Genomic DNA, 62917 nt, shown 5'->3' with positions numbered 1-62917 from the left:
AGTCTGATACTTGTTGGGAGTAGAAAATAGCTAATTCAGTTGCAATTAAAAATTACTATGTCAATTTAAAAGCTAACCCAACAAAAAATGCCTGACACTGACAGGAATACAGCTGAAGAGGCCCAGTCCCCCTTTGTAGAAGATAATTGAGTAAAAAGCTTGTGAGTATTTCCAGTAGGTTTCGTAATGTAATTTTTTTAGAAATTCAGCATACTATTAGAATGTGTCACTGTAGTACTGCGATAGGAAATCTATACCAGCAGCCTAGGATATAATTTCTAATTTAATTTTGAGTTCTTCAGTGTATTTTGGCTTTTGTTTTGGTGGTCAGTTGATTTTTTGTGGTCAGTTTGGAGTGAATTTCTTGCTGTGAGTGGGAACCTCGAGGTTTTGACTGGATTGCAGAACCCGTGAGAATACCTGCCAGGGGGGTAATGGCTGTAGGCAGTACCTCAGTGTGTCAGCAGAGGTGGCAGCTCTGCTTAGAAGCCGTTTACTTCCTTAGGACAAGCCTGAAAAACTCTGTGCAGGGTAAGAAAGTGGATACTTTTAAAAGTAAGTCCACCAGTGCCTGGTGGGGTTTGGTTTGCTGGAAAGCCCCATGGCTGGGCTGTGGGATGAGGGAGGACTTGGTTGTGGTGTGATGGCACAGCAGGACAGTGCCACCATGTCATCTCCTTGTGCTTTTCTTCTGAGAGAACTTGGGAGCCCAACAGCTCACAGTGCCAGGAGGGAGGTGGTGATTGCTCTGCTTGAGTGGGTGCAGCAGTGCCGCTCCTTTTGTTTTCACATCTGAGGGTGGTCCCGGCACTGAATGGTGTCATACTCTGTTGCTCCAGCTCCTTTGAAATGCACTTGCTTAAAATTGCAGGGGAATGACTTGAAAAAGGATCCCTAACTTACTAAAATCAATGAGTTTTAACAGGATGCGGGCTCACAGGTTACATGTGTGTGCACTGACCATGCCCCTTGTCTTTGCCTGTGACCCGAGGTATATGTTTCCTAGAAATTGCTGCATTTTCAGCTCAGTTTTTGGGAGTGACCCCCCCTGTAGGCAGGAACAGAGCAGTGGAGCACGTGTTGTTCTGTACGAGGAACGGGGCAGTCACTGTTACAATCGGCACTGTTTCTTTAGCCACTTTAAATATATTTAGTCAAAATCTTTTAGTATCTTCAAAACCACTGGTCTGATCTCATTTCACACTGGTTCTGTTGAATGCTCCTGTTCACTGGGCATGAGTAATAACTGTGTAGATACTCCTTTATCAGCCCTAGAACCACAGAATCATGGACTGATTTGTGTTGGAACGAGATTTATTAATATTTTCTTTTTTTCCCTGCTGAAAAGCAGTTTTTATAGAGTAGGTTGTTGCAAAAGAAATTACTTCAGAACATGTAAATAATAAAATAATTTCTTGTTCTCTGAGCACTAAAGTAGTTTTCTTCAAACAGATCAATGAAGAACCTGCACTGCTGAGGACCCAACTAGATCCCACACGGCTTTCCACTTTTCTTTTTGGAGTAATGCATCATATGAGAATAAGCAGAGATTTTTAGATCTAGTAAAATAATTCTGTTTGAAAAAGCAGGAACTAAATCAAAGCTGAATAAATGGAAAAGAATTAAATTCATGCTAGACATGAAAAAAAATGCACCTCAAACAATGAGGGGTATTTTTAAAAGTCACTGTTTTATTAATAATACTTTCCACCCCTTTCTCTTGATCTTTTGATGACAAGCCTGACAGAGGCACTTTTTATCAGACACTGAAGCAATTTTGTTGCTGTCATGTGCCTTTCTTGATACACACGTATTAGTCACGCAGCCGTTTTATGTTCTTTAGCATATTTTAGTATATAATTAAAAATGTGGCTGTCTGCTACCAAGCAACCAAGCACGTCAGGGACTGATTGTGTTCTGTCACCCACAGCAGAAGGGAGGGCAAAAAATAATAATAATCATGTGTTCACTTTTCAGTCTTAATTGTGCTCCAGCTCCTCAGATGGTGTTACAGACACACACTGGCTTCTGGAGATGGAAGCAAAGCCTGTCAGGTGAACCACAGCCAGGTCACTGTCACTGACAGCACATTAGACCTAGATGTTGGGCTTTTAATGTGTATGTGTGGTTTTGTGACTCTTCTGGGTTCGGTTCACCTGGACCCCTTGGCTTTCCATGGAACTGGAGGGCTAAATGCCTTCAGGCTCCTGAGAGTCTCTCCCTGGACATTTAAAATAGGAAACTGAGGTTGGATGTTTGTCTTGTGCCTCCTCTGCAGAGGCAGGAGGGAGTGAGATGGGTGCGCTGAAGGACATTGACTGTTGGGCAAACAATAATCCTGTGCTTCATTCATTTCTACGTTATCTGATGTGAAAAAATGGCCCACCCAGATGCTTAAGTTGAGGTAAACTACTTGCAAGTGTGTCCAGGTGATTCCTGTAAGCACAACATCACATCCCCTCTTTGAGACTCTCAGCACCTTGCCCCTCAGACTGTTTCCCTTAGGGCTCTCTCATGCTCCTAAAAAGTTTGGGTAACAGAATGACAGTGTTTCAGGTTGGAAGAGACCAAAGTAAGTCATCTTGTCCAACCTCCCTGATCAAACAGGGTCATCCCACAGCATATGGCACAGGATTGTGTCCAGACAGTTCTGGAATATCACCAGTGAGGGAGACTCTACACCCTCTCTGGTGTCTGTTCAGTATTTGGTCACTGCACAGGAAAGTAGTTCTTCTGCATATTGAAGTGGAAGTTTCTGTGCATCAGTTTCTGCCCATTTCCTCTTGTCCTGTTGCTTGGCATCAGCAAGCAGAGCTTGGTCCATCCTCTCAGCACCCTGCCTTGAGATACTTCTGTACATGTGTGCTGACCTGTCTCCTGTTGCACTGTCCCTGTCTCTTCCAGCTGAGGCTGGCAGTGCCGTTGGATCCCTGAGAGTGGCAGCAATGCTCTCCCAACTCGGTGGCTGCAGGAACCGACTGAATTAACCTTTTTTTTTGAGGGTTTGCAAAAAGGACACAAGTTCACTGATGTCCTCAGCCCCATGCTTTAACTCGGGGCATTAGGGGAGTTGTGGCTTCAAAGCTGTGTGCTTCTTGGTTTAGGTGGTACCATCTGTGTGAAACCCCGTCCTGAAACTGGAGAGATGTACAGCTCTGGACAAGGGCCAAGGAGGGTTTTTTGTGTATTTTTAGGTGCATCTTCTCAAGGCTCAAGAGGAAAAGAGAATTTATTATGTCAGCTCTATGTCTCGTTTCCCCAATCTCTTTCTGTCTCTGCAGCATGTGCAAATGCACCCAGGTACACACTGCAATCATTATTCCAAAAGTTTTTCAATTTTAGTAGCTTTTATTACTTAAGCAAAACAGAAGTCAGCACATCAGCACAAACTGGTGGGGGGAAAAAAACACCAGGGGGGAAAAAACAAATAATGCTGTAAATAATTCAAAGGCTGTTTGTTGATTGTGATTCCTTTGATTAGACCTCCAGGGAGAAGGATGGCATTGCCTTTATATTTTCTACCATCAGCATTCAATATATAATCTGCTCTGAGTCTGCCATGATCCTGAGGCGTGACACTGAGGCTCCTTGAAATGACAAACTTGCTTGGAGCTCTCTAATCTCTCTTGGTTTCCCCCAGCTGGCCTTATCTAACAGAAAGGGTGGTGATGGGGAAGTAGCCTCAGACAGAAGGTACAGGAGGAGACCTGTGGGAGATGTGGGGACACCTGGAAGTTCTGCAATATGGCCAGGAGCCCAACTTTGTTGACAGGCAGAACTGCTGCAAATCATGCCCTGTTTTTTACACTGGGGGCTTGCAGAGGTTACACAGTGAGATCACTGCATGTATTTGGGCAGCAAGAGGAGACTTGCCAGCATGTCCTCAGTTTCTGAGACTCCCAAGACGTAAGACCTGCCATGCTGTCAATATACAGCCTCCCGTCTTGCTTCACATCAGCAATATTTGCTGATCTGTGACTAGTGATGGTGCTTGTAATCAGCGTGTCATTCCCTTACAGTGAGTGCAAAGGCTGGCAGGTGAGTTTCTTTTTTGCTGATTTGAATGAGCTGAAAAAACAGAACACCAAGAAGAAAAGAATAATGCTGAAACCAGCGAAGGAGGTAATATAATCTGTATTATCTATGCAGGAGGTAACGTTGTAGAGCATGGGGATTTTGCATGGTGTCATGCCATCGTCTGTGAGCCAGCTATATCCATGACATGGCTATGAGTCAGCTACACCTACTTACATCAGGGGTTCAAGTTCAAGCAATAGTGGGATTGGATTAACCAAATTAATGAATAATCCTGCTCATATTCCCCAAGAGGAGACAGTTACAGGCACTTGGTGTTTTCAGTTGTGACTGATCACTTCTTGAGCATTAATAGATTTCCTTTCAAACAAAGCAAGTGAAAAAGGTAAATCAGGTCAGATGCCAAGATTCTTCTTGTTCCATGCTCTGGGGTGTGTTCAGTTTCACAGGTGCTTCTGTATTTATCTCATTTAAACGTCAGTTCTGCCCCTAATTTACAGTAGCAAACAATTCAGGTGTGAGGCAGAACCATCAGCTTGGTCTCACAGCTCTCAGAGAGCTGCTGGCTCTTCCTCCAGCACTGTCCTGCAGTCCCTGACCCACAGCTTGTATGCTCTTTCCAGGGTCTCTTCACTGGTGTCATTGAATATCTCTGGAAAATAAGAGTTGTAGTTAACAGGACATCCAGAGGAGCTTTTCCTGCCTGCACAAACTGACTGAGGGGGACAGTCACTCCTCCAAACCATTTGTGTCTGTTTTCTTGTGGGTGTGTAGAGATTGAGCTTAATGGAAATAGTGTGAACTGGTACTGATGCAAGAGGTCACAGCCTGGTCCCATGCATTGCTTTTATGTTAGGAGTCGGTTGGTTTTTAAATCTTGTAAGTATGAATATTTCATGCCAGACACTGAAGAGATGCGATTTAGTTTTCAACTATTAGTTCTGGGCAGAGTAATACATTGAGTTCTTTTTGCCAAGGATTATTTAACTAATCTTTTCAAGTTCAGCAAAGGAATTTTTTCCCCTTTTAACCTTGGTTTGTCTGCCAGAGCTGTTTGTCTGTGTTTACCTGTTGGTTTGCAAACACCTTTCTAAGGTGAATAGGTTAATTATAGTGCAATTAATGAGACTAAAATCCTTAGCGAAATTCTGGGGGTTGTACATGAAAGGGATCCTATCTCTTGATGTGTTTATTGAGATGTGAAGAAAAGCACAAGAAAACCCAGATGCACAGCTGCAAACCACAGGGCACATTTTTCAGCATGTCCTTGTGCTGGGATGCCCCCCATGTGCCCACTCTGGTGGCTCCCTGGAGTCCCTCAACAAAGTACCTGCTACACCGAGGCCGGTGGGCAGAGGCATCCGGGGCTGTCCCCCACTGTGCTTCAGACGCTCCCTCAGGGCTCTCTTGATGAGGGCCCAGCTGCAGCCACTGTGCCAGACTGGCAACTCCAGGCCCCTCATGCACTGGAGGATCTGCTCCTTCTCCTCTGTGGTGATGAGCCCCCGTGCGTGGGCAACGTACGTCATGAATGCCATGTCGACATTCACAGCTTCTCCATGCATCAGTGATGGCAAAACCCTCTGGAATACAGCAAAGGTGGGTGGCAGAAAAGGCTTGGATTGACAAATAGAAAATAAGTAGGGTTTTTTCTAAAAGTGCCCATGAAAATTGGTATTCAACTTGCTGCTGTTGCTGGATGTTGCTATCTTGTGATTTATGGGTTATGAGGATTATCTGTTTTACATGTGATTAATTGCATCTAAAATCTCCCAGAGGGATCCAGGATCTGACTGTCCTCCCATCTAAATCACTGATAGAGCACCATAGGAGGGCGGGAAAAGCTCTGAATCTTGGATAAGGTCTAGTTGTCCCCCTCATTCCTCAGTGGCAATTTCTCCCCAGTAATATGGGCTATGGTCTCTTTGCCTTTGTGCTGTTAGAGCTCATGTTGGTGATTTCTAGTGGCTTCACTGAGTTCTGGTCATCTTTGTGCTCCAGTCAATTCCCAGTAAGAATAACAACCAGCCTGAGAACTGAATAGGAAACATGGATGAAGATATGGGGAAACGAAGAAGGGGAAGAGGTCCCTTTGTCCAGTAGGACCAGGCTGGTGCACTGGGTGATCTGGGGTAATGTGCAATACTGGAGTTAACTCAGCTCCTTTTTGCAGAGTTTTTGTGCTGCCAATTGAAATTTTTTTCTTTTCTATTTAAAATTGCTGTTATAATATAAAGTCTTTCACTCACCATTTCCAGCTCTGGGCTTATAAGGTGACCAAAATCAACGAGTCTGTCCAGGTCATCCTCCCAGAGGTTGGGAGCCAGCTCCTCCAGCATGGTTTCAATGGCAATCCTGGTAATCTGCAGTGCAGCATCCCTGTGGTCAGTATAGCCACTGCAGGACTGGAACTTGGTATCCAGCAGGTATTTTCCATGGCTTTTGAGCAGATCAAATAGCCCTTTGTGTTTCATAAGGGCCATCTAGGACAAAGAACAGAAGAGGTAATTAAGGACAATTGCCTGATGTGGTGTTGGAAATTTAAGTGTTTCAGTAGATGGGACTGTAATACCATGCTATAAACTAGCAAAGGAACACCTGCACATATGGTACATGGACAAGTTCTACCTTTGCAACCTGAAAAGATGTTTCTGCAGATACAGTTCCTGGCTAGCACAGATATGTTTGGTGTGTGTTCAGCATGCCTCTGGGGAATTTGCCCTGGTGGTGTTGCACATGTCAGCTGTGGTTAGTGAAGCTGGGTGCAAAAGGTAGCATGGAAATGGCCAGTGGGACGCTGGCAAAATGATAAAGATGATGGGAGCATTGGTGTACAAGTTCCCTTGTTATGGGGTAACTCTGTGCATGCTGGGAGTTTGCTACGTGTTCCCATATCCCAGTAGATTGTTTGTAGCAAGATTTGGCTATTTGTGAAACTGAAAGAAACTTGAGACTGGATTGTGGCCACCCCCAGGACAACTCTCATCTAATCCTTGGGGTTGTTTTTCAGGCAAGAGAAAGTGGGAAAGCACTGCAATTAGAGACTATGAGGGTTTAGAAGTGCTTTACTTGTTAGAAGTACATATTTTTTCCCCTCTGACTTGGGCATTAGCCTCCTCCTGCAGTGGAGACCGGTGACCTGCAGGTTTCCCAGTGCCTGCCAGAAATCTCCAGATATCCTCGGGACTTGCCACTGCGCAAGCACTGAAAAATGCTGCTGATGAATTCATCCCTAATATGCTTTAATGGCTTGAACTCTGCTTTATCAAAAGTTTCCAGAGCTCTCCAGGCATAAAGCCATTTACTGTGCGCTTTCCAGGTAATTTTTTAAGTAGAATTTGCCTCGCAGGAGATTGATTGACCACACTCAACATACCCAGCGAGGTAGGTGCAAATGATCTTGCAGATTATTAATCCCCAGTATAATGAGCCTCAGATTCTCTGCCAGGAGTTCATTATAGAGTGTTGTGGATCAGGCTCAACAGAAAGATTCCCATGTCTACATTGGCTGCAAGTTTTGGAGTTTACTCTGCAGGGTTAACACTAGACATTGTGTGTAAGGGATGTTCTAACAAGTTTAGCAGCTGTAAAAATATATTTATTAGCTCAGTGAGAGTTAAAAGTTCCCATGCAGCCTTGATGGCCCACCTTGGTATCTCTAAGGTTGTTTACACAGTGCCATGGATGGTGTTGGACATTTTACCAGCATTTCAATACTTAAAAGGGGTTTATAAAAAAGATGAGGACAGACTTTTTAGTAGGGCTTGTTGTGATAGGACAAGGGGTGATGGTTTAAACTAAAAGAGGGTAGGTTCAGAGTAGATATAAGGAAGAATTTTTTTATAATGAAGGTGGTGAAACACTGGAACAGGTTTCCCAGAGAAGTAGTAGGCATCCCATCCCTCCAAATACTCAAGAACTTTTTGGATGGGGATTTGAGCAACCTGATCTATTGAAAAGTATCCCTGCTCATTGCAGGGGGATTGGACTTGATGACTTTTAAAGATCCCTTCCACCACAAACCTTTCTAAGATTTCAGTTTAGAAAACTGCAGTTGCAAAAGCTCATACCTTTAAAATTTCACCAAGGCCATTGGAGATGTGTCGCCGAGGAATGCTCTGGATGAAAGATCTATCCAGGAAACTGGCCACAGGGGGGGTGTAACCCCCAAGCTTGTTCTTGCACTGTAGAAAATTCACGCCATTCTTTGCCCCCACACTGGCATCAACATAAGAGAGGAGGGTTGTTGGGACCCGAATGTAGGGGGTACGTCTTCTGTAGAGTGACGCAGCAAGTCCCACGATGTCCAGGCAGACGCCCCCTCCGATGGCAATGATGGGCTCAGTTCTCCTGTCGATGCTGAAGTCCTGCACTTCTTGTAAGATGTTCAAGACCACGTCCATGGATTTTGTTTCTTCGGTGGTAGGCAGGGCAAGGATTTTGTGCTGTACATTGTTCTCTTTGAAGTATTCTCTGATTTTGGAGCCATAAAGTTTGTCAACAACTTCATCTAGGACGATAAAGCGCCTCAGTTTCCTTTTGCTGGTAGTGGCCAGCTCTAATTGCTGGGGGTCAGTGATGTGACCCCAGAGCAAAGTAGTGTTAGAGGGATCCAGAATATTGTATGTTTCTACCACTTTGTAGCAAAAATAGATGGGAGCTTCAATTGTCCAGGAAATCCCACCTTCGGAGATGCATTCACCTCTGGTGAGGATTAGAAAACAAGGTTTGAAATTACTGTCTTCTGATTTTGTCCTTTGCATGTCTGAACTAGTTTTAGGATGTAACAGAGAGGTGAGGAATGTGAAGTCTCCTGTCCATGCACTGCAAATTGTGGGGCTCTGAGGATGGGACACCTTTCTGGGTGTCAGAGCTCAGCAGCTTTAGTGCTGGAGAAGCTCTCCCACGTCTTAGTGAACAGTCAAATGGCTGAATTCCTACATGCCATTGAAAAGAAGGCTGGAGCATGTTTTTCATGGTAGAAGTTGAAAACTCCATAAAAAAGCCCAGCTCAATCATTTTAGCTTCCAAAAAGGGAGTGGGGAACAGAAGAGGTTACCAAAATTTCCTGAAGTATTTATGAAGGAAGCATCTTCTGGTGGTGTATCTGACTTAACAGGAGTTGATTTATTCCTATCTGCACGCAGCCACACACCTCCTTACAAAACAATGTTTCTACAATGCTCCAGTTGAATCAATGGCTCTCTGACTCGCTACAGGTATGGCAGAAATAGGAAGTGCTCCCAGAGAGGGAAAGAAAATTATTTGAGAGTTGTGAAGCTTTTGCATTCTGGAGTTTTAAAGGATGAATAAAAACCAGCATGCAGTATCTCTCCAAACCAGTGAAGAACACAGCCCTACAACCCTGTTATTCCTTCTTTGGAACAGGGGAGGCAGGGTAAAAACTAGTTTGGAATCAAGACAGGAAAAAAAGGGTATATTGTACTTTATACAAGACTGTTTCTTAAGCTGCAGTTAGGAAAAAATGTAAGTTTCTATGAGCCCTTTTTTTTTTTTTTTGAGTGAGCACCTGGCTCAGATAATCAGATTTCCCTACATGCCCGATTTTTTTCACATACTTGAACATTCACTTACATTTTTAAATAGATGCTTCTCTGCTTTCTTTACTAATTGCCTCTAAGTTTATCCTTAACTTTATAGCTCTTGGAAAAAAAACCAGTGAGTATTTATACCTTCCAGAAAATTCTTCTGGGCTTTTAAAATGCACTATTACAAAAAGCACCATCATTACATTTTAATGCACTAAATATCTACCTTCTAGCTGTACCTTAATTGCATGTGCATCCATTTCTGGTGTATGACCCTTCTAAGAGACCGGATAGTTTGGAATGTTAGTTGGTGGAATCAGCTTTGGATGCTGGATGGCACAACCAGCACCCATTGCAACCCTTCCACTGTACAAAAATCATAGTGAATTTGAGACTGAACATCCTCTTGTTGGAGTATATGCCTTCTGAGGATTTTTCTGGGTGTTCTTGGGCCCTGAGTTCATTCTGCTATTGACTGAGCTCCAGCAGACTGCTTTTAGGTCCACTAAATTCCTGTCCTATCTGCTGCAGCTCTGCCTGAGTGATGCTCGTGTGCGGTCGCTGACCATTGCCAGCACTGGTGAAGGTCCCTCTGATCTGACTGAGAGAGAGGTTAGACTTATGCCATTAAAATCTGAGCATGACAAATGCTACAAACCTTCTGACATGCAAAGCAGAGCTGTATTAAGAAAGATCTGCATCACAAATGGGGGTCCATGTGCTCATGAAAAAGAGTATTCTGTAATTGAAGGATAATTAACTGGAGAGATGTAATATCAGCAAAGAGCTGGATGTATCCCTGGGGGAAATTTGTCTCTCTGCTCTGTCTGAAGCTGCATTAGGTGACTTCTGCAGTTTGAGAGATGTGTTAGGGGTTTTGCTCCTGTCAGGGTCTGTTTATTTTCCCATCTCCCCATTTCATTTGTCTACAACCACCTCTGCAATTGTGTCTGACTCCCGTGCGTGGCTTGAGCTTTTGCACACAGAGATTGCAGGTACACACAAGTGGTAAAGCCTGAGTGCAGTATACAGAGGTCCCTGTGTATCTTTCTTGAAGTTTAAATAAACTTCCCATCTACAAAAATGGAGATTGTTGATAAAATTCCCTCTGTGACATAGCCAAGTTGTGCCAAGGAGGACAGCAGCACCCAGTGCTGCCATATTGCACATGTTCTGAAGGTGACATTCACGTAGGTGGTTGGGGCTCTGAGAATCTTGGTCTGGGGAAGGTGTCCCTACCCATGGCAGGAGGGTTGGACTCAATGACCTTTAAAGGTCCTGTCCAACTTGAACTATTCTGTAATTCTGTAATGGTAGGATTAAGCTGCAAAAGTGCACAAGGTGGTTTTTCCATCTGAGATGCATCCCACTGGGAAGACCACCCAGTCTGGCCAGCCAGAGCCATCCAGCACAGGCACCAGGGAACAACATGGGCTCCTATACTTACATTTTTGCCTCAGAGAGAGTGATCTCATCCTCGCCATTGGAAAGGGTTTCTCCTTTCTTGATGCGGCACCATGTGCTCCTGACCCGCACCAGCTGGAAGTCTGTCTGCTGGGGCTTCTGGGCCATGGTGGCTGGGACTGCTGCAGCACAGGCCTCTTCTGACACTGGCATGCCTCCAGAGGGTCAAATCTCCCTGCTCAGAAATCTCCCATCACTGGGTGCCTTTGAGGTGCTTTTTAAAGGCTCCAGGTGACCAGGCATTGGAAGGGGAGGTCTTGTCTCCACAGGAGAGACTAATTACAAAACTAGGATTATCTAATCTGGGATGCATGTTAGGGGTGGCAGGAACGTTTGAAGACACGTGCGAGTACCAGGATGGGGTTGTATAATCAGATGGTTTTATAATGCTTAAGAAGTACAATAGGAGTGCATACATTAACTTCCAACATGATGCCCTACAGCAAATTTAAAGTTATGAAAGGCAGTTTGTGTGATTCTTCACATCATTCAGGAGCGTCCTTTGCTGAGCAGAGCCTCTGATCTGGCTGTGGCTCTGAGCTGCTCTTATGGGGTGGGACAGGAGCAGATACCAGCTGGGGTATCTGGGGATTGATACCAGCTGGTTAAACTTCTTTTGAGCTCACATTCCTGGCATTCTCTTGAATTGAGTAATAAAATGATATACATACATTTTAGCCTTTATAGTGGGTTTAAAAAAATTATCAGAGAGAATTTATCTCCTGAAGGGCTGCTTAAATCATCAGTTGAGTTTTGATCCCCACGTGATCGAGGGTTGCATAATTCACTTTTCCATATGATCGTCCAGCGGCGGCTTTTGGAGGGCCCTGGGCTCAGCTTGCCACACCAACAATTCTGTGTGCTGAACTCAGGAACATCTTCCTTTGATTTCACCAGCAGTGCCTGAAGACAAAAACCCGTCTTTGCCACCTTCTTGGCCGTGTTTCTGAAAGCTGTCCTTTTTCAGAAACAAAGATCAAGAAAACCAAAAACAGATGTAAAAGCAGAGGCTGGAAAAAATGGGTGTTTGGGAACCCATTGGACAAGACTACTTCATTGCTTTGAAGGCTTAATTGCAGCCAAACTCACTTAGGAACCTTCATCTGTCTCAAAATTACTATTGGGAAAGAGCTAGAAGAACAATCTCCAAAGCCACACAGTCCTGTTCCAGGAAGGGTCTAACTCCTGACTTGAGGTGTCACTGCTGTGTTCATCTCCAGATAGCAAAGAGCTTTGCCAAGAGGATTCTTATCCCTGTTTGACAGAAGAGGAAAATAGACTTGCAGAAGTGAAACAACTTGCCCAAAGTCACCTTCAAAGCTAGTGGATGTGGATTTGATGGCATACTAAAACTCTTAAGCCTGTTTACAAAATACTCATCTGCCATTTTAACTCCCAATTTAAACACTATTTGGATTGCTTTCTGCAGGAACTGCAATTCTAGTGCAGTTTGTTGTTTACTAAATCATAAAATAGAATAATCCTAGGTATACCAGGAGGTCTGTCCTCTTCATCTTGTTTACTTGTTTTAATTAATAGAAATCCATCCAGCACTGGGACTTACTTTATTTGCTTTTCTTTTACTCTTTAGTCCTGTGCATTTACTTATTTTCCATTTATATTTCTGTGTTCTATTTTGGGGACACTGAAAAGTCTTCTCTTTCATTTGAGAAGCTGACAAATTAAGTTTCCAAACTCCATCTGCTTGCCAGGACCAATGACTGGCATGTGCTTCTTCCATCCATCCTGCAGAGGGGCTGCCAAGAGCCATGTGTGACCTGCTCACCTCCCCTGCCCAGCCCTGGAATCTTCTGCACCCTTTGAAGGTACAGTTAGCTGGTTTTTTACTAAATGAGCTCAGGAAGATACTTCCCAGAGATGAAACATACTGTTCTGGTTATGGGGGACTCCACCTTTCCTTATTTGCTTCAGTTTGTGTTTCATCTCTGTGAGAAGGAGACTGCTAACCTTGGCTCCATCACACAATTTTTAATGACTTTGCTTTAATTCCTCACCAGCCCTTTCCACCCCAACTCTGCTGCAGGCCACTTTAGGCTTTTGGGTAGGCTGGATGCTCCACTGATTCCTCCTGATGCCTCCCTCAGCCAGTGTAATCCTGGGACCCTTTCTTGGGATGCAGGTCAACCAGTAGCCAAGTGACACAACCTGCCCGGTGCATATAGAGACCTGGATCCAGAGTAGAGGCTGTGCACTGATGTTTGGCTGGATGGGGCAGCCGTGACCTGGTAGATAATCTGGGGTTCAGAGTCCTGGGACTTTTTTTGCCTCATACCTGGTGGTTTAGCTGGGACACAAGTCTGTGGTATGTTATGAGAAAATTACAAAACTGCCGACTATCTCCTCAAGAGCCAGCAGTTTCCTAAGGTCAGAATGTGAACTTATGTAAAGCAAAAGCATTAAAAGTCGGCTCTTTTGTTGTTCTTTTTCATGTCAGATGCTGTTGGATCTCACCTGCTGCCTGTGCTCTGGGTAGGACAGGCGGGTGCAGCTGGAGCTGATGCAGCCCCCGCCCGGGGCCATCCTGCCTGCGTAGGCTCTCCGCAGGGCTGTGGCTCTGCTCGGGTGATCTCGGGGAAGTCCGACCCCTCGACGGACGCCTGAGCACCGACCTGCTGCTCTGCAGAGGCAACAAACCCACCACAGCATTCTCTGAGGCTTGGGGACAAGAAGGAACATGCATAATCCTACAGGTAAATTCCCTGTGTGGGGTAGGGAGCTCCAGGAGAGATAGTGTGACAGGAGGGGACACGGTGTGATGCCCCAGTCCTGGGTCCCCACCATGCCTAAGGAGATGTGACCTGCAGGCTCCGTGGCTTGGCAGAGAGGAGCAGAGGATGGATTCACTGAGGGGAGGAGAGAGTCTGAGCAGGGGAGATGGGTCTGCAGTGGAGGGAGTAGGACCACTCCCAGGAGAAAGGGGTGAGGAGGGGAAGGTGAACATTCACAGTGCCAGGACAGTTTTGACTGTCACTAATTACTGATGGACTGGGATACTTGTTTTATAACTATTTTTTCTCCCTCATAGAGCACTGGGCAGATTCAGCTTTTCTAGTTCTTTTTCTATCCGTAGAACTTGCAGAAAACTCATCAGCTGGTGTATGTTTTTCTTGCTTTCCCCTGAAGTTTAGTCAGAGTTTAACTCCCTGGTCCTCCCCTTCTTCCTCCTCATACTCCCACTCCACCCTTAAGCCCCTACCTGTCCCCAGGCCATCACTCTGGCTTTGGTGCCAGCTCTGGCACTGTGGATGCTGAGGCTGCACGCTGCTTAGGACTCCTTGCTGTATTTGCTGACCACGCACTTGGGTTTGGCCCATGCTGCCAGCCCACCTTTGTTCCACATGGGCCATGACATGCCTGTACCCCAGCACATGTCCCTGCCTGGGCTTGTGGGTGGTGGGCCACAACCACACACCCTGTTCCCTCTGCTACAGTTCCATCATATAGTGGGTGTATATCACAGCTGGGGTTAATATGGTTGGGTCAAGTAGTAGCACAGGGTCTCCTAAGAGGCTGCAGTTCTGCCTGCAGGGTTCTGATGGAGTCAGAAAACAGCCCAAGCAGTGCATGGTGGTTTCCATAATCAGGATTGCCTGATAAAAAGCCACAGCTGAGGTGTATTTCCACGCTAGACAAAGTGGTGAGTGTTGTGATAAGCTGTTGTCAATGCCTGAGGTGCCTTGATAAATATGATGGCTGAAACTGCTTGGGATGATTTTAGCACACTGGATTTCCAAGTGTTTAGAACCAACCAGCTCCTGCCAAAGTGACTGGCACTGGAGCACTGAGCTGCCTTGGCAGCAAAGTGTTCAGGTGGATCAGGTTCAGTGCTCTGCCCTGGCTGGGAAGGGGAGCTCTTCTGGAAGTCTTCTGGCTGCTAAATAGATGTAGAGACTGGAAGGTGAAATGAGAATAGCCCAAAAATTGGAACCAAAGATTCGGTTCTACATCTTGGAATGTGGCATTTTTGCTTTGTTTTTGCCAAATCCAGACTTTCTTCTTGAGTGTCTCTGTACCTCCTCCTGGGTAGCCCCCTGCAAACAGTAAAGTGTCCTTTTTTCCCCACCAAAAATGTGCCAACTAAGCACAGGCTGCAGAGTTTAATTTCACTTCTGGAGTAGCAGGTGCCTCCATGACATTGCATCACCTGCCTGCTCAGGGGGCACTGACACATACAGTATGGTTTAGTGCTTAATATAGTGCAGCAGTTTTGCTGGGGTTGTGCAAACCTGTGCAGTAAAGGGAAGCATTTTTTTCTGGAATAATGTTAGGGGAAAAAAAGGTAGTTACATAAAGTTTAGCTGACCTTAGTGCTCAGAGCCTTGGGCTGGGCAGCCAGCCCTGATCTCTGCTCTGACTTGTCTGATGTTTGCATAAATGAAGGAAATTCTGACCTCTGCTGTTGGCCCAAAGCATCACCAGGCTGCAAAAAATGCAGCACTCCCTGAAAAGATTGTATAATCTTGGATGGAGAGTAGCTCTTGGCATGCCCTGCCATCCCCAGCAGCACCTCTTGGCGCTCGCAGTTGGTGTTATAACACAGGTTACAAAACAGCGGGAGGTAAGTCTTGTTTGCCGTTGTGTGACAGGCAATCCTTACATGTTACTCATCCAGAAACTTAACATGATGATTACTGAAATCTGACATGGATTATAAACATTTTTTCCCCCCTAAATTAACAAAACCCTCAAGTGCTTGGCAGGGAGGATGAGCAGATTCCAACCCCCAGCATTCTCCAAGTGTACAGCGGGAGCCTGTGGATGCTCCCTCATGTGGTGGTGAAAATGCTGTGAAAGGAGTGCGTGTCCTCTTTGCTTGCTCAACATATAGCTGGACTGAGGTCAGCAACTGACATGGATTGGGAAGAGGGTGGTTATTCCTGCATGTGCAAGTAATTATAAAAGTGCTGGATGAGACATAAGCTGCCCTTTTGCCATCTGACGGCAAGAGATTGGAATGAGATGTAAATCATATAATAAAATAAAAGAATGGGTTAGTTTGGAAAGGATCTTAAAGATCATCTGGTTACAACCCCCTGCCATGGGCCGGGGACACCTTCCACTAGACCAGGTTGCTCCAAGCCCCATCCAACCTGGCCTTTAAAACTTCCAGAGATGGGGCAGCCACAACTTCTCTGGGCGACCTGTTCCAGTGCCTCACCACTCTCTGTGTAGAATTTCTTCCTAACATCTAATCTTAACCTACCCTCTGTCAGTGTAAAGTCATTGCCCCTTGTTCTGTCACTACACACCATTCAATATGTCTCTCATCTTTCTTGAAGACTCTTTTCACATACTGGAAGGCCACAGTTATAAAGCATGTTCTCTTTTTGCTCACTCCACTTAGTTCTTTGCAGCCTTTCTGTCCTAGGGAATAAAATCCTGCCAGGGGCAATCTGCTCCACCCCAGTTATGCTCCCAGCCTCTTGCCCTGTGTGTTTGACATCTGGTCTTGCAGATGCTTTCATAACCCAGCATGTGCTCTTACACTTGAGGAGTGGGGAAGTTTCTGTTAATCATGTCTCCCTTTCTGGGGCCAAGGCTTGCTGTGGTCCATGGTTGCATTGCTGCCATAGGGGTTTTCTGGGGCCTCAGAGCAAGTTTAGTGCCATGGGCAGCATTGGTTTGGCTCCAGGGCAAGGTGATCTACAACCTGGAGATGTTTCCACAGCCTTTGAAACACTGATATATTGTTGTGTTGCGGTTGTTTATTTCTACCTGAATAATCAGCTTTTGGTGGGATCTGGCTCATGATAAGGTACTGGGAGTTCTGCCATGTGGTGCTGGTAGATTCAAACATAGGTTTTGTTACCCAAGAAACAGTGAGTTCAGGATGGCACATCACCACCCAAACTTGTGCATCCCATTGACACACAGGCAGTGGAGATTCTCCTGTTTACAAAGCTACACCCTGTGCCTGCATCTCCTGGCTTAGAGGATCTGCCTGGTTCAGCAAGAGCAGTTTGGGAAGCACTCTGTTTTCTCCAAGGACAAAGCTGCCTAGAGGAGTGGGTTTTCTATGAAGTTGTTTGGTGTTTGATGTTTGTCTCAGACCTTCAAAAGCAAAATTTGTGTTTCTAAAACATTCTTATCCTTGATCTAGTGCGCTGATCCTCCAAAAAGGGAGAATGGTTGCAACAAAAATCTATTAGAAGTATAATATTTTTTCAATTTGAAATGGTTCCTATGACTGTTTTCATAGTAATTCAAAAACTTGTATTTTGTATTAAAAAAAAGTGCACTTTTTTTTTGCACTCTAAACTCCTCTTCTGCTGATTTGAGCAGTTACAAAATTGTTGCTCTTCCTTTTATTTTCCATTTCAGAAACCCCAGCTGCACACATTGCTGAGAACCTTCTCAAAGCCAAAGAAATAGCCCTCAGTGACTCTCGTGTACCTGAGCAGCTCAGGAATTACTTACAAAAAGCTCTTGATGTTGCACTTGGACTAGACCCTTACCTGGATGCAATGGCAACTTCTAAGAGGTATGGACTGTAACCTTGTACTGTTATCTGTGATTGTATGAGTCTGTTCTAAGGTTTTCTGTCTAGAACATGTCATAGATGTGGGGGAAAATGCGAGGAAGGAGAATGAGAGTTAACTGCACCTAAATATATGGCAAAGTTTGGATGTGTGTGTCTGTGTTCACCTGTGGCCTGGAGGAGAGGAGGTGAGAACCAAGAGGCTCTACCTCTACATTTTGGAACATATTCTCCCAGCTGACTGCTAACTATGGCAATTTCTGTGTTGGACCATATCTTGGGGAATATCAGCACACCACCCTGCTCGAAGGCTCAAAGAGTGAGCCCCTGGATCAAATTGGTGCTGGGATAAATAAAGAATAAGGAAAACCTGCACCTCTGGATCCACCCACTAATAACAGCCTTTGTATGCAGCTTTTATCTCCAAGCACTCAACAAACATTAATTAATCTGCTAACTAAATTACTCTAGTAACTAAACTAATTAATTAAACTAATTTAAGGTATCATTAATTCAGAAGTCCAACTGATACCCTCATTATTCTTTTTTGAGCTACAGCGTATTACCCAGCCATGTGGGGTCTGCTAAACAATTCCCATTTATCAGTGTACATTTTGATATGTGGAAAAAGCCAGTTCTGTCTAAAATTGACAATGTGTAAACTGTTCCAGGCTGTGGATTATGGGAACACTGAGCGTTCATTCTGTTGCTGAAATAATAGCTGATAGTTGTTTGACTTACACTTGCTGTAGGATAATAGCTATACATTATCTTATTAAAGTTGTTAAAGCATTTGTGAGGGGCAGAAAAGAGGTTATATGAAATGTTCTACTCTTTAAGACTTGGATTATCTGAGTGTGGCTGACACGGGTTATGAATTCTTTCTCATTTTACTGAAGAGTAGGGAGGGGGAAGTTGGAGAAAAAAAAATTATGAAATGGCTCTAAATTCTGCCTGCAGAATGATCACCAGCCATTTCTGGTGGTTACTTTCTTCACATAGGGTAATCTAACCTGTCTGGAGGCTATGGACTTTTTCCAGACATCTGTTGCCTTCCCTGTGTAATAGGTAGCATATCACTTCATCCAGAGACATTGTCAGAGGCCTGGCTTCTGTAAAATAGCATCTGGAGACACTCGGTTTTCTCAGCAGTTTGTGTGGAAAACTGTGTTTTTCCTGTCTTGCAAAGCAATTTGGGTTTTACATCTTTTCCCCTGTTCTGCAATGAAACCTTTTTTTCCTGCCTGAAACAAAAATAATCATTGTAGGACTGAACAAAACCTGGCCAGAGTAACTAAAGTAATTGACTCCAAACCAGCAGATAGAGAGCTGTCTGGGACCAACTGGGAACAGGAAAGACCAAGACTTGGGACTGAACAGTGGAGAATACTTCCCTTTGGTCCCTTTCTTCCCAAGTCCCTAGGGCTGGGGTAGCTGCCAGCACTGAGATGGGCTTATTGCCAAGCCAGGTTCTCTTAGGACTGGAATTTAGGATATTTGTAATGCTTCTGGGCTAATTTTTCATGGTCATGCTCAGCTGGAGCTTTTCCAGGCGTTCCCTGTTGTTTGCTGGTTTTTATGTAGGACTCTCAGATTTTGCTTGTTACCATAATGTTGAAATTTATTTCTTTTTCCAGAAAAACTTCACCTCGCCACATCCCAAGGGATGCTGAAGGAGCAGAAAGCAGAGTTAGGCTGCAGGAAGCACGTGCCTGTGGCTCATTGAATGGTGAGCTGGTCAACCAAGAGGATAAAATTGCACCAGATTGGTGTAAAGGTTATCACTGATGTTGAAGTCTTGAGTTAAGGGAAGATAAATGTCATGGAAATGCTCATAAAATGTGGGAAATCACTAAAAAAGAAAGAAATGAGCTTCCTGTAGGCTTTGATCTTCCTTTGGTATGAATTTTCCCTGTCCCTTTCCTCCTGTGTCCCTCTACTCATGCACATGTACCCACGCACACACTTGTGAGTGTTTAATTCACAGTGCCAGCCCCATCCCTTAGTAAGCAATAAAGAGATTACTCTTGTTGGAAGACAAAGGAAGGGAAAAATCACTTTTGTTGGGTTTGGAGGTGTCTGTTAGGGGTTTATGTGCTTTTTGTGGTGGAGGTGGCCTGTGGCCAAGCACTGTACCTTTACAAGTAGCAATACCCAGACTTGTATGCCCATATAAAGCCTATTACACTAAATCCATTCCCAGATTCATTCTTCCCAGATGTTCCCATCTTTGGAGTAATATATCATCCCAGTGAAGTACTCTTATAATGTATTACACTAATACATTGTTCGAAGGACACCACTGATGATAAATTTCTTAAATGATGGTGCTATCTAGGGATAATGACTCTAAGAGCAAATGCAAGGTAATGTAGTGATTTTTTTTTAAACTGGATTCCAGAAAGAATATGGAGCCATCTCAAAGCCATTTCCATATGGGGGGAATGTTAAAATATGCAATATTTCAAGCACTATTTAACAAGCGCTTGAACAATAGCAGCATTAATGATAAAGGTTCTACATTTAAAACCAGTCCCTTTATTCTGTTGTCTTTTAGCTGCATTTTAGATGAAATTTTGTCAGATTCTGTTGTTAAATCCTTACTTGAGAGTGTTTTAAGATCAAGGGATTTTTTTATTTTTAATGATCACTTAAAAGGCACATCTAATTTTCCTTGAGAACAGGGTACAGTCTTTCCTATGGTTTTATTTTTAATTTTTCATTCTTGTCTTTCCACAGGCCAAATTTTTAGGATGTTTGTTCATATGATCAGAGCCAGGAAGATTTTATTAATTGGCAAGCTTAAAGGTTACAGTATCCTTGCTATTGCAGAGGAATTGCCAGACGATGGCAAAATCTTTGCATGTGCAGAAGTGCCGTATCTCGGAGTGAACAGCCAAGAAGCATTTGATTATTCCTCAGATGGCAAAAAGATAAACATGCAAGTGGGACCAGTGGCAGACACCTTGGAGGTAATGTCAGTTGGAGGGGGAGTTTGGGAGCTCTTGTGCAGATCTCATTATAGCATTTTGGGCAGGCACACCGAAGGCTGGATGGTGGCCTTAGTTTGCTTGCAAATATGTGAACACATGGTTGCACTGAGGTTATTTCTTAATCACAGTGTATTATGGGACAGCTCTATCACACAAGACAGTGTTTTTTTCCTTTTAAACTAAAATCCTGCAGCTTTTCTATCAGAGGAATCACAAGCTCTCAGTGTAGGTCAATAGGCTTCAATGTCAGTTTTACTTGATGTCCACTGGCTTTGTTTTGGATCTCTAGTTCCAAATATAACAAACAGGAAGAGTGTGTCTGTACCCTGTTGAGCCAGCTCTTGAGAGAGACAACTTGCTCCCAGTGTTCAAAAAATCAGAAAAGTCTTGGAGAAGTTTGTAATTCAGCCACAACTTCTCACTATTTTCCCCCACTGCAAACGCTGTGGGAAATTAAGCACCAATTTCTCACTTCCAGAGCAGTGTGATGAGTTTAAGACAAATAAGGTATTAGCTGTATTTGTTTCATTCTGACTAGTGACTTTGTCCCAAAAAAGTGAAAAGCTTACGATTGCTAGCAGCTCACATTTAATTCCACTTTATGAATCTCCAGGACATTGCTGCAGGTCCAGCACGTGACACGGTGATGCCCCTGCCAGGTTCATTAAATACCCTTTCTATTATTAACGCAAACCAACTTGTTCTGATTCCATTTTCAATCTGGTTGTGTCAGTGTGAGCTTGATTGTAGCTTTATTTGCATTAACAGGTACCATATTTATTTCTAAAATGAGATGACCAGGAGCTTTCTGACCTCTGGCTTTCATGACCTGCAAGTCTGATAAGAAAGAAACAAAGAGCTTTGCCAAGTATAAGAATAAACGAAACGTTACAGATCACCTGCAATGTGCAGCATTTAAAATCCCAGTTCCCCGCAGTGAGTGTGAAATTAATTGAATTGCTGTTGCTCTCTAGTGCCCATTCTGTGCAACTGACTTACTGTGACTGAATTAAAATATCTAGAGGCAGGCAGAGTACATGCTGTGTGGAGATTAAAGAAAGGAGCAAAGACATGAAAATTAAATCCTTAAAACAGAATGTTGCAATTGATTTTATATCCTCCGATTGCAACATGAAGGCACATCCTGACCCCAGTTCTGCAGGTGCTCAGGACTTCAAATACCTCTTGGAGCTGTTGGGAACAGAGATGCTTGTGTTTGGCAGGAGAGAGATCCCAGCATGGGGACACCTCTCTGTGCAGGATTTCTGCACTGGGCTATGAACTTTTGCTCAGCGTGGCAGATGTTTTGTCACTGGTATCAGAACAATCAGGATTTTCCTACAGGTTTAATCTACAATGACTGTAAATACTGAAGCATTGAATTTGGTGGCCTCTCTGGTGCCGTGGCATTTTGGGCTTCTCAAAGTTTGCCTGGTTGGAATTGGGCAGCCACATGGGGACACACCTGGATGCACAGAAGAGGCTCAGACTGTGAACAGAATGCTGCCTTTTCCCTCCCACATGACCAGTTCAGGCTGGAGACACAGCAGGCTTCCTCTCCTGCTCTGTGCACATGCTTAAAGGCAGGAGGACAAGGCAGTCACAGGTGGGAGATGGATGGGGGTGGCACAGCTCAGCTCTCACAGCGCAGCTTCATGAAGGAGGCAGAGAACAACGTTTCTGTCCCCATGGTCTGCAGGGAGGCTGGTCTACATCAGAGCTGGCTAATATTTGCTGAACAGCACTGTGAGATTCTGAAGAGCTGGAACAAACTCTGGCAAGGATTGTCTTTGTTGCCTAGAGTGTTTGCAGCCCAAGGTTTCATTCTTGTCTCTTTGGAGAAATTAGAGGGCAGAGGTGGTCACCCACCACTTGCCCTTTGGTGTTTGATACAGCTTTTTTGCTGTGGTGATGATGGATGAATTTTGCTTTCAATCTGAGTGTGATAGAGCAGGATTTCTGCTTATCTGCTGCTCCTCAAACTTTTGCAGTATTGCAAACTCCTGGGAGTAGGATTTGCCTTGCTGCACTGCACAAAGCACAGAAATGTTATATGATACATAGATTAACAACCTGTCATGGAACTCCTTCTCTGCTACTTGAAGCTATGGTTCAGAAAGTCCAAACTGCCAGAAAGTGTATAATTTCTCCCTTCTGGTGTAAAACTGATTCACCCAAAAATTACATCCTAGCCTCAGGTAGAGTACCATCCAAGTACTGCAGGATGTGTCCAATGCTGCCTCCACATCTGCTGCTGATGCCCTTTACAAGGAAAACTGCCTGATGTTGCAGCAGTTGCCACAAGGATGCAACACATCTGTGTCAGTGTGCCTCAGAGAGTGGAGTTTTTTGGACCCAGGTGGCTCTGGCTCTTCTAGCTAAAACTATGGCTCCTCAGGTCTGGGAATGAGCAGTGTAAAGGCAGCACATTAGTCCAAAACAGCACCCTGAGCAGGGTCTCGGAAGCCTCCTGATGTTCCTTTGCAGTATCCCACAGCATTGGCAGAATCAGCCAGTTTCCCTGCCTCCTGTCTCAAACCACAGCCAGCTGCAAAATATCTGACATTTTGACCTGTCAGGGGATGCTGAGGGTCAGACAGAAACCACAGAGCTCAAGTAGACAGTGGGGTTCATTTGGCACATGAGAGCACAATGATAAAAATCCACTGTTCCCATAGGTGAGGGATAGACACTTCCAAGCTAGGTGATGTCTCCATCAAAGCATGTAGCTCACATACACCATGGCACAAACCTCTGTGCCCAAGAGCCTCAGTAGTTTTTACATAGTATTTTGAAATGTGAACTGAAGGGAAAGCTTTCCTTGGGCTCAGTCTCAGGTACGGGTGCTCTCATTGGGAATTAACTCTTTTCTATATCTGCTGGGCCAGCATTTGAAAACATTTCCAAACAAGGTCCTTAAGTCTAAACTCTGTTGTGCTGTGCCTGGATAACATGCCTTGCCATGAATCTGCTGCCAGAAAGGGCCTGATCCTGCACAGAGTTTCTTTCAATTCCCAGTGGACTTTTGTTTGAACAATGGCTGCAGGAGTGAGTCCAGACAGAATGCAAACTACTGGGAAATTATTCTCATCCATGATTTTGATCCTTCCATTTTAAAATTGAAAGTGCAACACAAAAAATAACACCGTGTTTGCAGCCGATTCTGCTGATTGCAGGGCATTGTGTAAGCATGTCGGGGTTTGCTTTCTTCTTTTTTCCTTCCTTTTAGCAGACAGAATAGGTGAAGAGGTTGAGCTGCAGATCTCATTTCTCCTGTTTTGCTGCTTGTGAAGTCTGCCAACAGAATCCACCTTGACGAAGTCAAGGACTCTGCGTTTAATGTTGAACTGAGTGAATAAATTATGCATGAAATTGTGTCGGAGTCTCTAGTGTGCTCTAGAATTGCTCCTTTTGATATGAAAGGTTAATTCAGAAAGGAGTCCAAAATAGCTGGAAATTGTGGGGATAAGTGGATAGTATTCACTGTTGTGAGCTGTTATTACTAGAAATTGCATTCCCTCTCTGGCTTCCCTAGAGATTTCGCTTTGCCGGTGAATATAAACTGTACTCAATAGAATAGCATTTAGGAGTAACAAGAGTGTATGTCCACATACAGTAAAATATTCTAATGGTGTTTTAAAAGGAAGCTGTACTTTTTCATGTATTCTGTGGACCCTAAGGATGGATTGCTATTACATTTAGGTCAAGAACAAGGCATAGGGAAGGTAATAAGTTTTGAGTACATCTTTATTACAAATATGCTGACTGTATGATCCATATCAAAGGAACTGGGCAGTCATTTTTTTCCTGATTGAGTTTGTGTGTGCCTTAAGTTGTCTCTGAGAAGGACTGCAATTGGGTTTTCTCTGAGCTTTGGCAAAGATTCATTCATGGGTTTTTTTCAGGGTGTCCTCTTCCTGATCTTTGGCTGTATCCATCAGCATTGCTGCTGTGCCCTTTCTCATGGTCTCTTTTGGTGCATCTCCTCCATGGAATGCAGTGTTACACTTTTTTAATCCAAAAGGAAGTTAATGACTCATTGTAATCAAAAGCATTAATTTTAGCCAAGTTTGCTCTGAATTAAAACTCTCATTGCCATCTGTTACCATCTACAATGACTCCATAGCAAGGAGCAGGGATTGCACTGTAAACACTCAGGAAATTAGTTTCAGCAGGATATTTTGCAGCCTGATTATTTCCTTCTGGATCTCAGCTTTACTTGCAGTTGGAGTCATTTGGGTTCTGACTCTCTCCAAGCAAAGGACAATGGCATCTCCAGCATGCTCTGAGGTCCCAGGCATGGCCTGGCCTAGTCTGTATTGGGAGGGCAAGGATCATCAGTCCCTTCTCTCAAGCCCCCTCATCCATATGGGAGAGCAAGGAGTTGTCCTCTTCGCCACTGCACCCACCTTTCTAGTGCCTGGGTCTGCAGTCAGAGCTAGTAGTAGAGCAGTTTTTTAACTTTCTGGCTGTCTTGGTTCAGCAGTGGCTGCTGGCAGTGAGGAAATCCTCTCTAGTGTGGTGCCCTGGCCACAGTGACCACCAGTTTGTATGACCTGGGCTCTGCCAGTCAAGGAGCTTCAGAAAACAGAGGACTTTCCTGTTCCTGTGACTGCTTTTCTCCTGCTCTAGAGGCAAAGCTGGTTCAAGGAATTTCATGGATTCCTCTTAAAAGTCCTGGAGCTGTTTCCAGCTAAATATGGAAAATGCAGCAGCAATTTCGAAGCTTCAGAAACAAGATCAAATGGTGGCAGAACCCAGTACAAACTCAGGCAATTTCTTACAGGTGTCAGATACTGGGTATCTGGAAGAAATGAAAGGTGCCCAAGTGACCTTCATGGCTGGTTATTCAGGACTTGCTGAACTGGCAGAAGGGAAATCCCTTAGAAACAATGGCCTTGCACACCCAGGCAATCCAAGGACAAGGCAGGCATGCCCTGGATACATATCCAACCCAGGCACCCTCCTGGGATGAAAACTGTGGAGTTAAAAGGTGGTTTATCTGTATCAGAAGACAGATAAGAAGGAGATAAGCTGTGAGCAGGTAGGCAGTATGGAAAGGGGGCTGAAATGAGAAGTCCAGCTAATATCCAAAGAGCCACACAACTCCATATGGACCTAATGAAGCCAATGCATAAAAGTAAGATTCTTTTTCATTAGGGAGCCATACCACAGAGCAGTAGTAACATATGTTCAGCGATGTCCACATCTGCTTCTGAATGTCTGCCCCCCACCTCCTCCACCCAGGAAGGTTACAAGTCAGAAAGTAGTGATAAGTCATGCTGAATTACTTAAATTTGCCTTTGGCTCTTCTCCCTGGGGAATGAGACCTCAAATCCCTCTTCCTGATGGGCTCCTCCACCCAGGTTTCATCTTCTGACCCTTCCTGAAGTATCTATACTGGCCAGACTGGCTGAGGTGCAACCTGATAGAAGTTGCTCTTCCACAGTAGCAAAAATGTTCCTGCTGCTTTCCCCCAATATGGCTCAAGAGGGAACCAGGACAAAATTTTCTTACTGGTCACAAAATGAAAAGATGAATCCTAGGAAACCAGATGTCCCAATTTCTGCAACATTTATTATAAACTAGCATATATTTGGCCTTAAGTTCTTCTTTCATTATAATATAGTACCTAAAGGTGTCCTAAATGTGGACTCATGAATGCTTTTGGCAGAGTTTCTGTGCTATCAAGAATCTGCAGTTAAATGTGACTATCCAGGCTTAATTTCCTCACTAACAACCTCACAATGACACCAGTTTGCACGATAGAGGAATTCAGAGCTTCAGTGATCCGCTTCCTGATACATCCTGGTCTTAACCACACATTCCCTGCCTCAGAAATGCTCCTGCAATCTCTGGGAGCCATCAACCTCAGTGCCAGAAAAAACCCCCAGTTTTTCCTATTCTGTTGCTATTTGTTATTGATGCTTCTGCTGGTACATCTCAGGGGATTGCTTATCGCTCCTTGTGCACAATGTCTCCAAACACGAAAGGGAAATCTGGATGCAAGAAGTGCCATTAAAAGTTGTGGTAGAACCAGTGAGTTCTGGAAAACATAATTGTTTCTCTTTTCACTCAAAATGCCAAGACTTGAAAGCATTTCAGCTTGCCGAGATAGGTGGATGAGCTGTTGTTTCATTACAACGCTCACAGATGCAGTTAAATAGTCCCAGATGGAATCTGAAATATTCCATAGCAGCCTCTTGGGCAGCAAGTGCATTAACTGCCACAGGAGAAGGCTGTAAAGGCTCCCATCTGGTCATCCATCAACACTTTTATACATTATCATCAGCAGCCTGCTTGGAGGGAAGGTGTGCCACATTTCTGAAAATCCAATTAGATGATAGCAGCCAGTTCTCTTTTATCCTCTCTGTTGCTGAGCCATCCAAAGCATTTTTTTAGATTAAAGAAACATCATTTTCCTTCATAGGGGTTGTGCTTCTTTATCTATATTGTGACCTGTTCTTTTATGTGCTTTATAATTCTATTATTAATTAGGATTTCAACTCTTCCTGCTACTGAAGTGGGACTCACTAGTTTGCAATTCCCAGCTCTTCTTTATGCCCCTTTTTTAGCTCAGAGTGATAAAATTGCCACTCTTCAATTTGTTGACAGTTGCTCTTTTGAGAAGAGATAAGTTACTGAAGCATCTCAGTGGCAGAGTTTGATGCTAGTCCTCTCCCTTACCCTGATGGATCAATTTGCTTTGACTCAAGGTATGCAGATGTTTCTGTTGTGACTCAACACCACAAGCTGGGATGAGCCATCCTCTTTTATATACTGGTTTTCTTTGAGAAGTTCAGAGATTTGTTGGTGAAGAATTGTTTGCAAAGCATGGAAAACTCCCAAGATCTCCAGAAGTAATTCTAGCAGAGTTACTTTAAAGGAATAAATTTCCCTCTAGTTTGGGCCTCATATAAAGGGTATTTTAATGGCAAGACTTTAAACTTTCAGGTAAATAATTAGTGTTTTCTCCAACATGATTTTTTTTCTCCAGGCATTACATGCTGAGGATGAGCACTTTGATATAGTCTTTATTGATGCTGATCAAAGGAATGCTGTTCAGTACTACAGCTTTGTCATGGATAACCACTTGCTGAGAATGGATGCAGTGATCTGTGTAGAGAATACACTCATGAAAGGACAAGTCTACCTGGAGAATGTATCTGATGAAAATGTACTTGCTGTCAGAAAATTAAATTCAGTGATTAATTCAGATCCTCGTGTTGAGCAGGTTAGTGCAATGCCATTGGTTAAGGTGCCCGTGGTGCTGTATCTATGGATTTTGCAAAGCACTCTTTAAAATTTTTCTTTTGTTGATGCCATTATCCAGAGGACCTAAAATGAACTTAGATTTTATTGTAATTCACCTCACTTGAGCTCTAGGTATGAGTTCTATATTCAGGAATAGTCCCTACTCTGTCTATATCTTACAGAGTGTTAAAGGCAAGATAAAAGGGAAGCACTTAAGAGTGAATAATCAGCTCAACAGCACCACCAAAGAACCACCACTCTGCTTTAAAGGCTCTGGGGGCTGTAGGGCATCACGAGCACAACAGGAGTCAACAAAGTCCTACTCCAGCAGGAGAAAAAAAAAAAAAAAAGAGAAGCAATAGGATGCACAAACAATGTAGTGTGGTTTCAGAGGCAAAATTAAACATGTAGCCTTCAGGGCTTTAAAAGCAGGTGTGACTGATGCTACCCCAGGACAGCAGCCAGCAGCTCACTCTCATGCCATGGCTGCTCTGGGGTGGCAGAGGGACTGTGGTGGTGGCTGGATTCCTGTTTGTCCTCCTGCACTGTAAGGCTGGTCCCATGATGAGATAAGGGAGGTCTGCCACCTCCCACCCACCCCCTGCCACAGCTCCCCATGGCACAGAGGTGTGCAGCTCATGTCCAAAGTGTTTTGGTTTCTCACAGGCTTAAAGGTCTTTGTCTACGTGCAGACCAGACACCTCTAAAGGTACTTCCTGTGGTTCTGTATTTATTCTTTCATCAACACAACTAATAGCCAATGTTCCAGGAGCAACAGCTTTTCTTTGTACATGAGGGAAAGATTCATGACAGTTTTCCATGTTCTGAATCTCACTGTTACCCCTTCAATGCATGTAAATAGCGTGTGGGTTCCATAGCTGATGTTCTAACACTGTGATACTGTGTTGAATTTGCAACACTGAGCACAGGTTTCCTCATGATGATGCATGTCCTGCACCCTCATCTGTGGGTGAAGGACAGATATTCTAACAAATGCTGGAGAATGCCAAAGTACTGCTATTGTGATTTACTGTAATACTGGAATATCCCCATGACAGCCTTATCAAGACAGTGGAAAACCAGCAATCTCAGCACCTGGCACTGGTTTGGAAACTGGAGAGATAAAATTGTAATTTTTTCCTGGCATTTGTGGAGGCAGTGAGTTTGAAAGAGACATGTGAGCAAATACAAATGCCTGACATTAGTGTTGGAAGCAACTTCACCTAAGAGTAGGAGCAGGAGAAGAGCTACTATGGCCTGAGGATTGTCCTTCATATCAGTGGAATTCGGGTGACAGAAAGCCAAGTACAAAGCAGTTGAAAACTGTGTATACTTTGTATTTGCAGGTAATTTTACCTGTGCAGAGTGGACTGAGCATCATTCGAAGGATCCCTATACCTCCAGATGCAGTGATTGAATCCAAGGTGGGTATTTCCTCTCTGATGAGGACAAGAACAAAATAATTTTCACGGATTTTGTGTCAAGAATCCAAACACAGAGAGCTGTGCATTATGGACTTACCAGCTTAGGGCTTGGAATCTTCTAGTCTCACTAGTCCAGGGTTACACTAAAGCTGTTAAATGCTGATTCTGTGCAAAGACTTTTGGATCAGCTGGTCCTGTGATGAATCTCCACAGTGGGGAGAATGCTGCTTGCTGGATGTCTGTGCCTGTTGCTCTCCAATCCTTGCCATGCAGGGGGATATGGGCAGATGGAGCTGAGGACCAGCTGTAATGAGCCTATACAATATTTCTGAAATAGTTCTTTTTTGGCCCAAGGCAGCACAAGTACCTACCCTCTTATGCTCTCTAAGCTGAGTATTTTGATGGCCTTAGATTTTGCTTGTCCTATGAAGAAGGCGGTGATTTTATTTTTCTCTGTTTTATGTAGTGGGCATCATCCAGCTGTAGTGAAATTCCCATCTGGAATCGCAATGGCCTAACTCAGTAAAACCAGACTAACATCCTGATGGTTTTGCAGTTTCTGATCTCTCCCAAAGCTACACCCACTGGTAATTCCTGGCATTTCAAACTCAATATTTTAAACATCTTGTATTTTCCACTTTGATTCCAGTTAGGGGGAAATGATGGATGGCAGCTGATCAGATGACAGCTTGGTTTAAGTTATTGGCTGATATCTTTATTTGTGCACCAGCCTTGTGAAGATATTTTGATTGCACTCTGCTTGAGCAAAATCCTGCCTTTGGAGCCTTGTTCTTAGCCTCTGTGTCTTTCTGGAGTCAGCTGAGCCTGAGGGCAGGGTTGGGCCCTGGGGGGTGAAAGAACTTGAAGACTTAATCAGTCAACTTCTAAGACAATGCACCTGATCCATTTTCCATGGGAAGCCAGGCTGGGAAATGCCATGCCCTACTGTCATGTAAGTGGAGTGGCCAGAGCATCTCCCTGAAGCACAGCCCTTCTGCTCTATTGTCTGGCACCTTAATGCTCCTATTGAGACCAATATTGACTTGGATTAGTTACACTTTTTGTATTAATTAATGGGCCAAGAAGACATGGATCCCTCCTCCTGCTCCCACCTCGTTCTCACAGGCAAAGTCCTTCACAGTTGTCACAGTTGTCACTTTCTGAGCTGTGCCCCTTATTGTGTGTTTTGTTTCAGAAGGAAGTGGTGAGCGATGACGTCTTCTGGGGCTATAACAGGCAGCGCATCCTCGACCGGCTGCGTCTGGATGGCAAGGTGGCCTTTGTCACTGGCGCAGGGCAGGGCATCGGCAGAGCCTTTGCTCACGCCTTGGGGGAAGCTGGTGCCAAAGTAGCTGTTGTGGATCTGGTCCTTGCCAAGGCAGAGGCGGTGGTGTGTGAGCTGAGCCTCAAAGGTAAGCATGGGACTGACCTGTGATGAGCGCTGTAATGGGTGACTTTCATTCCTCAAACCTGACCTTCCATTCAGCTCTGATGTGGAACTGGTTAGAGCAGAGAGTGTTCATGCCATGGTCTCAAAGCTTCTCCTGCACAGGCTGATATCAGTTGTTGCCTCAACAGTCATTGATACCACATCATCTGCAAGATGTTTATCAATATAAACTCAACTAGAGAGGCAAAGAGATCCAAACAAAATTCTTACCCAAGAGTGCCCATTGCGGTGAGCTGTGGCTGATCGGAACAGAGAAGGGTCACCCCTTGCCAGTGAGATCTGTACAACCAGCACTGAACAAAGAGAGATGGTGTTTCTCAGAGTAAATAATGCACCACCTCAGGCTTTACTATGGATGGGTGACAGACATGGCCTACAAACTCACATACCCCCACTTTTATACCTCATGTCTGGACCATGAGCCAAAACACCAAAACAAAGTTGATGTATTGCCAGCCTGAACCCCTCATTGCACCCTCAAACTGAAGCAAAGTCATTTGTGAAACCCTCTTTCAAACATACATTCAAGGTCAGATATAGGGACAAAATGCTAATAGACGTAATAACTAAAATCCCAAATAAGGAGTAACATCCTCTACAAGTCACTTTTGTTTTAGCAGTAAAAACAGAAGAGGTAGAATAAAATTGAATTTCTCCCTATAGCCATGACAAATGGCAATTGTAAAGGGGAACCCCCCCCTCCCCGGAAATACAATTTAAATTATAACAGAAAGGAAGTATTACTCATTTTATAATTCCTTTTGTGAGATTGCACCTGAGCCTTCTTCAAAGTGCAGTACTCCATTCTTTCTAAAGATGGAGCTTTACCCAGGAAACTTTCACATTTCCGTTTTGGATTAAGTCGCCAGTATTTGTTTCCATTCTGACTTCCAAAAAGGACTGGGCCGCTAGAAACCATAATCTCCTGCAAACCCAGACTCTGCAGTTGTATTTCTGTCACCTAGTCTCAGGAAGGGGTGAGGAATGATGCATTTCTGGTTTTGATACCATCCTGAGCCTCCCCAGAGAACTTCTGAAACAAAATGTCCCTGCCTGTACGATCAGAGCTCTGGTAAGCAGGAGACACTTTACACTGAGCATCAGGGCAATGGTTAAAGCTCTGATCCCAAATAATGAGCTAGAATAGAAAGTGTCCAGTTCCTATTACAAATTCTTGACTCATCCAGTCCCTCCTCCCCTGAAGCTTTTCAATCCCTTATGCACCAAAGCCATATGGCCTTGGCACAGAGTAGCTTTGCCCTATATGTTAACTTGTCTTTTGGACATTTTTTCCCTGTGAGATCCTGCATATCAAGTGGAACTATTCAGATGGAAATGGGCTACTTGATAGAGCCATGAGACTTTGGATGCCAACAGCCTATTGCAAAACTAACTTAACTTATCTCCAGGGCATTTTCAGGAGGAATTTGATCATCCTTCAATGGTTGTCCTACATCTCTGCTCCTTCAGCAGTGGGCTGTAAGCCCAGAGGAGGCAGGGGGTGTGTGTTCCAAACTGCAGTTGGAGAGGTCATGAGGCATAGCAAACATTATTGCAGTCTAAAGGAAAGAAAATCTCACGTCTCACTCTTTACACATCTTTATCCTTTGAGGTCAAATATTATCTATCAACTTGACCAGTGCAGCTGGTCAGGGCACGTCTATTCCATCTCATGACCGTTTTTGAGGTTTCAAATTTATTGTCATTCCCTGTTGGAACAAAACCCAAACTTTGTAATGCTTTTGTGAAAGGGAATTATATCCAAATGCCCGTTTTTGGAAAGGATCTGAAGAGGTCAGGTTTTCAATCTCTTTCTCTCCAGAGGTAACTAGAGAGTCTAGCCTGGACCTCAGAAGCTTTCCCTTGAAAACTTTTGTTGAAATCAATATATTTCCATGAAACATTTTGGCTTCAAAGAAGTAACATGCTCTGTTGGAAATAAATTTTGACAAAAAGGTTCAGCTAGCTTTACTGTGAAAATATTCACATGAGTAAATTGAAGCAATTGTAGTATTAATACATATTTCCCCTGCTATAATAAGGACAAAGGAGCTGTGACTTTTTTTTCCCCCTCAATGGTTGTAGATCTCTAAATCAAAGTTGGAAATGCAGTGCCCCAAGTCATTCTGATACTGATACTTTTTCAAAACATTTTGCTTAGATTGCTTAGAGCTGTTCTGCTTCTTATACCAAGGAGCCCTTTTCTGCCTTTTGGGATGGTGCCTTCATTTCATGATGAGTTTTAAACATCAGAACCTCTGTGATCTCAGTTTTAGCTTTGTTAGACAGCTCACGTGTATGTCCCTTGGCTACAGGGGTCTTTGTTTTTGGGTCCTGTGTGAATACCTCTTTCAACAGTTGCTAATAGATCCTGACAGAAGAACCAAAAATGATGAAACATAACCAAAAAATCCTAAGGGTTACCTTCCACTACACACACCTCTGTCTTCAGGGGGAATTGCTGCCTCTACCCTAAGGGAAGAATTAGCCTGATGGGATTTTTAAAATGTGCATTTTCACTGTAAACTATGCAAATGCCTTGTGCAATGTCACTCCTGATCTTCCTGTCTATATGCAACGTGTTACTTCCATTTATACCCGGAGACCAGAGATGAATCCTGTGGCAGGGCAATGTGTTCATGTCCCCTGCAGAAGGGCACCTCGGGCAGGTTTGGCATACTGGTGTCTCTCCAACACAGAGCCACTGGACTCCTCTCCGGCCGCTCTCATCACAAAACTGCCTCCACGGGCATCATAAAACTAAACTGAGGGCTGTGGAGATGCACTGGCTCCGTCACACATGCAGCAACATGGTTGTGTGTTCAGTCTCTTACCTCTGGCTGTGTCTATAGAGTTGAAGCTATTTTTCTATAATTTATTTATGATTTTTAACAGGCTGTTTGGGGAGACAGTAGAGAGACAGAAAGTGGGGTTTTTTTCCCCTCTTTTAGAGTGCAGGGTCATCAGCTGAATTGATTAAGGTCAAATATGGGACTCTGGTTTGAAGTGAGTGTGTCTTCATTGCTTCTTCACTAGACACTCATGCCTGGCACCTTTTGTCTTGTTTTTATGAACTATCTTATAAGATGAAGCTATAAATGGGGTGAGAGTTGGAGGGCAGGTGAAGAGTCTCTCTGTTACCATTAGTAACACGCTTGCACCCGTTTTGTCTGTAAATGGAGAAAAAAGATTGCAGCAACTCCCTGTGCATTACATGTCTTGATAACAACTAGGAGGAGTAACGGGGGCTGTCTGGCTGTTCTTATTTTTTCAGCATATTTAGCATAAAACCTGAGATAAAAGAAGAGGTCTTGTTTTGTGGCAGAACGTGCATTCGTATTTTAGTTGACTGTATTTTTTCTCTGCCATGGAAGCCAATAGGGCTGTGTCATCACTTGAAGGTGACAGGAAATCCCATGGCCTGGTGTGGGGAGCACCCCAGAGTAGCATCACTGAGGGAAGTGTACTCTGGCAGGCTCCTAAAAGCATTGGAGATGAGGAGGAACTTTTCCATCCAAAAGCCTCTTTCCTTCCATTTTCTTCAAATACCACTGGGAAATTACTGCTTTGCCTTGATTTCATAGAAGCCTCCACCTCAGCTTCATTTTGGGAGAGTCTCCTCCTAGAATAGGTTTAAGCCTTCTTTTAAATGTTTTATCAGAATGATCTGAAAGAGGGACCAACGTGAAACAATTTTTCCATTCATATAGAAGTAGAAAATCTTGCTTTAAAAGCCGTAACTTCCTACGCTTGCACTCTTGGCCTGCAGGCTGCTGATCTGTGCTCCAACTTCAGTGGCTGCCTCCCTCCTTCTGAGCTGAGACCCATTTCACCACATCCCTTATTGGTGGAGCCTTATTTGGCTTTCAGGATGAGTATCATTCCATTGGCTTCAGGTTCCTCAGCAGGCTGCCTATGTTGTTTAATAATAAGGGTGTTTAAAGCTGGTTTTTATACTAAATTAAATTAAGCTATTTATGGATCAGCACTGGTGCAAGTCAGCAGCTGAACTTTTTTTTAAGAGAAAAAGCATTTTTGCATGTTTCAAATCTGGTAATTTTTTGTGTTATTCTGGTAGTGTGATTTGCAATAAATAAGGCTAGACAATCTGACTACCATAACTGTGCACCTGCAGGTATTGCCAGTTACCTCCCAACTAAAGTTGGTTTGGTTTTGTCTGAGACTCTCAGCTGCCTAGATGCTGTAGTTCATCAAGAGAGCACTTTTGGGATGAATTAATTTGATTTCTGGAGCACCTTAGGGGGACGTGGCATAAAAAAAGCATCTGTAGATCTGCTGATGGATGGGGAAGCTGCAGTTGAGGGTTTGGACAGAAGATGGTGCAGTGTTCCAAGCTTCGTCCTGCTGGAGTGGCCGCCTTCCCTCCCACACCTGGGCTTTGGGTTGGTCTCTAACAAACAAACCTGGTACCTGTCAGCAACTTCATAATAACAGTATTGAAGTAACAAACTCACATTTTGGTACAATTTTTGCAGCAACAAATTAAGGTGGAATATATATGAAATACTGTAATAGATATAAAAATATATATAAAAATATCTCTTTATATGCATTAATAACTGATCATAAACCAGAAGTTTTTGTTTCTTTCCCTGCAAATTCCTATACTGACTTCATCACTCTTATTTTAACGCAGGGATTAAAAGCCTTGCCCTGACAGTGGATGTCAGCAAGCCCGAGGATGTGCAAAGGATGGTGGATTCAATTGTGGCTCGCTGGGGCACAGTTCACATCGCTTGCAACAATGCAGGAATCAATCTGAACTCTGCAAGTGAAGAGACTTCCCTTGAGGAATGGGACAAAACTTTCAATGTTAATTTACGAGGATTATTTCTGTGCTGCCAAGTAAGTGTGAAATGCTGCACTGATTTATTTTGCAAATGGGTAGTAATTTTCTATTTACTTTATCAAGACCTATTAACACAATAAAGAACACATAAAAAAATTGGTTCTAGTTTGGGTAGAGTTAAGAAAAGATTTGCAGATTCCATTTACATATTTCAGTCAATATTTTCAAAAGCAGCTGGTACTTACTGGCTGCCCAAACCCAGGCATTTTAGAATGGCCAAAATTTTTTGAAGGGTGGTTATTTGACTCATCCTGAAAACCAGAAAGCTTTGGGGGACATTCTCAAAATTAGTGATTACTTTGAGAAAATATTGCTAAGAGTGAAGAAGTGTGAAATGGCAATAGGATTTTTCTTGCATCAACCATTTTTGTACCAAGTTTTTATATCAAGTGCATAAAAAAATGTGTTAGCACATCAACTCTTCTGAAAAGTGAAGACTAATTTATTATCATGTCATTATTAGCACAATCACAGAAAGGGTCACTGGTCTTTGCTTTAATTTCTGTCACAGGCTGCAGGCCGCATTATGCTGAATCAAGGATATGGGAAGATAATTAACACAGCATCTATGGCAAGTTTAATAGGTGAGTGATGAGAGCTAACAGTTGTGCTTCAGAATCCATATTTTAATTACTACCGATGCTATTTGAATCAATTAAACCTGTATTGGGAAGGAGTAAATCACTGACATTTCATATTAGAGGAAATGTACTACAAAATTTTTATTGATATCATTTTTCAACATTTATCTGTCCTCAATGTTTTAGAGCACTTATTACTTTTTATAGAAGAGGTGGAGTCACCTTCCCTGACTCCAGTGCATGGATGGCCTGGGAAAGGTGCTGGTATCTCCCCACTGTTCCAGGCAAACTCCTTGGTGTGTCAGAAGCTGAGCCTCCAAGATGTTTAAAAGCCACCCAAAAGATTTTTTGCCAGTTTTTGTCTCAGTACCCATGGGGTTTATAACATTATTGTTACCAACAGGTGCCTGCACCAATGCTGCTGAATCAGCAGTGTCATCAGAAGCACCAATAAACCATTGTAACATATGGAATGAAATCCCTACTGCTGAGCTAATCTGGAAGGCAGTTACATGCTGGTGAGCTGAAGCCCATGTAACAAAAATTGATCAATTACACAAATTAAGCATAGCCCTTTAGGAGTTTATTTTATTGGTCTGGACATCTGTTGCAGTATTGTCCAAATCCAAAAATCAAATGGTGCCTTGGGTTGCCAAGTTAGGCAAGAAAATCTAGTAGCTATAAAAGTACAACTGAAAACCCCTGTATTAATATCATGTCCATCTGCTGAATGTTACATAAATATGCAGTCTTTTTATTTTCCTTCGGAATAACGTTTATTTTTACTGTGCCCAGTTTGACATTCTATGACATTCTGCTCAGTTTATTGCACAGTAACTTTAAATGTTTCTTCAAAAATCCATTTATAATGTTGTTGTTAATGTTTTTTCAAGTGTCTTTACCAGCTGTTTTACTTTTGCTTAAACACAGGCACCATTCCTCCACCCTAGCTTTGTAAAGTTACAAAATCTCCCAAAGAAAAGTAGTTTTGAAAAGAATGTAGAGTTTTAAATTTCAAATACACCAGGCTTTCCTGCTCTGCTCTGTGCAGTCAGGCTCTGGTCTGCAGTTGGGCTGTCACCATCCACATCACTGTTACCAAGCACAATTTCCTGGGAGGTATTCCACCCTGGAGAAAGTTAGGAAGCTCTGGGAATTGGCACAAGCTGGGGATCTGCTGGTTTGGCACACTGCTCCCAGTCTCACTGCAGCCCAGCAATGGTCTCCACTGCTGAAGGAGAGTAATTTTCCAACTTTTCCACTGGGCCTTGGCACAGTTCTGCTGAGCTGGGAGGTGATGCCATTCCACCAGTGCATCCATCCCAGACCCAGCCTGGGGCTGCATCTCCTTGACTGTGAGACAAGCCCAGAATTCACCTGGGGATCACATTTGAGGGAAGTAGTGGTCCTGGAACAGGAGTGAACGTTGGAAAGCAGCCCTGAGAGCAGCCTGGAAGGGTCTTCCCAAGATACATTTAAATGTCAGTAAAAGTTAATGCATGCTAGGCCAAAAGTTAAGAGATGAAGAGATGTGTTTACCTTCTGAACCTGTTTGAATCTTGGCATTGAAAAAATCTAGTAGTTATGAAACTACGACTGAAAACCACGATGTTCATATCATGTCCATCTGCTGAATGTTAAATAAATATGTTGGTTGGTTGGTTATTTAAGTATGTTGGCCAACTGGCATAGTATGAAATGTTTCTAGAAATAGTTAAGGGGATATTTTTTTTGTTGTTGTTGTAGGTTGAGTCCTTCCTCAGAGATACAGGAAAATGAGGAGACACAGGATAAGGAGGTTTTTGTTTGTGATTTTTCCAGATTCACTGCTCAGAATCAGTTTTAATTAATTGATGATAAGCTGCATACATTTTGCATATGTGCATTTTGATTCTGGTATTTCACTGGAATTATTCCAGACGTATGCTCCAGCAGCGGCGGCGAGGCTGCTGCAGCTCGGCAGTTCACACAGGTGGAACTCTGAGCTGTAATTTTTACAGTGAATATCTTTAGTGGTAAGTGGTCTGCTCTTCTCTGTCTATGTGCACCTCTTATTAGCATTACGTGGCTGCTTCAAGGTCAGGCTGGGAGCCTGGTGCACTGAACGAGGTTGCAAAACCAGAGTGTCAGGTTGTTGTGGTTTACACCTCACAGCCTTTTGCTCACTGCCCCCTGGGATGGGGGAGAGAATCTAGGGAAAAAGGTAAAACTTGTTGGTTGACGTAAAGATGGTCTATTAGGACAGAAAAGAAAGAGAAAATCATAATAATAAGGATAAAAGAAAATGCAAAACAAATGATGCACCGTACAGTTATTCACCACCCACTGACTGATGCTCAGTCAGATTCCCCAGCCAACTCCCCCCAGGTTTATTGTTCAGCATGATGCCATATGACTGGAATATCCCTCTGGCTGTGTCCTCTCCCAGCTTCTTGCACCCACCAGCCTCCTCACTGGCCGGGCAGCACGAGAACTGAAAAGTCCTTGTTTTAGAGCAATGACCAAACCATCAGAGTGTTATCAGCATTATTGCCTTCCTAAATTCAAATCAGTAGCAGCTACTGGGGAGAAAATTAACTCTATCCCAGCCAAAACCAGGACACAGATGTTTAAAATGTAATGCAGCTGATGTTGACAGGATTTTATCTGCTTCCTCCTGTCATCTCAGTCTTGAACAAGAGTGAGTGTCCTCACTTCCCAGAAGCCTTAACAGTTCAGATTTTTTTTGTGACACTGCAGGAGGCATAGTTTTGTTCACAGCCTCTAGTCTGGTTTTGTATGAGTTTGAAGGGTTGTAGATTTGCTCTTCTGTTTGTAAGAGACCACCATGGGTAAGGGGAGAGGAGGTGGTGTGGGGCGCTCAGCTGCAGAAAGCCCAACCAGCGCCAGAGCTTTGCAGCCTGTTGGCTTCTTCTTGAGCAATTCCAGTTGAGAGGGGCCAAATGTCTCAGGAGGGAGAAATTTCATCTTCTGAGTTACCTGGCTTAGATATTCTTATAAAGACAAAAGAATGTATGTGGAAGGACACTTAAAAACCCTGTCTCAGCACCCACCCCAAATCAGACGCTCATTCTCGTAGCTTGCAGCAACTTGTTCTCACCCACGTGCAGAGCCGGTGCCAGAACTTCCATCCTCTTAGCAAACACCAAATGATTTATCACAGAAAGACATGTTTGGAAAGTTTAGCAAAGGGCTGCTTTTGGGAGGTTACAAGGTTAACTACCAAAGTTGTATGCAACTTGGAGCTGCTGCATGGCAATTAATCAAGAAATTACGTTCCACATCTTTTTGAGAGCCCCCACATCGCGCTGCGTCAGGGGGCAACAGGCACACAGAGAAGGCAAAGCAGTTCTGTGGGTCGAAATGCAAATTATTTCATATTGAACAAAAAATGAGCACAGAATAAATGCTGGCAGAGGAGGGCTGTGGTGTGTAATGCTCGTTGTAGCAAGGGAAAGGCCTCTGAATTCTGAACAAACCTCCAGCATATGCAGAAAAACAGAAACACTAATTGTTGCTCCCATCACGTGTGAGCTTTAAATCTATTAAAAAACATCCATGTTCAAGGCAAAGGCCCTTGTTCACATGCTTAGTAATTTGCAGCACGGCTTTTGGCTCTTTCAGAGCTCGGATATCTCAGTTATCACCTTCTTTCCACCCTTTACATTGGCATATGCAAACCCAATAGTTTCAGTCAATAAAAGCAGTGGTGGGTGTGTTGGGATGCCATGGGTAGGAGTGATCTAAAACTGATGCATCAGCTTAATTTATTAAGACAAATTTAATGCTATCTGCCAGTGCTGCTTGTGTGTTTTTATCAAAATGCTATGAGTTGGGGTTTGCTGGCTGAGCCTTACTCAAACCAAGTGACTGCCTTTTTTCCTGGGTTCAGTGTCATTCAACCCCACGGGCTGGAATTGCCTGCCTTTATGACTACTGATATTTAGCCCTGATTTTCCCCACTCTCCCTCCAAAAGAGTTAGCATAAGTGACACTCAGCACCGATATGGAGATAATTATGGATTGGTGCTTCGCACTAGATTTGTTTAATGAAGTCCTAATGGCAGCCAGGGAAGTCCAAGGAGAGACACTTTGTGAGTGTAAATCCCAATAGCTGAACTGACTTGATTTGACTCCCATGGGTTTAAAGCACTTTACACCCACTGGGGATTTGTCCTTAAGTAGCTTTCTCTGAGCTGGTGAGGGGCAGAGCCACCGAGCACACAGCACTAACAAGCTTGAACATTGTAATTAGCAAGGTGATCATTTTATGTCTCTGACTGACATGTGACATCTCTGAAACATTTTCAAAAGCTTCAGATTTTGAAAGTGGTGGGTGTTCTGAATTTTTGGGATGCACCTGTGATCACATCCACACAAACACCAGCCAGATAATGTGATGTGTTTGCTTCAGACTATGGATAATTTAAAAATTATGGAGAATAATTTGTTCCAAGAAGCTATATATAATATGTTATATAAAATCTATTATGTACTTATATTATATCATATAATGTCATCTCAAACAATTTGTTACATTACATTGTATCATACCACATAATGTACTATATATACAATATCATAAATCATATTTATGTACTATATTCTGCAGAACACATATTATTAATTCTATAATCTCTTGTCATTATATGTTACTATATTCATATTATAGTGCACAAGAATATAAACATATATATGTATAATATATGAATGTGCATGTGTGTATATGATTATTTATTTTTCTTGGGAGGAGCCAATTATTGCATATCTATGTTAAATTCATGGGTTTTGGCTTTGCCCAAATATGGAGCCTTTGACATTTCTTTATTCCTTTTTGTTTTCTCCATTGTTTTCCAATAGCCCAGCTGCTGCAACAAAATAGTTAGATGTTTAGTTTTGTGTGGTAGGTGGCTAAATTCTTGCTGTTCCCTACCCCCTATCAAGGAAAATGTCAAATAGTTCATCTCAATGCAGGGAATTGTCCGTGTATTGCCTAAGCTATCCTAATTTGGGAAGAATAAATAATTTTCTCTTTCTGAACCCCTTGTAGTCCCACACCCACAGAAGCAGTTGGCATACAACGTCTCCAAAGCTGGGGTCGTAAAATTAACACAGACACTGGGAACCGAGTGGATTGACAGAGGAGTAAAAGTCAACTGCATTTCCCCGTAAGTAAAATGCAGTCTCATTTTGAAACTACAAAGAGAATGAAATGTTTCACAAAGCTCATATGAACACTGTCTCAGCAAATAAAGTTTCTAATTAGCAGGTGGATTGCATCCCTTTTTATGTTGTCTTTTCCTTAACAAAGGTTTAAATACTTAGAACCAAACCTGCTCTGTTGCTGTGTATACTCAGGGATTTAAGGAGAGGTTTTAGCATTTGATAATAGGTTTTCCAATAATGTGAAGGGTAGTTTTTAGCATTTCTCTTCCAGATGAAATATTTCCTTAGTCTGTCCAAGCCTTATGTGGTTAAAGAAAAGGTTTTTGACACTTAATAGACAATACTTCTTTTCCCTTTCCAATTGAGAAAAATATATAGGCACTTTAAAAGCTACATTGTATTGCTGTAATTGAGCTCCTGTTCAGCTGTGATAGTCACAGGAGGCTAGGTGTAGTTTTGTACACATATATATATTTATTACAAATTAAATTTTCCTTGTTTTTAGAGACTTCATGCTCTATGTTTTATGGTACTTATTCACAAAGAAAAGTTTTCTTACTAGATATACTCCATCTCTTCCTGTTTCTTGCACACATACCAAAACCAGTCATTTTATTAAACAATTAACAGTGCATGATAGTGCTGAGCAGAAACCCAAGTGGGTAACGTTAATTGGAAGCGGTCAAATTCCATAGACCATTGAAGTCAATCAGAGTAAGTAAGAAGGGCAGGATTTTAACCCAGGAGTTAAATTGTAATAATGAAGATAATAATGTACATCAAATTAGGGAAAACAAATTACATATTTTAATCCACAAAGTGGAGTTAAAAAAAAAATCACAGTGCTCAATGGCAAGTGCCTCTGTTTTTACTGCCGGTCTGCTCTCTCTTCGCTTGTGCTCGCTGTCTTCCTTATGATTATTTATTACTAATTATACCAGTGACTCCAGCCATCTCTCCATGTGATCCACAGATTCTTTCAACAGCATCTTACATCCTAATGGGATTTTCCCCATGCCAATGCTAGCAGCACTGTTATAGTGTTCCCACAACTAGTGCTAGTGAATTTACACTGGCTTTCAGGAGCCAGGGGAGATGAAGGGAATTAGGGAAGCTCAGCAGGACCTGGCAGGAATTGTGTCTGAAAACACACAAGTAATCTGTACCAACAGAGGTGGGATAGTAGAGCCTCATTCACAGCAATTACAGAAGAGAAGGCTTTTCGAGGAGGAATTACCCATTTTGAAGGGGCTTACATAAATTTAAAAAATAGACTCCAAATGATCAAAATGCATTGTTTGGCACAATTTTGGAGCATACACTCATATTTGAAGAAGTTATGTTTCTGGAGGCAGTTGTCAGAGCATGGAGAAAAATTAGTCATGTTTCTTTTTCTGATTTTCAAGCCAAAACAAAGTTGCATTTTGATCATCCTTACCTGTCTTAAACTCTAGTGATGATCTCAAAATCCCACAACAGGAAGGGGTGTTTCTTTGCAGAGGAATAGCCAGAAAGGGCACAAAGAGGACAAATATTTTGCTTTCTTTGTGGTCCCCTGTCCTGGACAGAGCAGTGTCCCCTAGTGCAGCTGAGAACCCAGACTGATCGACTCCAGAGTTGGACAGAGTTTTCCTCCTGTCCATTCACAGCTCTGGCTGAGCCCCTCATGACAGGGCTGCCTGGGGAGCTCTGGGCAGTGTTCACTGGAAGGAGCTTGCAGTGATTCTTAGAGCTCAGATCCCTCATCACCATAAGCAAAAGCCACATATGCTTCAGTGTGAATAACTATCCATGTTTACCTTTCTACCTGTGTAAGATGTGAAACTGCATTCTAGGGCATATTTAGACCCATTCCCAGAACTGTGGACCCGAGTGTCATTGTCTCTTGGTGTGACTCACCAAGACACAGGGACATCTCCAACCCAATTGATCTGAGTACTCAGCACTGGGCAGGAACTTCAGTGCTCCAGCACCTGTGTCGGTGCCATTGCAATACTTTGAGGGGTTGAAATGTCTCCCAAAAGCACAAGTCTTGCTGCACATCCATGTCCAACCTAGCACATAGTCATCTTATAACAGGAGAGGATTTTGAGGAGTGTGAGGAGCACAGATGTAGATGGGGCATGATGGTACCCCAAGATCATCTCTGGATAAGGAAAATATCTGGGTCCTTAAGTACTTTGCCCCTCCCACTCATGATTGCATTAATACTCTAAGGCACTCTCAACGTGCCTCTGTCTGAAGGTCCAAATGCTCCAGTCTGGCCTTAGACATTATTTCACCATGCAAACCTTCTGGCCTTTTCCCCCTCTTCCTATCTGGTCACTTTTTATCAACTTAATTTCTTAATGAGTGCATAAAACTTATGCAGAGCAATGCATAAAAGTTAGCAATGCATAAAATGTTATGGCAGAGTTCTTAGGATAATTTATTGCATTTATAAAATTGAAGATTCAGGCTTCTCTTGCTGGCCAAGCAAGCCTGGGGATAAGGTGGCTGAGACTCCCTGGATGTTTTGGCTGACTTACCTTGTTGCTGTCGTGGAAACTGTGCTCAGCCCTTCTGCCACATGCAGTGCCTTCTACCCCCTTCCAGTGCCCTCGCCTTGTAACCTGACTGGTGCCTGATGCCCAGCTGCCCACGTTTTTTAGTCTCTTTGCTGGTCCCAGCACATGTGAGGTGTGTTGGGTGTGATGGAGGAGGTGATTTTGGACAGTGTCTGATTTTTTGGCATGTGCTGCATTGGAACACTTCATTTTTGCAGCCATTGCACTGAATAAGTGTCCTTTTGTTGTTGTTGTTGTTGTTGTTGTTGTTGTTGTTGTGTTGGGTTTTTTTGTGGGGTTTGGTTTTTTTTTTTTGCTAATTGCTGCTCCCTTGTTGATTTGCAAGACATGAAAAGAGCATAACGTGATGACCTTTTGGATGGACAGCTGGAATTTGATCCTAAGGTCAACTTGCAGCCAGGCCAGCTTGTTGGAGACCCAGTGAAGCTCAGCAGTCCTGGGGGATGAACCATGTTCCCTGCTGGTGAATTGCAGGGATATGGGTTTGGGCAAAGAGGCTTTGTGTGCCCTGCATCTTGCCCTGGTCCTCTGGGGTAGCATGAAGGCAGGCACCCAATGCTGTATCTGTGGGTAACCCCATGGGTATGAGCAGTCAGAAAGCATGTAGGGAAGAATCACTGCAGGTTTTGGGTACACCTCATCAGGGGGGAAGCAGAGGTAGAGCTGGCAGGAGAAGGAGCACCCCAGCATCACCTGAAGGCATCCCAATTAAGAAGCATTACTATCCCCATTAAGCAGCAGTCGTTGCTGGTAAGTATCTTTGGACTTAAATCTTAATTCCTTGGGAGATGTCCCAATTAAGTGGATCTTGTGATTAAACACTTCCTGATTAAGTGGAGTGTACTTAACTCATTCAAATTAATAACTCATCTGAAAGAAATCAAGTTACACACAGATGGAATCTTTTTTTGCTCTCATTTGGGGATTGAGCGCACGTAACAATTCTAGTTAAGTATCTGGTAAGTGATATTTTTCCTAATGTGTCTCTCGAAGTGGAAATGTTTTAGGCAATTGTTTTTTCTTTTTTTTTCGATCTTTTTTTCCCCCTAATGTCTCAAATTGTCCTGTGTATCAATAATGAAATATTGATGCTCATATCTAACATTAAGGAACCAGCAGTTTGATATTACATTGACATGCAACAGAAAGTACTGATAGGCTCAGCACTGCATACGAGATGAGGTAGGGAATTAATGCATTGGCAGTTGTCTTTGCTGGAACTGGTTAGAAGCCAACTAAAATCTGCCTAAAAGGGTTCAACAACATTAAATTGCCCAACTTGGCACCAAAGCTTTCCCAGAAGATGTGTAGTATCAATGACATGTCTAATATTTATAGTGCCATCAGTATGTGTGTTTGCAACTTTTAAGTTTTGTGCTATATTTTTTCTCCATTCTATAACAAAAATTTGTAATGAAGTTTGGTTACACATCTATATTTTTGCTACTTAAAGTGAATGTAAAGAAAGGTCCAGTGACAGCCACAGTGCAGCAATTGTCAGGCTCCAGTGATCAGACCAAAGATCATTTTTCTGAACAGATTGAAAAATGTCCTCTTTTTAGCAAAGTCTGTTGCACTGGAGGATTGTGTGTTTTACTCCCTAATCTGCATTCCCTTGGGGTTAAAATATGTCTGCAAATGAAAAAAAAAAAAAAAAAAGAAAGTCATATGGATCTTATTCTGGTCTCTGGTAGTGTAAAGCCAGAGTGATGATGATGGTGATGGTTTTGTAAGCACGGTGAGAGTCACGTATGGGAAAGGAGCCCAATACATTTCATGTCTGCTGCTCAAAGCACATTTCTCTCTGAAGAAAACCAGTTCTCGAGGAGTTTGGGAAAGAAAGGAGAGAGAGCAGGGGACTGTGCTTGAAGGAAATAAGCAAAACATCCACAGTCCTATGCTGGAATGTGCTTGATTTTGTTATGTTGCCAGAACTTAAATGAGCTGCTTTGCTCAGTGTTTCTGAACTGTTCTGCTCTTTACTGACAATTGCAATAAAAAATAAAGCTGATATTTAAATCCTGCCTGATTAGTGCAAACAGAAATGTTTGGGGGAAAATCTGAATTAGTTCCACTTTGTAACAGAGTAAATAGTGGATTTCAGCTTTTATTTAAAACAAAAGGTAGATCTCATACCCAGAATCCAGTCTGCCTCAAAAAATTATTTCCTTGGAAGTCTAAATTGGGATGCCAATGAAGTTTCAGAACAAAACGAGTATTTTTATACTTTGTTCATTTCATATTTATCACTAGCTTGTTTGCTAATTTTCATTTGCAAGAGGCAATTCTTCCAGCTAACTGGCTGCCTCAATGGGCCACTGATTTCTTTGAAGTGACAGTCTGTAAATATGCATAAAAAAGAGATGCAATTAGCGTGTGTGTGGTTCAGTGCAGCCTGATTTCATTGGCAAGTTTACCCACAGTGTTGATAAGCTACATTATCTAGAAAATTGGCCGCTGAAAAACAGCACCTCTGATTGCCAGCAAAGGTTCCAGATAACAGGGTGCTGAAGAGAAATATAATTGAGGTTGAATATGTTAACCAAGGTGTCACATGCTCCTTAGAAGCGCTAATTTATCAGCATGTTGGAATTTTTATTAACATTTGGAATGCATTTCTACCACACTAATGAAGTGGAATTGGCAGTTCAGGTTTTAGTTATTGTCATTTCTGAGAAGTTAAATGTAATTTCTCGTTAGACACAGTTATGTAAATATATTTGTTCAGGGGCTGAAAAAATTATACATTTCACAAAATACAAATATGTTGTTAAGGAGGAGTATGACAAATCAGTCGCAGTTAAAGTCATAAAAGCCAGCCAAATGTTAGCCCTGCATTGTGCTTCCTGCAGCATCACTCATTTTTAGGGCACCTGAGAAAAATGTACTTAGCAGAGTTTTAATATATGGTAATGTAAAAAAGGCAAAACAGGTAAATCGGTGTGACTTGTTGGGGTTTGGTTTAAGGGGGATTGCACTGGTTGTGCTGTGCTTATCTCTGCCTCTCCTTTTTTGTGCGGAAGGTGTCTGGTGCTGGCTTTTGTTTCCCTCATTTTTTGACATATGGGAAGTTGATCTGTTTTCACTTTCGGGGCTGTACACAAACATGCTGCGTGACATTATGCTGCGGAGTGATAAGAAGAGAAATTGGTAGAAGGACAACAGTTCTGAAGAGATGTGACAGATCCAGCTTAAGGTGCTTTTGGTTCCAATGCCATTCTTGTTTTCTAGGAAGAAAAAGTTGGTGATTTTAAGTAACCTAAAAGTAAGGGGGTTTGCTATTAGCTAAGAAGATAATACATGTGTACTTACTCTAAAGGAAACCTCTAAGCTGTCCATCAGCAGTGAAGGGCAACTACAGGAAAGAAGCACTGTCGAAGTTTGCGTCCTGACTTTCTGCAGAGGCAGAGCAGGTCTGATATGCTCATCTCATCTCCTTTGTGCTATTCCACACTTTTCCTTCCGAACTAACATCTCCAACACCTGTAAGTGCTGCCTTTTCTTCTTCCTAAACTCTTGGGGTGTGTTCTTGTTGCAGGGGCATCGTGGACACGCCACTCATCCGCTCCAAAGAGCTGCAGCCGCTGGTGCAGCGCTGGATTGGGGACATTCCTGCCGGGAGGCTGGCTCAGACCACCGACCTGCAGGCTGCTGTCGTCTACCTGGCCTCAGAAGCCTCAGACTACATGACAGGCCATAATCTGGTCATTGAGGGTGGCCAGAGCCTGTGGTGAGGGGCATCCTCCAGCCTCCCCTCTCAGAGACACAGGTCACTTTGGAAAGTGCGTACTAGAGTTTAGCTTAGTCTCAGCTTTGGCTTGTGTGACTAAGTAGCCAGCTAATATGAAATTATTGTTTTCTTCTTTCAGGTGTTAATTTGGAGACTTGTATAATGCAAAGGGGAAAAAAAAGCAATCTTTCAGTTCCAACATTTTCATGCTTTTCACCATGCAGTCACATTTCTGTTAAATTAGCATTTAATGATATAAAGGCACATTTACTGCAGTGAGATTTGGCTATTATTTAGTTTAACAGGGGGCATTTTTAAAGCAATCAATATTAGCTGGTCTGTGTAGTTTATTGTTCTTAGGCAATTTTTTTTGTATTCAAGTTGTTCCAGTGACATCTGTGAGTGGTGAAAAACAGTTGGATGTAGTGTTAAAAAAAATAAATTAGTTCATTACATCTGAACTTGAACATTGCCATTTTATATTTACTGGTGTTCTTTAGTTTTTGACAGTGTTTTTATACAAACACCCACATAAATGCCCCTGAAAGAACAGTACTGCACTTAATAGAGAATCATGGTCTGTAATTATAATGGCTCTAATCCAAAGCCCATTGAGGTAAGTGGGGACTGCTCATATACTTCAAGTCAAACGCATGTTTAAGTGTTAATACAGCTGGGTCTTTGTTTTCCTTGATAGGCAGAGGTAAGCAAAGGTTGTCTTCCATGTAATTTTTTTTCTCTTGTAAAATTCTGAGGATAACTCTTGGGTGTAAATCAAGGCCAGCTCAAATGATATGGATACAGTTCTGTTGGCTGAAGAGCTCATTTTGGTGATAGTGTTGGGTTCATTGCTTATAGGCAGTAAAATGTGGCACAATAACCCCACCGTTCTGATATGACTCTGGATATACACGGACTTCCATCCTGAGGGCCTTTAAGCATAACCTAAGGAGAATTTACGGGAAGAAATTCTCTTGCAAATCCTCATGTCATTTGTTTTGCATTTGGCAGCTCTTTGTTACCATAACATAAATAATTGTGGACGGATGTCATTACTTTGATTAAGTGCTACAAGCCCATGCATTGGCTGGCCATTATTGTGGTGAATTGCTGTAATGGCTTCAGACTTGACATTCACCACCACGTTGTAAGGTATGCGCCTCGCTGACGTACTATCATCGTTATCGTGGATAAAGTGCAAGAAGATACTTGTCTTCATTAAATTTTCTATTAGACCATTGATAATTAATACATATCTCATGTTTCATCTCGAGTCGTTTTTCTGGGGAATGTTGCTGTTAAGCGACTCAGGGCTAGAGCTTTTTGGCTTGAAATCCTTGCCTTGTGTGCATGATCTAATTTATTGACAATGCTCTGCAAACTCACAGGCTTAAGGAGGGCTAGATTTTGGATAAACCTTCAAGAAAAACAGTTTAGGATTTAAACATTTTATTATTTTTCTGGGCTCACAAAATCTTTTCTCTGCTAGCTCGCACACTTGCATCATTTTGTGTCATGCTCTGGAGGGCTCGGTGGAGTTCTCGCATCCCTCCGGCTGGCTTTTCACCCAGAGGTTAATGTGCAAACATTGGTGAACTCATCAGGAGCTCTTCCAAGGGATCCTAGAGGGGCTTGTATACTATCGCTTGGACTGCTGGTGAACAGTTTGTTGCAGCTCCTACCTAAATTGTAAAGTAATGAACTTTAGTTAATTTGAAACACAAACTGCATTTGGCACTGGAACTGTGACCAGTGTTCTCACTTTCTCAGTAGAAGACAAAGAGCTGTACAGACTGCTGGGGCTGAACAGACCTCTGAGGCTGAACTCCCATTCCCTGCCTGGGGATGGTCACAGTTCAGCACCAAAAGGCACTGGCAGGGCACTTCAGGAAGCTAAAGTTCATTGCCCTGGTGCCAGGTGGTTTTGGGGAGACTTTCAGCCAGCAAGGGTCATGCTGTGACTTCACAAGTTTCAAGTTGAAAACAAAACCCAGACAGAAAAAAACCCCTAGACTTAAAAAAAACAACCCCAAATATCAAATTATCTCCTAAGTAAGCAGCCTCTGGTGTTTGGACTAGAGCTTGTCTCAGCCCTTTCTCTTTGCCTCCAGGCTCTGCCTTTGAAGGGCTGAGAGGGCAGAGCAGAGCAGTGACTTCATCTGCACAGGCTGATGTGGGGCTTAGACCTTTTTTTGAAGACATTGCCATGGACCCACGTGGGCCCTGGCTCTGACCCATGTTGGCCCAGAGGGACTGGTGTAAGGGGTCATCTCTCACTTCATTACACAGGAGGGGCTCAGGACTAAGCAGCCCAAGGGAATACAGCATTTGGTGCCAAGTCTCCAGGATGATGGGCAGACACCCTCATAGCACTTTTGGCTTTTGTGGCATCGTCACTTTCATCAAAGAAACAGATCCACATGTCAGGAGGTAAGTGTCTCTCCCCCTGCATGTGTGAGCTGGCTTGTCTCCTAAGGATACACTTTCATCTCTCTCCTCTACATGCCTGTTGAATCATAAAATGGTTTGGGTTGGAAGGGATCTTAAAGATCATCTTGTTCTAACCCCCCTGCCATGGGCAGGGACACCTTCCCCTAGACCAGGTTACTCAAAGCCCTATCCAACCTGGCCTTGAACCCATCTGGGTGCTCCAGCAATGACATTGTGGCTCTTCATGGTCTCCAATGTAATTTCTTGAGGGAAATGGCTGATTTCCATTCAAGGGCAGGGCTGTGACTGTGCAGTGGTGCTTCGCTCTGATTGGACCCAACTTGGCATTTGGGTTGGGATCTGTGAGGTGGCTGCTCTCTGGGTGTGGGGGTCCCTGAACCCTGCCTTGTGCCAAGGGGGAGGTTCACTGCTACAGCTGTGGGATCTCTTCTGGAGACCCAGCCCTTAAGCAAGTGGAAGCAGCAATTTCTACTTATAAGAGAAAAGCAAAGATCCCAGATTTATATATATCAATGTGTGTAAGTATCTGAAGGGAGGGTGCTTAGAGGACTGACCAGGCTTTGCTTGTTGATGCCAAGCAATAGCACAAGAGGCAAGGGGCAGAGACTGATGCCCAGAAGCTTCCACCTGCACATGAGGAAGAACTTCTATACTGTGCAGTGGCCAAATACTGGAACAGATTGCCCAGAGAGGGTGTAGAGTCTCCCTCATTGCGGATATTCTAGAACTATCTGAACATAATCCTGTGCCATGTGCTCTGGGATGACACTGCTTGAGCAAGGAGTTTGGACCAGCAGACAGACTGTGTTCCCTTTGAACCACAACCATTCTGTGATTCTGTGAAGCAGGATGTGTGAAAAGCCTTTTTCCCTCTTAGCACAGAAGATCTGAGGAAAGAAAAGGAAACATTACAGGAAAAAAGAAAAAGAAAATATTGGGGGGGGGGCGAGAGGGGGGAGGAGAGGAGGGAAGGAAAAAGATCATTTTTCGGGGGAAAGCAGGTGAAGCTGTGAAAAGGCAGCACCTGTGTTGAGGGAAGTTGTCCCGGGCAGCATCGGGGGCTCGGTCCTGGCGGTGCGGTGCGGGGCGGGAGGTGCGGTGCGGGCGGAGGCGCCGTTCCCGGCGGTACCTCTAGGAGGAAACCTCAACCTGTGTTGTGTCTGCTGCAGACGGGCTTCCCGGCTCTGCTATTCAACTTTTATATTGTAGCTAAGTTAGTACTTTTGATATTTCTAAGTTTTTTTTTAAACATTTATGTAGAACACCACATAATTGCAGAAAAGATAATAGTCACATACCCTAGGGCTTGGTGTACACTTATGTTAAAAGTACAGCTTTTATTGGCAAGTAAAGTAATAACCTTTCCATGTCAAATTGCTTTAAATTAAACTTAAAAAAAAATGCTGGCTGATACCCACACTTAGTAATTGTCAAACATTAGCATAATGTGGAATTCTAAAGCTGCTTAAATCTTGGGTTTAAAAATAATTATTTACTTAGGTAAATTCCCTATTCAAAAGCATAATATTAGCTTTTTTTTTTTGACACAGTCTCCTCAATGTATATGTTAAAATGCAGACCTGAGCTTGACAAGGAAGGAGGGCTGAATGTTACTCTGGCCTCTGAGAGAAAAAGGAGGATTTTATACCTTTAGGTCATCCTTCTTTCATTGGTCACCCTTAAATAAATGTTTTAGGCTGACACCTCTGAAGGCAGAGGTGTTGTGGGAGACATCTCATGACCCAAGGACAGTGACCTGCAGTACCTGCTGATTGTACTCCTTCTGCAGCCCCAGCACCCATAATGTTTCCTGTGTTGGAAGACATCTGGGACACGGGTGTCTCAGGTATGTTGGTATGCAAGGCCAAGGAGAGCAGGTCAGTGAAGTGTTTCATACAGGTGCATTTTACAGTTCTGTTTCAGCACAGAATTGGAGCACATGTGGTGGGAATCATTCAAATTTCCAGTGCGAAGCAGGAGAGGAAATGATGCACTGTGAGAGGACTCTCAGGGCTCACTGATGCACACGAAGGAAACTCGACCTATCAGGTGCTATGAGGACAAAAGTCCATGTGGTTTTCTGCTTTTAGGGAGGCCCAGGCTCTGATTTGCCCAGCTTGAAGACTCACTCCCCTTGCTAGGGCTTTGCTGTGAAGTCCACCACAGCACTGTGAGTCTATCAGTTCTTCCTCAGAAACATGCCAATGTTTCACTGGAAGTTCAGCAAAACCTAATTTGGAATATTTTCTTAAAGAAACCAGCAGTTCCCTTATTAGAGCAAAAGATATTTTGTCAAATTCCTGCACCTTTGACTAGCAAGTTAGAAATGGATTGCCTTTCCTAGTCCTTAAGGGAGCACAAAGCTCTGTAAGGCTCTTGTTATGTTTCTAGCCACTTCCTGGAGGGAAAAAATAGAGTGGTAGCACCTTGGTAACAAGAAAGTTATGAACTCCAAGAGGAGAGTTTTATACAGTTGTTGGGAGGGGAAACACACAGACCTGAGGAAAACTGGGTAGATATCCCAACCTGCCTGGTATTATATATGTTTTAGATTGTAATTATAAATCTTATTATATATTAATTCCCCCACTGTTTCAATTCTCTAAAGCAGGAAAAGAAAGTACATGCTCTTCCTTGGAGGGTGACAGTGGAGTCCTACAGTATATGCCTTCCCACCACAACAGGATGGAATTCTTCAAAGCTCTTGAACCACAGTGAATGTTTGCTGCTGGATTCTCACCTACCTGATATATTTTCTCCATTCAGCACCTCTTTCCTCTTTTATCTTTCCATAGAGCTCTCCTTTCCCCACCTGTCCTACCTGACCTCTTTCCCCTGCTCTGCTGCCAGTGCTGCTGCTGTTGCCCCATTGCACTGAGCAAATGAAGAAGACTGGAAAGGGATGAAGCAGCGTGCAGGTTACCCAGAAATGCCTCTCAGTGCCAAGGACTGGATTTAACTTTCATCTGCTTGCACCTCAAATGACTCTGTCTCAGTCCATGAAGCTTCTAGTATCATGACTTCATCAGCTGTAGCCAATGCAGGAAGGCTCTTGTCAATGGGTGAATACAAGCAACTCTTACCTCAGTCCTTTCCCATTTGAATACATGAAGTTATTCTCAAATACATGTTTGGCATGGGGACAATTTTCCCTCCCCTGGAATATGTCCTTTGGGGCACAACCCCACACTGCAGCTGCAAGTGCTCTCTGCCATGCTCTATTTGCTCCCCTCTCACCAGCATAGTGTGTTGTGTACACACACACTTTGTGTCTTTAGGAAGCCTCATTAATTCACAAGATACATATTTTTCTTTCTCGACAGTTTGTAACAGCTTCTTAAATGTGTAAACCGGCATTTTCAGATTGGTTTTAAAATACCGACAAATAGATTTATGTTTCCATAGGCTACTTCCTATGTCTGGACAGACTGACACTACCTTACATGTACAGTTATTGCATAAATGATATGTTAACGCATGAAAGAAGCCATTCACATGAAAGTGTTCAGAATGATTAAGGGTTTTAATTACAGCCCTGATTGAAACAAGGCTTTTGGTAAATAGCAAAATGGCAAATGTTATGCTGTGCCATTACAAGCCTCTCGATGACAGTGTGGTTTGTCTCTTTTGCTTCTCTTATTGTCATATCACTCATTCAATTCTGATGTTCAAATACCATTTAAGAAATGGTAAAAGGCTTTACTTCAATTCTTACCTGTGAATAAGGCGTTGGAAGTGTTGATTTACTTTTGATAATGCTGTACAATGCCTATGCTGTAACAGAGGATTTACTTGAGGGACTAGGCTCACCACTATGTATGACTTTTTCCAGGTCTCAGATAGGTGTACTCAGCCTCCTGCATGAAAACACTTCAATGCCTTTCAGCAGAATTTCTCAGGGCACTCTGATGTTTGTCTTTGAGATCAGTTTTCTCCTCCTCTGCTGAGGACTGTTGCCTCTGGTGGCAGAAACATTGGTTATATTTAGAGCCTCCAAGCAGCATCAGACAGAACACAAGCTTCAATGAACTTCAGCATCTTTCTGTCCAAGCATTTCACATGCTCCTGAATCTTCTGCATAAGGTTGTTTTTCTTTATTTCTAATTTTAAACAAATCTTGCACTGCAGAAATGTTGGGAAGTCTCTTCTGAGTGCTAGGAATGGCTTGAGTGGGTCGCAAATGCTAAGGAGTCATCCTCTCTCCTTCTCTTCTTTACTTTCTTGAATTAGTGTAGTAGTCCTGAATGAAGAAGCAAATCTTCTCTCTTCCAAAGCTCCTCATAAATGTGCTTGCAGTTAATATGAGTCCTTTTATATTCTCTCCCTTCAAATTCTTTGGATTAAAACAAATACCGTCTGGTTCTTTTAGCTCTTTTGATTATATATTCAGAACTATTGTGTATCCTGGAAAATGAATTCTTTTCAGTTTTCACTTTTCTTGACAACAAGCTGAAAAATTTCCCCAAATGAAAATTTTCTGCAAAAGTCTTGGTTTGTTCCAAGACCCATTTTTCAAATAAGTAACGTTTTGATGAAAAAATGCCAACCTGTTCTACTTAACAACTGTTCGTAGAACTGACGAGAGAAAAACAAGGAATTGGAGAAAGAAATTACCGAGTCTTTTATGTAGAGTTAATCTTTGAATATTCCTGTTGTTTCAGTAACAGACAAGATGTTGGTACAAGTAGATGAATATTTAAACATTAGCGCTGACACTGACTTATCTTCTCAATAACATATTGATCATGTTCTTCTACAGAGATTATTCTGGACTTCCCATAGAGTCAGGGAGCAGATTAATGAAGTCACAGCCTGGATGTTTATGTAGATAGTTCCTTAGATGTTGGTTATACAATCTGTGCATAGAATAAAACCCCACAGATGCACCTCAAATGCAAAATCAGTCCATGTTTCTGCCTTTTTATCTCTGCTAGTGTGTGTGATTAGGTAGAAACATTGGCATTGTGATGCAGTCTTGGCTTAGTATCTGTTATTCATTGCATTTAAAATGACCAATAATTCTTCTATTTACCAAGGCATCTGGAAGCTGATTTAGGCTGTCCTTTCTATGGAAAATGATGCCTGAGAAGAAAGAAACTCCACAGCTCTTCCCACAGACACCTATAAATCTGGGTCCATGCTTTTGGGAAGTCTCTGAAGGGTGCTGTGCTCACAAGGATGTCCCAGTGTGAGATCTAACACCAGGTGAGAGGATGACTGCTAGGCAGCCATCACTGCTACAAAATCTAGCAGCAATAGAGGTATCCCGCTTGGATTCATACAGGATCTGTGTTATGTTAGTGGCACCAAATGAATTTTCCAGTGGATGGAGATGTATGGAAAGAGAGGTTCTAAAACAAAAAATGTATTTATTGCAGTAGGATATATGCTAGTGTCTTTTAAGAGAACTTTTTTTAAAAAATATGAACAGGAAAAAAACTAAGTATGTAATAAATTATGACTCAGAGCAAAACTCTCATTGACTTTTAGAGGAAGGCAGGATTTAATTTTCACTGTAGTTATTAAGAAGTGTCTCTCACTGACATGAAGAAGAGAAGTAGAGAACAGAGATCTGTGGGACAGTGGAGAGTTGTTAATGCTATTAATATTTAAAGTGGACAGTATGTTTGGAGTTATTCTTATAAATAGCTGCTTTTTGCAAGGCTTGCAAAGTCATGCAAGTGCTCTGAGATACTAAAAATCTGAAAGAATAGTTTGTCAGCCTCACAGTTCTCAGTCTCTCTTGCAATTCTCAATGTCATGCAAAAGTGTTTATTCCAAGAGGTGTTTGGGACAATTACAGTTTTGGGACATTGAAATTATTTTTGCATGAAAGGTGCTCCCCACAAGGTTGGAGGTGTCAGTTCTTTGCAGGGCAAGCATCTCTTCTTCCCATTAGTGCTCTATGAAACAAGTGGGTAGGTTTTCTGGAGCTGGGTAGTGTGGACTTCCTTGGCATGCAGAAATGCTTCCAGCTGAACACCAGGCTGAACACCACCACAAAGTGATGTTGGAAATCACCTATTCCTACATGATTGTGTGCTGATCTGTACGTCAGATTTGGGCAATAGGAGAGGCTTTATGTCACAAGATTGCTCTAAATATAGTTTGCCAAATTGTCTTCCTTGTCCGGGTTCCATACAGAGATTTTTAGGTTTCAATCCAATTAGGTTTACCCCTAATTTGAGCTCCAGCCTTGAATGAACCCTATATTTGGAGGCAAACTGGAGATGTATGGTACAATTTTTGATAATACAAGGACCTGGAATTTGGACAGTGCCAGAATAAATGCATATATTGATCCAGGGTTGTTTTAAATTAAACTGGGTTCCCTTAAAATATTCATGAACTGTAAAGGGTCAGTTAAAAGCCTTAAGCTGTGAGATTTATAACAGACTTATCAAAGCAGATGCGTTTTGCATCAGTTCTAACTTTTGACTGGTGAGAAGTTTAGATTTTTTTTTATAAATACATATACATTTTCTCTAGCAAATGTGTGTGTATATTTATATAGATATAATTTTTTTTTCAAATACATCCCCATATGCACCCTCATTCTCAGAACATTTTGCTTTTACTCTCCCGGCGTTTCAGTAACTTGCCTCAGCTGTGCGCTGTGTTGCCTTCCAAATGCAATGCATCATAAATTCATGATGGTTTGCCAAGTAAAAGAGGGCATTGAGCTTCTTTATGAAGAGGATATTTTTGCAAACTGGACCTCATCTATATCCCAGTGGAATTTTCTGATGCTTCCCTATTACTCCCGTACAAAACTTTTAGGGAGTTATAGATCAGACATCAAAAACAATAATTAAAGTCCAGCTTACTCCTCTTCAATATCTGTCTCTCCTTTTCATTAGGGAGCAGAGACATACCCTTCCTCTCCTGTAACAGTCAGTTTAATGACCAGCAGTGCTGCTCCTTCTCAGATTTCCAAAGTTTCTGGATTGGAGGGTATTGCTTGTGCTGTTGTGTGTCCCGTTAGGTGTATGTTATCCAAGTACCCCATGTACAGCTGGGTATTCCAAAATATGGGCACATAAATAAATGAGTGCAAAACAGCAACTACCAGGTGACCAGTTTGGTTTTGTGCTTGAGGACCTGGATCCCAGCAATGGATGTGGGCTGGTGCCTGTTTGCTAAGAGGAGGCACAAGGGACTGGCAAATTCTGAAATGTCTAAAGAAATTTTGGTATCTTTAAGGAATGTAATTTTTTGTTAAACCATATTTTGAAAGCTCACAGAGTGAAATAAACCTAAATAGGCCTGTGTGAAGCACTGACCATCAAACCCAGTTCGATACTGGCTGTCGTGGCATTGTTGCAGTTTGCAGCACTGTTTGTACCAGGTTTATTGTGCACAACATATGCGTGTGCTGCTCCTATTTAATTTCCTCTCCTCTGCTCATACCGCACCAGATCACCATCTGAAAACATACTGAAAACAATAAGCCTGAGAACACAGCACTACTCGTGGCAAACACCTCTCCTGGTTGTTTGGTTGGTGTTGTTTTATTAGTTTGGTTTTGAGCGTTGGCAGAACCTCACTGCAATGACTCTAATCAGGCATCCAGATGCTTTTGCTCATTTTGAATTGGAGAAAGTTTCTAAAAATCTTGGAGAGAGGAGAAACCTACTCATAGCAATTGATCCATGTGGTTCCTAGAACTGCTTCAGCCACCTTGGGAAAGCAAAGCACGTTTGGTAGACCTGACCTCAAACATAGGAAAGGTTTAGCTGTGTAAAGATGTCACAGACCTCTATAAACAACTTTTAAATTTGGGAATGAGTCTGGGAAAACTCTGTGCAATGCAACGCTCTAAAATGTTTCTGCAGTGGTCTCAGAAGGAGGCATATGATGCCTTATGGAGTTCCTGGGTCTCCTTGCTTCAGGAGCCAAGGGAGCTGTTATCACTGGCAGATGAAAGCTGACACAGACTACAGCCGAGGTGCTTTCATTAGTCTGTGTCCTCTGCTTTAATGACATCTGATTTAATGTCCTCAGGAGCAGAGAATCTCCTGAAGCTCTTACTGGGATGATGGGCCTTTGCAGAGATTTGGCTCTTCACTGCTATTCAAGCCTTGGAGGGGTAATTATGCTACAACTGACTCAGAAGCAAGAGAAAGCTTGTAAGCTTTCAGCTGTCTTTAATTTTACATTAGACAAAAAGTGATAAAGAACTTGTTTTCTGTAATCTATGGATTTAACTTTGAATAGCAGGTGGTAAATGTTCCAACAAATATGTATATATATATCAAATCTGTGAGTGCCCAAATATTTACATCTTCAGCCAAACAAAGGCTGGAGACTCACGTTGCCTGAGGGGAAGATTGTTTTAGAGAAACAGGTTGAAATGAAATCAAGAGTGGGAATTACAAATCTTCTTTCAGAGATGAGGGGTTGTGGTTGGGAGGAATCACATTCCTGATAGATCGCTGGCTTAGAGAGAGAAACCGGCTTGCAAAAAGGGGTGTCCCGTTGTCTTTTGGGCCATGGTCTTATTTCTTTGAGTACTGCGCACATTTGAATTGAAGTCTGTACAAGGAGCACGCCAACATTAGTCAAAATTTCTACCAGCTTTCCCAGCATGGGCTGACAATCTGGTTATATGGCAAGGGGATGTGATCTGTAGCTGATGTATCTGTGTTAGATGGCAACAGGAGTAAGTCTATCAGTTCTCCATTGCTAGGGTGGGAATCCATAGGAACATCAGTGGATTTAATGATGGTCCATGAGACCCAGAAGTCTGGGAATTCTCACATAAGTAATAAAACCCAACAATAGGGTCACAGGAGTTTTTTCCTTTTCACAGTGGTCTGCCAATTACAATCCAAGAATGGCTACAATGATGATGTGTTGAGTTTACCAGATGGCTGCTAAGCAGAGCTAACACTTCTCCGGATAGTGAAATTTGTACAGATGTCCAGTCCCTTCTTGACTTTCACAAGGTTGTAGGTTTCAAGAACTTTCTGTTGCACTTGAAGAAACTGGGAAAATATGACTAACCATCAGTTTTTATTTTCCCTTTGTTAATGTTCCTCTTATGTTTTGAGTCAGGGAGACCAAAAGTCCTGGTTCATCTCCATTATCTACCTCTCTTGTATGCCCTTTTCTTTTAGATAAACAATTCAGGTCCTTTTCATCTCCTCACATAAGGGTTTTAGCACAACTTTGACTATTCTATCACTCACATATGAACTACTTCTGAGTAATGAAGATGTTCTAGTCTGTAACACAGGTTCTGATCCATACACTGAAACTGTAATTCACCAGGTTTTGTGGTTTCTTCTCCCAAAGAAGTTTCTTTGTGGTTTCTTTTCTTTGCAAACACAGAACTTCAGCTGGACTTACAGAACTCAGAGGTGTATTTTATTCCTGAAAACTCACCTTTTTTTTAGACAGTGTTACATGTCTCTGCTGCCAGATTATTTCTGCAGAGGACAAAATATTGTGTGTGTCTGTGCACTGGTGGAAATTTTTATTCTCCAGGAAGGTTTTCTAGAGTATCTAGAAAAAAACCATTACTATATGAGGCACAAGGGCTTAAGACTGCCTTTGACCTTTGTTTGTGGGCTATTTACAAGGAGCTGGACCAGATTCCCACTGCACTGCCTGAGCAGTGCAAAAATAAGGCAAGTCTAGGATAAATGCCAGGACGAACAGGTACAGTTTGCTATGCCTTGGATGTGTTCAGTGACAGATGCTGAAGCTTGGGGGTTTGCATGGGTATGTGTCACCTGTCATGAGCTGCAGATAGATCCAGGCCTTTTTTAAAGAGTTAGGGAAATGCAGGCAGGCACAGTACTCAAAGGCAGAAGGAGGAAAATGTCACCTCTCCTCCCATCACGGCTGATGCAGCCTTTTCTGTCCATCAACACACGCTAAATCTCTCTTGTCCAGACTTCCATCACCTTTTACCTCCTTTACTGTTACACCTTTCAGTGTCAGACACAAACTTCTGTTTTTCCTGTTCCAAGCTCTTATTGGTCTATCTTGATCTATGGTTTCACCAGTGGGATTACATCATTCCACCAGTGGACAGAGATGGGGTTTTTTTGCCAACTTGGTATAATAGTGTAGAGGTTTCCTTGTATGTGGGTTGAACACTGTAATAATGTGCAAGCCTCCTTTTCTTCCTCCAGCTCCTTCCCTTGTTTCCATGTTTGCAAAAGTAGTTACAGCTGGAGTTAAATGTTACCCACCCATTTCCATCCAGGAATTATTGACACAACCCTTACAATACTGAAACCTGATGTTTCTTGACCAGTATGGCTGAGGTAATAAGGAATGTAATAGTGATCCAGACATAAGAGTTTGCATTGTATAAAAATAAACTTGGGCATCATTTACTGGCCATGACACATGGGCAAGATTCAGAGCAGCTTGTAGAAGAGAAAGAGTAGATTGAAAAATGAAATGATTAATTATTGTACATCTCTGAAGTACAGCAAGTAGAAAAAACCCTGTGAAGTTAAAGGGGCATTGATTTTTTTTTGAATGAGATTCCAGTGTATCTCTAACTTCATGAAAAGAAAGATTAAAAACATTGTGGAATTCAGCTTTTCAGTTTGCTATATTTTACCATATGATTGAGTTTAAATGTATTGGTGTATTGGATATGTTTTTTCCATTTAAAAATCTCTTGCAAATGAACTATTTATTTACATGAAAGTAAAGGATTTCCAGTGCAGCCCACAATACCTCTCCCTCCAAGCCTGCCTTAAAAGAAGGTTGCCTTTTCATATTTGGCTCTAGCTTTCAAAGTCCTCAAAATTAAAAAAAAATCCTAAAACTAAATAAAACATATATATCAGTATTTCTGGCTGAATGAATAAGCACTTCCCCTGAACAGACCTATTTGAATGGCTACTCAATGTTTTGTAAGAAAGGTATATTAAAAAGTTGAAACAGCCTGCTGAAGGAAGGTGAAGGAGAGAAACAAAATATAAAATGTGTCATGTGAAAAAAGGGCTCCTTATCCAAGAAGATCTTGGTAAAACTTTAAATGGAAAAGTGACACTCATCAAATGATTTCTATATCATCTGCACTGAATAATTTACTTTTGGGTGAGATTCACTAACATCATTGCAGAGGAAGTGTAATTGAAAATTATGAAAGCTATATCTTTATTGTGTATTACAGCACATGCCTTTGATATGGCGTTATGTCTGCCACAGCGGGAAGTGTTTTTCAGAAAAAGTCAAATCTCTGGGACGGATTCTCAGTGGTGTAAATCAGTGTTACTGCACTGACAGCATCCTATGTGAGCAAGCCTCTGCCTGCTTATTACATGGGTAGAGCTAGGGAAGAGCTATTTTGTTTATAAGGACAGCTCCAATGTGATTTTAAAATTTTGGGGTCTTCTGCTCAAAGTTAATATAAATATCTATTTTTTTCCCAGTGCAATTTAAGTAAGCCTCATTAATTACTACTATACAATATCACAGGTCCCCTTGGCACTGTGTACAGCCTCGATCTAAGCAGCCTGTTATTCAAGGCCTTGACCATGCACTGGCTTTGATAACACAGACACTTCAAGCTTCAAAAGGTGCTTCAGAAGTAGAGTCTGAGTAGGAGCTGGTCTGAATACAGAACTGATGTCTAAATCAATGAAGATATGCTGGCTAAGGACGTGCTAAATGTCTTTTACAGTGTATGTGGCAAGTCCAATGTATTTCTTTAATTCCTCCAACAGCATCTGAATGGCTGAGGCCCCATTCCCAAGTGATTTAGAGAAATAGCCCCCTTGCCAAGGGCTGGTGGAAAGGGGCAATGCTGGTTTAAGGCACTTAAATGATGTTTGAGCAAAGTGTTTTAGCCTGGCTAGGTGTGCCCCGGTGAGCTCTGGCTGGGCAGAGCCCCTGTGCCCCAGGAGAGCAGCCACCAGCTCCTCCAAGATCAGCTGTTTCCCAAATGACTTGTACTGGTGGAGAAAGTCTGCCCAAAGTAGAACACCATGAGTGACATTAGCATTCGGAGAGCATCTGTTCACCCATCCCCAGTTAGCGTATGACTGTCAAACTGAGACACACGTCTATTCCCAATCCAACTCCTTAACCCCTGCTTTGCCTAACCCACTGTCACGTCTCCCAGGGCTGTTTCTTGTGGGAGAGGCAGGCCAGTGCTGAGCTTATCCATAGGCACATGAATTAATTATGAAGGCCTGACTACCTTATTAGAAAGTGTCTTGCTTGCCAATGAAAAGAGAGTGTGCTTGACCCGGCTGTGGACAGCTCTTTGATGTACCATATATCTGCCTTTCTTGGCCATATGCCCTGTCCTGTCCAGGGACATGGTTTTACTGTTCTGGAGAGGTGGGAAAGTTGGCAGCCTTTAGAGCTGGGAGGTATTAAACACCACAAGTGAAAATCTGTGAGGGTGGTGTAAGGAGTTGGACTCAATGAGGTGCAGATTTCTTCCCGACTTCTTCAGATGAGCCTTGGCTAAAGAAAGGCCAGGAACCCCTCTCATAGTCCATGTGAAACAGTGCCTGAAATGGCCCAGGAAGCAGAACAGCACACCAGCATTTCCAGGAGTTACTGGTACTTTTTCACAAAGGGAAGTGGCATGAAACATTTTTTCTTAATGCAGGTTTCCAGGTTTCCTCAGTGAAACCTCCATTTCTATGGCTGACAGAAACCCTAATCTGTCTTCCTCTCCTGAAGTGTGTGTGTGTGTAGATGAGTAGAATCTGAATGTTAATTAACATTTGCATAGTATTTGAGAGCACCTTGTGCAGCAATTGCCCCTTTGGAAGAAAGGACAGTATTCTTATTACTTTTAAAAAAGAGAGTGATAGAGAACTCGACTTACTGGCTCTGTGTTGGAGAGAACTCCAGAGCCATCATCATTATACTGTCATCATTTGCCAAGAGACACCATG

General features: G+C 42.8%; 2 protein-coding genes across 2 annotated transcripts; one reads left to right on the top strand and one right to left on the bottom strand.

The window, feature by feature from the left end:
• Nucleotides 1-4586: 4586 nt before the first annotated feature.
• Nucleotides 4587-11291, bottom strand: LOC139669199 (2-epi-5-epi-valiolone synthase-like). The gene is given in 5 exon segments (XM_071549646.1): nt 4587-4687; nt 5366-5618; nt 6285-6518; nt 8106-8739; nt 11032-11291. Coding segments are annotated over 5 exon segments (1482 nt in total).
• A 6166-nt stretch (nt 11292-17457) lies between these two features.
• Nucleotides 17458-48031, top strand: LOC139669239 (D-threitol dehydrogenase-like). Its single transcript, XM_071549676.1, has 10 exons — nt 17458-17550; nt 19185-19276; nt 20287-20519; nt 27538-27774; nt 29141-29218; nt 30417-30630; nt 35326-35534; nt 36050-36122; nt 41170-41287; nt 47391-48031. The coding sequence occupies exons 1-10, from the start codon at nt 17534-17536 to the stop codon at nt 47584-47586; spliced, it is 1467 nt and encodes a 488-aa protein (XP_071405777.1). The 5' UTR covers nt 17458-17533; the 3' UTR covers nt 47587-48031.
• The last annotated feature ends 14886 nt before the right edge of the window (nt 48032-62917 follow it).

This window comes from Pithys albifrons, chromosome 3 (genome assembly GCF_047495875.1).
Source record: "Pithys albifrons albifrons isolate INPA30051 chromosome 3, PitAlb_v1, whole genome shotgun sequence".
NCBI classification, from domain to species: Eukaryota; Metazoa; Chordata; class Aves; order Passeriformes; family Thamnophilidae; genus Pithys; species Pithys albifrons.
Note: the sequence above shows the minus strand (reverse complement) of the source record. Positions and strands in the feature narration are given on the sequence as shown.

Coding starts and splice junctions, on each gene's coding strand:
- LOC139669239 (XM_071549676.1), top strand. Junction 29,219..30,416: donor ATGCAGTGATTGAATCCAAG/GTGGGTATTTCC, acceptor TTGTTTCAGAAG/GAAGTGGTGAGCGATGACGT. Junction 35,535..36,049: donor GATTATTTCTGTGCTGCCAA/GTAAGTGTGAAA, acceptor TTTCTGTCACAG/GCTGCAGGCCGCATTATGCT.